This window comes from Lolium rigidum, chromosome 4 (genome assembly GCF_022539505.1).
Source record: "Lolium rigidum isolate FL_2022 chromosome 4, APGP_CSIRO_Lrig_0.1, whole genome shotgun sequence".
Classification (NCBI taxonomy): domain Eukaryota; kingdom Viridiplantae; phylum Streptophyta; class Magnoliopsida; order Poales; family Poaceae; genus Lolium; species Lolium rigidum.
In genome coordinates this window covers 123,281,642-123,347,513 of record NC_061511.1, presented here as the reverse complement: position 1 = coordinate 123,347,513, position 65,872 = coordinate 123,281,642, and the positions used below count along the sequence as shown (strand labels likewise).

Here is a 65,872-nt window from a genome sequence, read left to right as displayed (position 1 = left end):
AGAAACTCTCTGTCCACCCTGTCATAAGCCTTTTCATAATCAAGTTTAAAGACAAACCCAGACTGACCATTATGCACTAGATTATGAATAACTTCATGTGCAGAGACAACACTCTCAAGGATATACATCCCCTTAATAAAAGTTGTTTGGTTAGGGGAAATAAGTTCTTCACTAACCACACCCAGCCTTTTTGTGGCACATTTTGAGAAAATTTTAAAACTACAATTGGTTAAGGCAATAGGTCTGAATTTTTGTATAGTTACAACATCAGTCTCCTTTGGAATTAAAGTCAATAAGGAGAAATTCAATCTAAAGAGATCCAATTTTCCTTCATTCCAGTCATTTACCATAGCCATGAAATCAGCTCTAATGAGCTCCCAAAAGTGTTGATAAAAATGAAAAGAAAACCCATCAGGTCCAAGAGCACCCTCAGCATAAGAGCCAAAGATGGCATCTTTTACCTCTTTTTCAGAGAAAGCAGCATTGAGCATATCATTATGTTCTTGGGACACCATATCCCCAGAATCCCAAAAGTCATCCATTAAATCAATGTCATGCAGAAAAGGTCCTTATAGTATTTGACTGCAATGTCTAACATAACTTTGTTATCTTCAACCATCCCTTCATCACCTTGTAACTAACAAATTTGTTTCTTCCTCCTTCTCTGATTTGCTACAGAATGGAAGTAAGCAGTGTTACGATCTCCTTCTAAGATGTATCTTTCCCTAGATCTTTGTCTAGCTTTAATTTCCTCATTACTCCAAATTTTAGTAAGCTCAGCAGAGATATTCTTCATTCTAGTTTTAGAAGTAGGTGATAAACATTGAGTTTCAGAAATAAGGTCAAGCAAGTCATATTCAGCAACCGGCCCTTGTTTAAGTTTCCTCTGGGCAGATTCAATGTTGGCTGACCAACCTTTCAAACCTTTTCTAGTCTTCCTCATTTTAAATTGCCACCTATCAAGAGAATTTTGAAAATGATAAGGAGTTTGCCAGAATTTGGCAACCACTTGGTAAAAACCCTCAATCTTAAGCCACCATTTTTCAAATCTGAATTGTTTATCATGAGGAATTTTCAAAGCACCAGTATCCACAATAAGAGGGTATGGTCATTACCAACTCTAGCTTTTGAAGATAAACTATTAGCAGGGAAAATGGAATCCCAACAAGTAGACACAAAAACTCTATCTAGCAAGGCCATGACCAAATTATCTTGGTTATTAGCCCAAGAGAATTGCCTACTAGGATTTTTAAGCTCCATAAGATTGAATTTGTTAATCCAATCATTAAACAAATTGGCCCAGTGTTGATTTATATTACCAGTGTTCTTTTCACATTTCTCTCTAACGAGATTGAAGTCACCACCAATTAAGGTATGACCATTCCAGCAAGCATAAACATTATGCAACTCATTTATAAAATCTAATTTGTGTTCCTCATAAGCAGAGCCGTAAACAGAAATGACTCTCCAAACAACATTATCTTTCTTGGATTTTATATTCACAGAGACACAGTAAGTAAAAATGTCCCATTTAACTATGTCAAACAAATCAAGGCTAATGCCAACAAGGATACCTCCAACAGTTTTAACAGCTGGCAACCAGTTCCAAGAGAATTTCCCCAGGATCTAGCTGCTGCAACTGTAAGCTAGAGAAATCCTCTTTTTTGACTCAGAAAAACAAATAATATCAGGGCATACCTCTCTAACGAGATCATGCACTCTAGTAAGCTTACCAGGCCTATTTAAGCCTCTAGGGTTCCAAATTAGAGATACCACCATTTTTAAAAATTAGTTTCCTTGTTCCCCTTTTCCTACTATGGACTAGTGTCCAAGGTTCATCCTCATCAGGTACATCACTAGTGTGATCCTCCTGATAAGATAAAATTAACCTCAATTCCATCTTCCAAACCCACCCTTAGTTCTTCCACAGATAGACTAATGTCAGTAGGAAGAAAACTAGCAGGGTTAGATTTATGAAAATCATCAAGTCTTTTTTGTTTCAACCTCTTTAATCTTATTAATGACAGAGTCAGCATTCAGATTTTTATGTCCCAAGATAATGCCAGAATTTTTTGCTCTATCAAATAACACTTGATTATCAAGAGCAGCAAAAGAGTTAGAAAAGCCATAAATCTTGTTACCTTTAGGAATTTCCAGGTTTTTTGCCTTCTTAAGATCCCGAGCTTTCTCAATAGAAGTCTTGCCATCTCTTGGAATCCTAGAACTCATATTTGTAGCTTGCACAGGGCCCCACTACTTCTTCTCCTTCCATGCCAAAGAAGGCATGGGAAGGTCAGGTTTATCAGAGACCAAAGAATTGCTCTTCTCCTTTACACCCTCATCCTCTTCATCATCCTCATCATCAAAATGTTGAAGGAGGTTCTTCCCAATGTTCTCTTCAGCATTCCTTATCACCAAAGCATGCTCAACAGAGCTGTGTGGCTCCATGCCAAACACTTTGCCTTGCACACTTGTCTCCAAGTTCTGTAGAGCAACAGACCTAGAGACATTCCTTCCACCATTATGAGGGGTGGAAGGATCAGTCTCCATCTTGCTATTGCTGCCACCAGTCTTGTTCTTCTCCAAAGCCTTGAAGTCATCACCAAGTTCAGTGTCATCATTGATTTTGTCCCCTTCATTACTGTGACCAGGATCTTCATCATCATCCTCATCAACATCAATAGCTTCTCCTTCAGCCTCCACAAGGAAATTAATCAGAAAGAAACATTGTTCCATTAAAAAAAGCTTATTGGATGGGATTTTGGATTTGTCCCTTACAGCCACCTTGACTCTCACTTCCTTATAGAAACTCCTGAAGATACCATGCCAATCAATGTTGACAAGCACCCCTATAGTACTGGAGACTTGGCAAATTGTCTTCCATGTCAGCCACTTAGCAGGAATGCCAAGTATCTTGACCGAGACCTCTTGGAATTCCTCAAATGGTTCTGCTTCACCTTCCCAATTCACAAAATATATCACCACTCCTTCCTTCTTGAGATTAATGGAGGGGTACTCCACTAATTCCTTGATTCTTTTGCTAGGGGGAAATCTCACCAAGAACCTCTTGGGACCAAGCTGTCTGATCTGCCAAAACCAATTCACCTTCCACATTTCATTGAAGCATTTCTCAGGTTCCTCAGCAGATATTTCTCCCTCCTTGACCACCACTACCCCAACATTGTCCATATTCAGCCATTGAACTGCTTCTGGTCCTTCCACCTCCACATGAAAGAAACCTAGTCCAGGATTAGCACTCCCCCAATATTGGGCAGTAGGTAGAAGAGAGTACCACATAAGGCAAGTATCCATGTGATGCCCAGTTTTGCTGCAAATGAAGCATCTTTTGATTCTAGTGCAGAGTCTACATAATGACCAAGCTCTCCACAATTATAACAAATAACAATTTAGAATTTGGGGTCCAGGATAGGTCCAAGACCACTAGCCACTGTCCTATCACCACTATTCTTGGATCCATCAGAAGCAGTCCCTTTCTGATTCTTCTTCTTATTCTTATTACCATCAGAGATTTCATGTTGCTATGAAGGGTTCAGACTAGCACTGCTACCCTGGCTATTATGTTGCGGAAGGCTAGGAGCAATACCCTGAGGCAGCATCATCATGGGGTTGAAACCAGTCATTTGCTGATTGCCAAAGAACTGCGACCACTGACTCATTGGCATATTCCACATATTGGGTTGCATCATTGGAAACATACCTTGACCAACCGTCCCCATCTGCTGCATCATGGGTTGGGGGAACTCACTTTTGACAATCACTGGATCAGGAGCGGCGCCAAGGGAGGTTGCAGCCGCTTTTTGCTGTCGTGGCTGCCGCTGGAAGAGCACGACCACCACCAGAGCCACGACCACCCCCAGCTCCATTAAACCTTCCTGCACCTCGAGCCCCTCCCGCCATCTTGACTACTTCCACGAACGATCTCCTCCCTTCTTTAGCTCCCCACAATTCCGAGAACTTGATCACCGTTGGCTTGGGAAGGAAACCGGCTCTTGCGGGGTACCAATCAGCGGGAGAGAAGGATTTCGCCTGGACCAGCTCCCTCCTGACCTAGACAAGAGTCTGAGAACCAGGATGAACCCTAGATCCGACCAGGCGTTTTTTTGTCTGAGACGGGTGGAGCGTCCCCAACTATATCCAAGTCTGAAGACATATTTCTGAAAACCGCCGACTCAGGGAGGCCAGCAACGGCCCGATTGCACTCTGGTGGATCCAATCGATGGCCCCCCATGGCTGCCAGCGCAGAGCGGCTGCGCAGTGGGGCCCGCCTCTGGGGGCTTCCCCTGTCCTTCATCACCCTCTTCGGCGAGAAATTTCTCGTCAGGGACGGATTTCCCCGGCGAATCCTCTCCATCCGCCGCCGGAGAGCCGCTCGATAAGGACCAGCTGACTCCTGATCACACGCCCCATCACCGCCAAGCAGAAGCAACGGAGAAGGCCTCTGCGGCGAGCCCCGAATCGAGACCTTCACGGCGTCCAATTTTCCAGATCCTCCAGACCTTGCTCCGCCATTAGTCGCTTCGGGTCTTCGGGATCCTTGAGCTTGATCATCGCCAGCGCCGCGGCCACCTGCTCCTCGAGTCCCTGCCCTGAGATCTGAGGCCGCCACCCCTTTGCCATCTGCTCGATCGCCCACGGCGACGCGAGGCTGATCTGGAGAATCAGCAGCTTCCGCCGCAGCAGCGCTTGCTTTCTCTCCTCCGCCATCTCCGCCTCCTTCTCCCTTCACGCCCTCTCCTCCCCCATCTTCCTCTCCTCTGCGAACGATGGGAAACCCGCCGTCCACTTCGGAATAGACATGCTCCTCCGTCGGACAAACCGACGAGTACCAGCAGCGGCGGGAGATCAGGGCGGGGAAGGAAGCAGCGGTGGCGCAGAATCACCTAAGAATCGCCAGATCGCCTGAGTTGGTTGGTTGTTTCCAACTTGGTTTCTTTTTTTCCCCCAAATGCGGATTTTTTTTTTGTGGAGGCCAAACATAAGATGACTACCATAACCCTAATCTAATCTACTGAAAATACTACTCCCTTTGATTCAAAATATTTGTTACATCTATTCTAAGCAATTATTTTGAACCGAAGAGTACTTTTATTTAAAAAATCTACGCAGATCGGATCACCCACTTCTCCTAACGTCGACGACACCGACAGAAGATGGAAGAACCGATCGACGAAGGAAGCTGAAGTGAAGGCGTTCGCTGTCTTCTTTCGGGTAATATACATGTCGCTCATGATCATGGAAGGCCAGACCAATTCCGAGCAGCTTTGGCCCAACCGCAGCAAGTGCATGCTCATCATGACGCGATGTCCGGGACGTAATGATATTCTGAAAATTGTTCTTCCTTGTTAGTTGACTTCGAGCGTAGATAAATTCGTAGTTGATCTTGTTTTTTATTCTCTACCAAACAACAAATCATCAATTCCATAAAATAAAAACGAATCAATCCTCTCGCCGAGACGACATCGATCGGTACAGGAGGCGATCGACATGGCCGTGGTGCTCGGCGCATTTGTGCCGGACACCGCGGCGCGGTGGCGCAGCGTGGCAAAGGGAGAGGTAGCCCGGGAGCTGGGCGTCGCGGCGGTGGCAAGTAAGCTGGCGGCGAGGTTGGAGAGAGTGGCCGCGGCGGTTGACGATGCCGAGGCACGGGCGGCGCGCAGGGACGAGGACGCGGCCGAGTGGCTAGCCACGGTGCGCGCCACGGTGTATGAGTCCGACGGCGCCGTCGACCGGTTCAAAGTCGCGGGGCGCCGGTACAGGGACAGGGAACCGCAGCAACAGCAGCAGGCGAGATTCCTACCTCTGTCTTCGAACAAAGTAACACGGTCGCGTATGTGCATTGCGCTGCAGGCTTTGTTAATTTGTTGATGCTCTTGTACGCGCAGGCTCTCCCTTGGCTGCTATCCTCATGCTGCGAGAACGATGCCGAGCCACGCCGCGAGGTGGCCGGCGAGATCAAGAGCGTGAGCAAGAAGCTGAAGGCGGTCCTGAAGGAGCAGCGCCGGCTGCAGCTCAAAGCATCATCGGCCGCTGATCGCATCGTCCAGACACGGACGGTGATCCGGCGCCGGAATCACCACGACATCGTCGGCAAAAGGATCCAAGACGACACACGCCAGCTCGTTGATCGGCTGACGCAGACGCAGGGCAAAGCCGCATGCGAGGTCTTGGCCATCATCGGGCCCGACGGCATTGGCAAGACCACGCTCGCCAAGGCGGTATACGATAGCGCGAGGGTGCGCTGCATCTTCGAGATAAGGTCGTGGGTTCGCCTACGCAGGGGGTACACCGAGGCCGGCCTGCTCTCGCAGGTCGTCGACGCCGTCGGTGGCGACACAGCAGGGGACGAGAGCGTCGCCGACCTCGAGGCAATGCTGGCCTGCCTGGTGGCTAACAAGAGGTTCTTGCTGGTGGTCGACGACGTGTGGTACGGCGGGGTGTGGGAGGACGCGCTACGGAGTCGACTGGAGCGCAGCGGCCGCGGCAGCAAGGTGCTGATCACCGCGCGGAGCGGCAGCATCGCGCGGTCGATGGGCGCTAGCAACGCCCACCGGGTCAATAGGCTGGGCGCCGACGACGGCTGGCAGCTGCTCCGCGTGGCGGCGTGTGTGGCTAACGATGAGAGCGACGCCGGTCGGCTGAAGGGCCTCGGCGAGAGGATCGTCGAGAAGTGCGGCGGCGTCCCACTGGCCATCGAGGCGATCGCCGGCGTGCTGCGGACACGGGCGGCCAGCGCCAGCGAGTGGGAGGAGGTGCTCAGCAGCCCGGCGTGGCGGCTGAAGGGGTTGCCGGACAACGCCATGACGCCGCTGTACCTGTGCTACGACGACCTGCCGTGCCACCTGAAGCAATGCCTTCTGTACTGCTCGCTGTTTCCCCCGGGCTTCGCCGTGGACAGGCGAGCGCTCGTGCAGCAGTGGATAGCCGAACGGTTTGTGCAGGCCAGGGTCGGCGCCACCGTTGAGGAGGTAGCCGAGGAGTACTACCACGAGCTCGTCGGACGGAACCTTCTCCAGACGACAGAGGAAGACGCGCACGGCGGCGGCACGGAGAGGTGCACGATGCACGAAATGCTACATGCTCTGGCGCAGCTGCTCTTGCAGGGCGACGGCTTCACCGGCAATGCCCAGCGGCCGCTCGACGACGGCGATGGCTCCTTCGCGCTGAGGCGCGTCTCGCTTCCTGGAAGAAACATGGTGGCAGTACCTGACTGGGTTCTGAATTCAGATAGGATAAGAACACTGCTGCTTCCCAAGAACCCACTGGCAACAGCAGGAAAAATCTTGGAAAGGATGCATCATCTGAGAGTCCTAGACCTGAGTGAAACAGGAATTGAGCTCGTTCCAGAGACATTGGGGAACCTAGTTCACCTGAGGTTCCTGAACCTGTCCCGGACAAGGATACAGGCAGTTCCAGAGTCCATCGGCAACCTGACGAGCCTCAAGTTCTTGCTGCTCAGAGAGTGCAGGTCACTGCATGCTCTGCCCAAAAGCATAGAGCATCTGAGAGGACTCAGAGACCTTGATCTTGCCGGAACGGTGATCAACGCTAGCGCGTTCAGGGTAGGCGAGCTAAGAAGCCTCAAGTCGCTCCGGTACTTCACCGTGACGAGCACAGAAGCGCGTGCCACACAAGATAGGGGAGAGTGGCCTCTGGCTGAGCTCAAGCACTTGTACCAGCTGAGGACACTCCATGTACAGAAGCTAGAGAAGGCTGCCAGCCCGGCCGAGGCAGCCGAGGTGGCACTCCCCCTAAAGACAAGCCTTAGGGAGCTCGCGTTATCATGCAGTGGCAATGTCAATCTGTTTCAGACACCAACTGAGGTCAGGAAGATTGAGGCTGTTTTCCAAGAGATGAACCCTCCAGAATGCCTGGAGTCTCTCAAGATTTCCAACTATTTTGGGGCAAAGTTCCCGACATGGCTGTCAGCGATCTTGCTTCCGAATCTCCGCCGTCTCGACATCATAGGGTGCAACCTCCCCCTTCCTCCACTAGGTCAACTGCCAGAGCTGAGATCATTGCACGTTGCCGATTCTTCAGCTCTCAAGTTCATTGATGCAGAGTTCATGGGCTGCAATCACCACCAGGTACCTTTTCCAAAGCTCGAGAACCTGCACTTGCAAGGGTTGCATAAGCTCCAGAGATGGATGGAGATCGAGGCAGGGGCGTTGCCTTGTTTGCAGGCGATGCAGTTAGAGAGCTGCCCCGAGCTGCGACGCCTGCCTGGTGGCCTCAGACATGTGACATCCCTGATGGAGCTGCGCATAGTGGACATGGCGAGCATCAAGGCTGTGGAGGGCATTGCTGCATTGAGGGAATTAAGCGTTTGGAACACCCCCAATCTGAAGAAGATATCAAGCATGCCTTCCCTTGAGGACCTTAGCATATCGCACTGTCCAATGCTGCAGATTGTGGAGAACGTCGACAGGCTGCAGGCCGTGCACATCTTTGATCATCAATTGCAGGAGATTCCAAGATGGATCAACCCTCTTGCGGCAAAGCTGCGGTCGCTGGATGTCACGAGTACAATCAAGGTGCTGAAAAGGTGTCTGGTTGATGGCCCAGACTGGCCCCTGATCAAGGACATTGTACAAGTACACGGGCTGACCATCGGTCCCGGTTATGTATACTATACCAAGAACCCTTACATCTTCGAAAGCAATGTGAATTCTCAAAGTAAACTTAGCATGGAACAAAAAACTGTTGATTCTGATAATGCCGATGATGCGTCAGCAGGAAACACAAATGTCAATCAAGATGATCTGGTTTCAGCTTCAAGTACTGGTTATCAGGAAATCAGTGGCTTCTTTGACTCAAAACCGGTGAAGAAAGAAGCTATCAGGACTGAAGACAATGTGAACCGTAGGGACACACACAGGTCTGTGCAGAGGAATAGCCAACGTCGCATGCATAAGCTGGCAGAAATTATCCCTGAAGACGGTGAAGATGAGGAAGATGCAGATTCAGTTGTGATCCTTCGTGCTCATCCAACTAAAGCCCATGAGCAAGTGGAGAAATTGCATGCTGTTGTTACTGATAATCGTAGTGACGACTCTGATATAGGTTTGTCAAAATTTACCCCTCATGAAACTGGTCCTGATGCCATCACTTCAGTCCTTACCAGGCGAAGAAGGCCAGAGATGGGAAAGGATGTTCCTACTGATGCTGACTCTGCTGGAGGTACTTCTGTTAACAAATCTGCTGCTGCAGTTGGTCATAGTTTGGCTCGTGAAGGGTCTCGAGCGATCAATAGAACTGAAATTGATCAAAATTTGAACGTTAGTTTACTTCAAAGCAAGGAATGCACATTGAATCAAGGAGATAACTTTGTGAACATCAGTAAACAAATCAGGAAAGTTCATGACAGTGGAAGTAAGGTGCAAACACAAGTAGTCAACAGGGACACTAAAGAATTGGGCAATGATAGAACTGAAAATGTTTCACCTGCAATCATGGCTCACTCCAGGAAAGTAACATTCAACATAGGAAACGATGATCATGTGGATGCCTCCACTATTTATTCACCAAACACAGCAAATCAGAATGCCGGCAAGATAAATGAGATAGCAACTGCAGGTACAAATGCAGCAACTATGCCAGATATTCCACCAGACGGAGAAGTAGCACAAGAATCTGCTGCTACTATTGATAGCAGCTTAACCTTTAAAGGTCATCACACAGCAAGTATTACTAAAGCTTCTCCTGACTTCGGTTTACTCCGTGACGAACAACGGTTATCTAGTGAAGGAAAACAAGTTCCCAACACTGCCAAAGGCCCAACTTCTAGAGCTGTTGACAGCATTGGTGATCATATAGAGGGCAAGAGCATGAGTTTGCCAGCCAATCCAAAAACAAATCATGAAGAATCTAAAGCAACAAGTGTTACTGAAACCAGGTGTGATTCAGAGCCTTGCAGGTTTCCTGCAAGTTTAGCCTGGCGCAAGCAACGGGCAGTCAAGAAGCAAGAAGCTAGTTTCCCAGATCCTGGCAATGGCATAGGTGCATCCATCAAGACAATTCCAGGCATGGCAAGCAAAACCTTGGACAAATGCAAGGTTGGGTCAGTGGCGCATCCATCTACCGAAGCATCAACGAACACTAATCCGGAGTGGAAACCTGCGTTCACCTCGTCTTGCACCACCGAAGCTACCATGGGAATCAGACACCACGCCAACCGCCACACCAATGACAGCGCGCATTGCTCCATCGACGTCAAGGCCGAGGACCCGCATGAGGCACCAAAGGTGTACACCGCCATTTGGGCCGACACCGACACGGACACCCTGCGAGCTCGGTTCCTCAGCTCGATGCAGTACTACCGTAAGATGGCATCACGCCGCCGTCGCCGGCATAGGACGAGGCGTGGCTCCGGGAACCCGTGGAGCATCGGCCCAGTGTTGGTGGTTGTTCTCCTGGTCGTCTCCATGGCGCAGCTGCTGTTCATCGTCTGGCTGTACCGCAGGCTCCTGAACCAAAAGTAGCCCGTTGGTGGAACTTCAATTTTGAACTTGTAACAGCATTCGTGCCGAGAAATGCTAATACTATCCTGCGCTCTTGCAATTTTGCATCGAATTGGTTTCTTGAGATCTAGAATATGAGTAATCATCGCCGCATCGTGTGGTACTATTAGGCTTAGCTGGTAATAACTGGCCTCTCGCACTGCATTTTGCCTTGAGATCTGTCCCCAAAATTTGTGGCGGGAGGCGTGCATTTTGAAGACCTTTGGCGCCAAAGAATTTAGGCGGACTAGTGCTAGACACGAAAAGGGGAAAAGGAAAGAGAGAGCCAACAGTTGGGGAAAATAGAGAATGAGGAAGCAGAATCAGAAGGCATACCTGAGCAGACTCCGGTCGTCCCGCGGCCAAACAACCCTGCAATCTTTCCTCTTCAAGCCCAGGTAGAGGAGGGGAAAACCACCAAAGAATCTTGTCTTCATCTTCGATCTATCGTCCTCTAACCATCGCGTTTCTATCTTGGAACCTTCAGAGTTGCGGATGGGGAACTGAATCCGCCGCCGCCGCCGCCGCCGCCACGGCCAGAGGATGAGGTCGAGATGCCGAGCTCCCCGCCGGCGCCACCGAAGCGGGAGATCGTCAGGGTCACCAACAAAACCATCAAGGTATTGCCAAATCGATCTGCGCTTCTTTATTTCCCCCTTGCGTCGCGTTCCCTTTCTTGGAAGGAGACGACCCAACAAGAGGTGATTTTGTCCCGTAATCTGGCAGGAGAAGGCGAGCGCGTTCTCCTCGGTGGGCTCCTCGGCGAAGAACGGGGGCGGCCGCGAGGCCGGCGACGCGAGCGCCCTGAACGCGGCGGTGTTCAGGCGGTTCAACGGCTCGTCGCCCCCAGCGGCGAGACCGGAATGCTCCGCGGAGGCCGCGGACGACGACGGCGGAAGCGGGAGCGGCGTCCGGCTCGACGTCGAGGACATCGCGGCAGGAAGCCACCGCCTGAATTCAAGGAAGCGGAAGAGCCCCATCGGTGCGTGCGCCTTCCTCGCTCACTTCATGCTGCTAGTCTGTGAGTTGTGACACGACACTGATCTCACGTGCTCAGGACGCGGCGACGAGCGCAGGCACGTGGTGGTGCTCGGCGACGACCCGAAGCCGAGGCCGCCGCCGTCGACGACGAGGAGGGGGAGGCCCACCGGCCGTGGCCGGGGCGACAACGGCCTATACAACCACTGTAAGATCTCTCGCCAAATACGTTCTGGATCGAGTAAATTGATGGATGGCCATTGAGCTGAGCTGCGTGGTGGTTTTGGCTGCCAGACGCGAGCGGCGGCGGGCTGTGGCAGGGCGAGCAGGAGGGCGTCGACGGCGAGGAGGTGGGTTGGACGGAAGACATGTGGGAAGGCATGGGATCCATCAGCCTCGGAGGCATGGAGTGGCACTAGCAACTAGTAGTAGCAAGCATATGGAGCCATGGCGAGCTTGGCCTATGTTTATTTCAGATTAGAGACATGATCTACTCCCCATGTGTAAGATAACTGTACCAAACCAGGCACCAGACTAGTTTGCTGAAATTCTGAACCGGCGTGAATGTTCGGATTAACCTGCGTATTCGAAGTTAGTTTTGAAATGTAAAGCCCCCACTCTGCACTTCCCTACTTTAGTGACAGATGTTCATATAATTTTCCTAGTTGGTCAAATTTACAAATGGTTGGCATATTAAGATTGAGAAGACATGGAATGTTGTGGAAAAGGAAAACACCCCGATTGTCGGGACAGAGGCTGAAAGCACGGCTTAAAAAAAGTATCCTCTTCAAGAAGTAGCTTAGTCCCAGTTTTTAAGAATACATCCCGAAAGGTGTACATAGAAGAAAGGGCAAAAAAGCCCACACCACAAGTTACAGTGTAACAAAGCGTAATCTTCATCACGCCACGAGAAAGAAAGAGGCTCAGGGAATCTAAAGGACTCCGAGTGAAAAAAAGAAAAGCCTAGCTACACGCCACCTTTGGAATTTCTCTCTGATCCTACACCTAATGCAGATGGTTGTCGCCTCTGGGGTGGCACCATTGAACACTACGTTATTCCGATGCCACCAGATACACTAGAAGACCAAGATGATCGCCATCTACATGTCCCTCCGCACTACCCTAGGGCTAACGAGCGAGGTCCACCAGTGCACAATATCTATGCCAACATCATGCATCCACTCGAGCTTGTCCCACCGTGTCAGGGCAAGCCCATACCTCAGGAGCAACTACGCATCCAAGCAGAAGGTGTTGGATCGTCTCTTGTTTCTACACCCCCCCACCCTAAGTTCATTCCTCGCCTTCTCTACCACGCCACAGCCAGCGGCAGCTACGGCTCAGTGCTCTCTCTTCTGGGTAGCTGGTCTCTCCTCCACCTCCACGCTGATCCAATTAAGTTTTTGGTGAGCCATGATCTAGCAAAAGGGATATGTTTTATAGCATTAGCAACATCTTTGAGTATATAAATTGTTTAGTCACAAAGTTTCCTACAGAAACGTTCTCCACATCTATCATCTAGATACTACATTGATCCATCATCAATCTACAGCAGGCAAGTTAGCCCTACAGAATTTGGGTGTACAAAAATGCTCTGGTGTGCTGCGTCGATGATGGCGACAGGGACATGGCCAATGTGCTACAGGTATAATGTGTTTACAGTTACTGATACAGTTGCTATGGGGCCTGCACTTTGTTATCCTGTGCACCAACTATGTTTTCTGCTGGGGCATCAGACCAGTATAGTTGTCTTGCTTTGAAGATGAGCAAGCTAAGGTTGCGGCGGTAGCTCATAGCTCATCTTTCACATCTTGGCTCAAGTCTTTATCATCAGGCTTTGGTGCATCAGACGGTGGAGAAGTGGACTCGGCAATCTCTGCATTCTCCCCCAAAATTCGTGTGGTGAACTGCCTTGCTTCACTGTCAAAATCGACCCACTCTGGAACTATCCTTTTAGCACCCTAGAGAGTGAGAGTATAATCTTATGATTAGCCAAAAAAATTAGTAGTACTAGACTGCAATAGGGAATGAATTATTTCAAGTGGCAATTTTACCTGAAGCTTCGGTTCCTTTGTCATTGGATTGTTGCAGAGATCAATGGTCTTTGCTCTTGCCTTTGTGGCATTTCCACACCAAGATTCACACCAGAGCCATTCTTGAGGGAGTGAGAATATGGGCACACTATGTTGAGCATAATTCGGGAGATCCTGGGTAAAAGTGCTACAAGTAAGCATTGGACTCATGTTCACTTTTATGAATATTTGCACTCTGGAGCCTGGTTCTAAATGCAGGATTTTACTGCCAGAAAGAAAGTAGCTAATCCCAACGCAAACTGAAACTGGTAGAGGTAGACATTCAAAAAAGCTAATCCCAACGCAAACTGAAACTGGTAGAGGTAGACATTCAAAAAAGATTGCGCCTGCTATGGAAGTTTTTGAGCTTTTGTGAATCGAAAGAAGTGGTTCGTGCTGCCATGCTGTACATAACTTTCAAATAAAATGTACAATATTTGAATTTTTAATTGATGTTTGAATACAACATATCTACTGTGTGAAATCATGTTTGAATTCAAAAAGTATTTTTTTCCCAATAGTTTGGGCCTTTCAAAGACATTCAGTTCATCAGCAACTTTAACCCTTGTCTGCAGGTTACAATCACTAATCATGCAGTCCCGGCCAGTTCCACCTAACATTATTTTTTACCAGAAAGTTCCACCAAACATTATGTGTACGGGATCAAATATATGTACCTGATCAAGATTTGATAGACTATTGGGGTCCTTGCTGAGTGTTTCATAAACAACTCGTAGATTATCCCCAGCAGCGGTTTGTCGAAATTTGGCCAAATCAACAACATAAAGAGCACTGAAACAACAACAATCATTTACACAATAATAGCAATAATCAATTGAAGCGTACTTCATGTAGAAGGTCACCCACCTGATATGGTATGGCCTTCCTCGCAGATGATCTTTCCAGAAACCCTTAAGCCAAAGGGGGGATTACCAAAATAAGTCAGCAGACAGTAGAGAAAACCATATTCATTTTAAAGTTGACATATATAATGTGATCTACAGCAGTAATATGGTTTGTGCTAAGTTGGTAACTAACTTGTTTCCAGAATCGGTAGCCATCCATCTCCTTGTTGTTATCACAGAATGGAGTATATGCAAGGGGACGGCCCTTCAGATCCATGTCATACAGCTCTCCCATGTCTGTTCTCACAATTTGATCAGCATCGACAAAAATAACCTATTTGAAAGTATCAGAGAAACAACATCATTAGAAGACAATGAGACTAGAATTGCTTCGACTATTGAAGATCATGAAGCAGGATTGCAAGTAGATCATAATATAGAGAAAACTACCTTCCTCAGAGAAAGTGGAAATATGACATCCAAAAACAAAATCTTATACGCCCATATAATCCGTTGCTTCTCTTTCTGTTTGTGCAGCCACGTTGGCCATTTGTACGTGATAAGCTCATACTCGAATCCATATTCCTGAGCCATGTGGGGTATGACATCCTGGCAGGATTACTGGTTAGACAACAACAGAGACACCTAAGATCTTCTCATTAATCAATCAACTCAAAAGTGGCTCATCTACCTTAAATTGTGGAGATAGATAGTTCTTTATGAACCAAAATTTCACTGGCCTTTGAGTGTTCTTTAAAACACTCAAGATCATAATTTTGAGGAAACGCTCATACCTGCAACAGGAAAATTTAAAGCTAAATCATACTCAATTCATAATTTCTCAGTATGATATTCTTTCAGGAGTAGTATGTTGTGTGAGTGCAACTACTCCCTCCGTTCCTAAATATAAGATGTTTTGGCAAGTCAATTTGGCTTACCAAAACATCTTATATTTAGGAACAGAGAGTAGAATTTTGCTCCAGTAAAATTAGACTGGAGTGCAGGATCTAATAATGCCACTAACTAGAAATAAAAAGTTAACAATGCTTGCAACTAACTCAGAACATGACTTCCAGGCTGAATCGCATATGTGCAAGTGTCAGAACAATGAACTGTAAGCAACAGTGAACAGCATTAACCTCCACAGAGAATGCTATTCATATTTACACAACATAGCTAAGAAGTGCTTACAACATAGCTAAGAAGTGCTCAAAATGGAAACTTACAAATGCCCAGAAGCAACAGAAAATATGTTAATTGTCTCCCCTTGTCTTGCATCCTTAAGGGCCTGAATAGAGGTGCAAAGCAAAACTGTTGGACTATCTCTGAGCACCAAAATGTGGAGTATAACCAGTAAAATGAAATACAAGCATGCATGACACTAGCCTGTAACCTTTACACATGGGATCGTTATTCTAGTAGCATTCCTATAAATACATATTACAAGAAATATCTTCATCAGCAACAACGAGAGCAAAGGTGTAACTGTAACAGTTCAAAAATATTTTTCATCAAACAGATTGTCGAACTGCCTAACAAAGTTTGGTATTCCAAGTCTTCTAGATTTTTGTACTCGCAATGTAATTTACTTTCCGTAAAACAAAATGAGCTAACATAATCTACATTTTCTGAATCTGTCTCAATCAACAGTTGTTGTGTTGTTTCCCAAGGAATCACCACACTTAACATACAAAAAGATTTGCCACACTTGTGATAGGTTGATCTAGACATTCCTTCGCAAAGTTCAATACGTAACACTAGAACAGTTCCTCATTAAAACTCTTTTAAGTATTCAAAGCAACTCCAGAAAGAAAATCATGCAAATTTGGGCAATTAAACTTGGTTTTTCGTTTTTCTTTGCTGTGCCCTGTCAGCAGTAACATTCAGTGGAATTAAATAACCAACAGAAGAAATACTAACAGTGTTTTTCTCAGCTTTCTTTTTTAATGATGCATCACCACTAATGAAACTAGAAGCCCATTTCAAAAGGTTGGTATTCCAGCCTTTGTTATCCTGCATTAAAAAGCATTTAGAAGAAATGATGTTTAGAATTGATATTTTAACAACTAAACTAATAATAAAATTACCGTCTTTTCCTGGAAATGGTTGTCATCGGCAGCATTTAGTAAGTCCTCGTGCTCCTTGCCCTTTTTCTTTTGCACTTCAATGTGTATAAGTTTGCCCCTCAAGCTATCAATGGCAACAAGTTTCGAAGGTAACTCATACAAATCAGCACTACGCCCAGGAGCGAGTTGTAGGTGCCACACCCCTGGGGAGACTTTCATCTGCCAGTAACCCAAGTTAGCCATGACAAGTGTGTCTACCAAGTGTGGTCTTTGTTTGGTGCCAAGGATAAACTGTAGTCCACGGGGAGGTTCTCGATCTTTCTCCATGCAATGACCTGAAAAAATAATTATCTTCGCTCAACAATCTACCTCAACAAAACAGATGGTCATGACTTACGACATAATCATACCTGTAAGGAGAAGCGCTTCAAGTTCAAATACAGCTTGCAATGTTCTAACATCCCCAAGATTCTCCAATAGGATGTTATCCAAATCATGGCTGACACAGAAAAACAACAACAATAAAGTGATGATACTTAATTATAAAATAACTTCTGATATTTGCTTACTGCTATGTGGCTAGCTTACATGGCAACGACAGGCTCAACAAGCCATGGTTCAGGAACATCGATGTTCATTGTCAGTGTTTTAGATAGTGGCATATTTGAGAAGAAAGCTTTAGGTCCATGTACAGAATAATCTGTACTGCTAAAATCATCCTGCACATGAAATGGTCAGGCATTATGGTAGGCAGTGAGGATGTGCAGGACAGTAAATATGTGTGGTCTTACCATCGACGGAAGAACAAATCTGTAGTAGTTCTTTAAAGGAAGATCTGCGAGGGAACTCTGAAAATGATTTAAAATGTTAGCACTAAATCGATAGTGTTGCAGCTACAGCAGGATCATGCATGATCCGGCTACACATAGTCTTCAATAAAATACGCCATACTCTCTCAAATGATAAGACTTCAATTTCAAAGAGATATGTCTACAATGCATCTTACATTCTTACCATCTACAGGACAGACAAATCATGAAAAAACTGCTCATGAAGGTTGCAGATCTAATGAAAAATATTATTGCAGAGAATCATAAATGAATTATGAAAACAATTCTCAAGCTAGTGAAGTCATTTAAAATGTTCCAGTTGTTGGACTTAATCAACCGATTGTAAGTACGAAGAAAAGATTAACCAGATAGTTCAAGAAAAGAGACGAGTCTCTGGACTATTAAGGTGCATCACCTAACCTTGGCAACAACTGGGCCAATTAAGTGACTGTAATACAATATGATTTTAAGACCTTACAGGCTCCTTTGGTTCATAGGAATTGTGTAGGAATTATGTAGGATTTAGATCCTATGGCATTTTTTCCTACACTAATTGTTTGACTCATAGGAACATATCCTATAGGAAATAATCCTATAGAAATCTTGTAGTGCAAATCCTATAGGGAAAGAACATGAGGTCATACCTCATGGAAATTTTTTGTTGGCACAATAAAAGAAAACTCATCTTTCTATAGGATTCAACTAGACATGACATACTAATCCTATGTTTTTCCTATTCCTATAATTTTCCTATCCTATGAATCAAAGGAGCCCTACTTAACTTTAGATGCGGAATCATATGCTAACTGATTCATTTCTCTGACTGGATATTTAGAACTTCAAAACAAAAGCCAAACAGTAATACAGATATTAACTAATTATATATATATATATATACTAACTGATAAGGAAAAAAATTACATACAATCGGATTAAGGACAATTCTCATGCTGGGTCGAATCCGTCTCCAGAGTATGCGTAGAAGTGGAGAAATTTTTTGCCCAGCGGGACTTAGTGGATCAATGACAGCATCAATGTGAATACTCGAATTCATAATATTCAGTTTAATTGCACTGCGAGATAGAGAAGGAAATGAGATCAAACTATATGAAGTAATCATTAATACATAATACTCCAAATTTTATTTAGGTTCAAGTTATAATTCAGTGCATGTGATTTATGCTTAGCTAAACAGGAAAGCAACATGAGTTTGAGCCTAGTAAATGATAGTTTTGTGTTTGGAGCCAACACATAATAACATACAGTAGAGCTGAATGTTTATCCATGCAGAAGAAGAGGTAGCTACCTGTGTTCCGCATTTAAAATTTCAAAATGGGCTCTTTCAGATGGTCTTTCACGGACAGACATTGATGAGGACACCAGCATGGTAATATCACTGTAGAATTTGCTGAAAACAGGGAGCATAAGTTTTCAAAAAAGGTAAGTCTCAGCATTATATGTTTCTTCTAATCATTCCCGATAATAGTACTCCTTTCAACACATAACTTTCAAGGGTATCCCTTTTTAGCTGTCACCTCAAAACTGGCGCAGAAAGGGAAGAAGGAAAGGGGGAATTTGTGGAATATGACTTATTCAGAGCTCATCATCTAATATATTTATAAAAAGTAACATGTAAAGGTGTTGGCAAATATATGTGCCCCACACACTACAAAGCATATAGAAAAGCCACTGAAACTACTACATGATATATCTTACCTTGTCAAGTAATCAGGGTCAACACCTGTCCATTCAACCTCTTCAATTATTTCATGTATGTATTTCGTTCTTAACTCATACTCCATAGACTCAAGGAGACCTAAATCATCGGTTAAAAACGAGTCGCCTTCACCCACAACAAAAATCTGCAAGGTAGGAATAACAGTCATGAACTACAGAGCTGCTTAGGAATCAGGTGGAATAACCTTGCAGCCACAAATAATTGCTATCATGGGTATGATAGTCCATGAGTGTAATAGCTACTCCCTCCATATCACATTACAAGTCTTTTTAGAATCTCTGTCCAACATTGTTAGGAATAGCTATCCATATAGCAATAGGTAGCAGCACTGACAACATCAAATTGATAGTACACGATCCACCATAAAATACACATACTTACATAATGTACAATTGTTTATCATTTTTCTTTTTTCCTTATTTAATATGCTCAGGTGGGCTCTAACCTGCTATTTCCCATCAAAATTTTCTGCTTTCTTACAACTGTTTTATTTGAAGCGGCAAACAACAAATGTGATGGTCAAAGTGTCATGTTGGAGACCGTGACAATGTCCTGAAGGACTTACACCGAGACAAAGGGAGTATTTGCAAGACATCAAAATAACAAAGAACACTGGGACCAGTTTGGACATGAAGAGAGAAATGAAGGAAGCATAAATCTTACCCGTCCATTAGTGATCACAGCATTGCTACCGAATTCAAGCCCCAATTGCCCAAACAAGAAGTCTGACAACTGCACAACCAAAGAAATATGTCTGAGCAAATTTGTTTGGAGACCGACACAAAAGCATTGACTTCAAAGTTAAACATAAGACTCACGAGTCAGTTTTTGCCAAAAAAATAGCATGTGGTCGGCAAGTTTAACAGGGGTTTACTTACAGTAGGTTACCCATACCATTTGCCGAGAACAAGAGGAATTTAAACACTGGTTTTGGCTTGAAAGGCTGAACTAGTCTTGAACATGGAGTGAGCCAGTAGGCAACATGCAAGAAGCAGGTAGTGCGATAGTGGTCACCTAGTAATCTAGTATGCTATTTGTGTCACAAGTCCTGAGAGCATGCTATGTAAACAGGATTGGGAGAGATAAATACCAGAATTTGGTCAGGTTTATTCACAAATTTGGGCTCAGCTACAGAAATTGACCTAATGCTAGGCCCAACTTCAGCTCATACTTCCTCAAAAAAAAATTCCTAACAACCTACAAGTACAGAAGTATTGCAGTTTTTAGGGGCTCTTAAGCTAAACCAAGGACAATATTACTATATTGGCCAAGCCTGATGGCTGGAGCTTCTGGAATTTCTGCAGGTTTTATGCCCATCCAGCCAAACACTATAAACTGAGCTATCAAATGAGTAAACTATACACAAACTAAGCTATCAAATGAACAAGGGAAAAGTTAAGTCTTGCTAGTGTATGCCTAAACCCAGCTCAGTTCCAGCCCTTAATGTATGCCAAGTTTAAAAGTCACTCATAAAAGTTAAAACTGCACAAATACACATATTAGCAATTTAGAGAGAGAATTCCACATGGTGGGCAAGAAAGCTCAGGCCTCAGATGCTGACCTTGTCAATCCCTTTGAGAACTGTATCCGCAGAAAAACTTGTTAGCCACGCTCTATAATCATCAACAGGCAAGGCAGTTTCAGCAGCTAAGCCATACACCTTGTCCATTATAGTGCTAATGCTATCACCAACTGCGGAAGAGACCACCATACGTTGACCTTCATAAAATTTGCAGAGCCCATGAAGGAAGTTCAGTGCCTTTTCCGTGTTGCTAGAACAAGTAAGTCACGAGATCAGAGAAAGCTTGATCTATTCAACGGTGACGGGAAAGAAAAGCCATAGGGCTGTACCATTCTAAATCCTGCTTGTGAGGAAAGAAAAGGAAAAAAGAGAGAGGAGCAAACCTAAAAGATGAAATGGTTCTATCAATGATATCCTTCATAAGTAAAATAGTAGAAACACTATCACGGCGGGCATATAGTAGTAGACCAACACGAGCTCTATTAGGCCCATCCATCTGTATCGTGTTGAAGAACAAGACATTGTCAAGAGAAAACAATGTAAAGAGCATATTATAATGGGCATGTTAAGCAACCGCTCCCCCTCAAAAAAAAAATTTGTTAAGCAATCGCTGCATCTACCAGGTAACGTATGGCCTGATGAAGCAACTTTGTCCCGGTCTTCGAAGAAAGATCAACAGCAAATAGATGAGTTACAGGTTTCACATCATCTGTAGCTGCAGACAGATTTAACAACTATGTATTAATACAAGCGATCTTTGATGCTGGATGACAAGGTATAGCAAAAGAATGGTAGGAAGCATACTTCCATGAGAATGTAAGTAGTTTATGTCATGAAGTACAGAATCTTCTTGATGATACGATGCAAATAATGAAACAAATCTCTTCTCTGTGTTCTTTCCAGTAATCTGATGATAAAATATAACATTATTAAATGGATGAAGAGCAAATACTTTTGCGTTGTTCAATGAAATGAAACGCAAATTCTTTTGCGTTTTCTCAAAAAAAATGGATGAAGAGCCAATGCTGCCATAAATTTTCAGAAATTTGTACTTACTGATGGATTGTACCGCTTGAAGCTACTTTCTGACAAAAATTTCTCCAAAACATCTGTATGGGACTGGATATGCCCATAGTAGACTTGTTCTTGTATCCTAGGAAGCTCATCGTTCATAGCATTCATGGTCGCATCCTTCGGAATATAAGAGTAGCAAAATGGCACCATTTTATCAAATGTAGAAAAAGATAAATTTCTTTTATCAATTTAAATATTATGGAGGCTTGGTGCTTCTCTCAGTTTATCAATTTTTAAGTTGGATAGCGAATTAATACCTCATTTGATTCATGAACGAGTCCATTCATCAATAAACAACACTGGAGCTTGTACAATCCGAGTTTGTGAACAAAACGAGAATTTTCTTCAGCCTCTTGCTTGTACAAGTTCTCTTTTTGCAACTTCAGCAGCTCATCTTGAGGGTGAGATTTAGCACCTGACCTGTGCATTACAAATACAAGTAACATAAGGAAACTACACTAATTCTATTTGGGCATTATATCCAACAATATATTAATTTTAATGAATATGCTTACAATAAGGAATCAACAAATGCTTCTTCCACATGATGAGCTTCCACGGGCTCTTCACTGTAGTCATCGCCACCACTCCTCGAACCATGTATCTGAGCAAGAAAATTATCACTAGACTGCAGCTATATAAAACTCAGAACATCTACAGACAGTATAGGTTGGACCAACCAAAATATCCAACTAACCTTACCGTACTACCCTTGTATTCTAATTTTTAAGAAGCTATAACAGAAACATAATTCAATAGTCCATTACAATTTCCTGAAGAATAAAATTTGGCAATTACACTCACATTGCTTAGGAATTGGAATGCCAACTGTGCCGAGTATGTCTCCTTGATGTACAAGAAAAGCCTCATTATCTGTAAAATTGGAAAAATATTAGCAGAGGGGTGCATCCACACCATTAGATGATTAGAGTGCGGGTTTTAGAAAATTTGGAAAATAACTAAATGTGGGCCCACTACTTAAAACAGTATGCTGCTATTTTTATGATCATGGGTGCCCAAGGTGGCATGAGGTAGATCCGTGGATGTGTTGAATAGGTTATGTTAGAGATAAGAAGGTTAAGAAAAGGAACAAATCAAGAAGTGTCATCATTGGACAAGGTTTTGGACTGTAAGATCAGGCATAGTTAAATTTGGAAGAGTGCAATTGAACTAGGAGGGTAGAGTTATGGTTCGGTCTTGAGTTTGAATTTAAGATCTAACTTGTAGGTCATCCTATATAAAGGACTAGCATGAAAAAGATTTGATCAAGCAATAAGATAATAGTTTATCAAGTATTATCATCCTCAATTCCTCATTCATCCTCCCTAACCAATGTTCTACTTCCAGTACGGGTAAGTGTGGCCTCCGCCTGAGCAGCTCGAAGGTGAGCTGCTTATCAAGGGGCCGGTAGTTATATGCACGGGTATAGCATTAATCAATACCTTCTTTACATATGAAGAAAAGTTATTCAAATAGGAAAGAGATAAGATTAGAGTTAGAGACCAGATTGATATCCTTCAAGTTACTCCCTCCATTCCAAATTAAATGTCGCAGCTTTTTTCCAAAATGAACGAACATCTATACCTAATAATAAAGGAGCTAAGGTTTCTGCCAAAATTTTCGTCAACGCTTTTTTTTGGACCGTTTTGCCCTCCCACCAAACCGCATAATACACACAAAATGCCACCGTAACGTTTGGTCATTTTTTTCTCCCCTCTCACCGACCAAATCAAAACAGAGTTCTATCCAAGATTTCCTATCGGGGACGATGGAACCGGATCCGACCGGCCTTACCAATTTTCCCGAACGCTGTTATTAGGTAAAAAAATATGATGAGAGTCCGGTTATAATACGAAGCCAATCCTAACGCCACGTTGGGTCGATAAAAGACACAGCAGGCCAAATCGAATCGATCTCCATGGAGTTTTAACGCGCCGCCGCCGCGGCGGGATTCCTATGAGCTAAGACGGCCGCACGACCAAGTGCTCCGGTGGTGGCGTGCCAGCCAGGCGGCAGGGGCACAGGAAGACGAGATTCCTATGGGCTTGGACGGCCGCAAGCCCAAGAGCTCCGGCGGTGGCGTGCCAGCCGGGCTGCAGGGGCGCCGACGAGCTCCGTATTGGGACCAAGCTGAGGTGCGTGAAGCGAAGTCAATTTCAATCTCCACTGCCAATAACCTAGCGCCACCTGATCTCGCCTGCGTCCAAACGAATCCTGAAGAAACTCAGTGACCTGTAGACGGATCCCCTCCACCTCCTGCTGCGCCGGATATTTTACTACCCAGATCAGAAAGATTCGACGAGAAAGATAGTGGGATGCCGAAGAGGGAGAGTTTGAAGGCCCACAGCTGGAGCCATGCCTGGACAATGTTGCCTGGGAGCGCCCGCAGCAGGCGCAAAGGAATCCCCAAGGAGCCGGGAAGCAGTTGCCGACCGTCGAGCTGCCTTCTCCGGCCGTGTCGCGTGCACCGCCGCCGGCCCTGATGGCCCTCGCGCGCCGCCTGCTGCGCCGCGAAGAGGAAGCCGGGGAGGACGTCCTCCATGGACAGCAAGTTCCAGTCCACGAGGGCGACCACGAACGATGTCCAGCAGACGCAATTCTTGTGGTTTTCTCCCAGTAGGCGAGTGATTGACTCCCTTCTCCTGCTCTTCTTGCTGTTGCAGCTACTGATGTTTTCTGGAGTTAGATTCCTCAGCGGTGTAAGGCTGGGCATGAGTGCATGACCACCTACATGAAGAAGTCCCAGGTGCAAGCGCTGATGTGTTCGTGTGCTTTTTTCGCCTTCTTAATTGAAGCATCAAGTATGGACATCAGAACATTTTTTTAACTGATTCCACTGATAGACTAGGTGAGTTCCAGGTTTGATTACGAGGATAGGCTGAATAGATCTTTTAGTGTTGGCTGATAAACATATTTTCCTGGTTTAATAAATTCTTTCTGTTGGTCACTCTAGGAGTTACAATAATACTGCAATTTTTAGTGACCCTTATTTCATACTCAATGTGATTACAATGGTTGGCGTTTTGACGGTCTGTTTCTGTTCCAGTCTGCTAATTCCCAGCCAGCCCAACGTTTTGTCTTCTCTCCACAGTGGTGGCCGACTAGCCAGTGGTTTATGTAGTAAGTTAATGGACTCCTTTACCAATCAATTCCCTGCTACTAGAGCTACCGATGGAAGGTTAAAGCAGATCCGCTGATCCGTGTGTTATATCCGGGCTCCTCGCAACTACGTCGGAGTTTCATTCAGGTGGCTATGTGCTTTGCTTCTGCAGATTCGCTGTTTTGCAACGCGCGATGGAGAGTGATATGTGGTCTGCATTTCTGATGCCGCTTTGATGTTGCAGCGATAGATTGGGCAGGAGGAGATGTTTTGTTTCATGTGTTACTACTGATGATTTCTAACATGGTATTGTCAGAGAGAATTGGTGCAGATAAACACGACAATAGCTCCCTACTCATGCTCATGCAGATCGACACGACAAGAGAATTGGTGCAGATCAACAGAAGGTGCTAGCCGCTCTGATTTTTTTCTAAACAAAATAGCAAATCCATACTTCTGAAGCCAACCGACTCAACCGGTCAAGGTGCATCGCGGAGCGCCGTACTACTGAGCCCAAGCAATTTAGGACCGCACTCAGGTATCTGGTCACAATCAACTTCATGTAACGCTCATATATACACTGCAAGAGTCCGTCCACTGACTTGATGAGCGAAATCATCTTCGGTGAGTCATGAATATAATCAATGATTTTTGTTAGGGTTTCTTTGTCGACAATCTGAACGAGGTGCATTCTGGCAGGCGTACTTGCTAACCAACCCCGGAACCTGCGCGTAGCCATGGTCGACGACCATTTTGTCAAAGCACATGGGTGAGGTTCCAAGGCTCGGAAATTTGTAGGTACTCGGAAAGAGCTTCCCCAGCTTTAGACTTACGAAAAGATGGCTATTATCCGGTGGAGGGGGACCGTGATGAGGGCCAAACGGAGTCGGAGATGACGAGCATGGCAACGGCACAACAAATCACAGGATGTAGAAATCGAGGAAAGAGTAGATGTAGACGAGGAGGTCTTAGGAAGCCCCACGAGAGAAGATGGGATAGCAGACGGCGGGATGGTCAACAAGCATCAACACATACGGTATGTTGAAGCGATCGGCTATTTGTTTCTCCCGGTGCAACGCACGGGCACTTTTGCTAGTACACACTAAAACATGATACATCTGTATCTAGACCAAAGCTGCGACACTTAATTTGGAACAAAGGAAGTATTACTTAAGGGTCAAGTAAGTTTTCGTATATAAGGGGCAGCGTATGTAAACATTATCTATCAAGCAGTAAGAAAATAACTTATCAATCTATTGTCTCCCTCGTTCGTCCTCGATAACCTATGATCCCCTGCCCAATCCTCTATACCATGTTCCATGTTGTGTATCTGTTGTGGACAAGGAGAGAAGCAGAAGCACTTGCTGCAGGAAGAGAGCGTTCAGGAGGATTTGTGTTGGAAAGGACAGCTAAGCGTTTTGCACAATGGCCCGTATAAAGGACAGAGACCAACTAAAAAATGAGCTGCCATGTATGGAGTCCAGCAAGGAGAGGAAGTGAGGGGCGGTGCACAGCATGTGTCATGTGCAGCTTGCACATGTGAAAATACTATGTGTAAGAAACGGGGATATATTAGTAGTTGATTAGAAGTTTTATCTTGACGGGGATAGGTTATTAGTTAGTTACAAAGTTATCCTTGAGAGTTTTGAGTTGGATTAATACTGTTACAGATCGAGTTGAGCCTTATGAGATCAAGGGAGAAGAAATAATCAGATCCTATCCGAAGTCCATCGTTGCAGTTCAGGCAATCTCGTCATTCCTATGAAGTAATCCCATTTAAGCTGGCGACTGGCCATCCTTTACATGGTACCCCAAATATAAAGGAGTCTATGTGCAACTGGAGAACCATATTAATGTTGCTTCAATACTTTATGATACAAAAATTGCTTACTATGAAAAGGCTGGACATCATGATGATAAAGTGGAACTGAGTGTAACTATGTGTTTTTTATTATTTCATGTACCTAAGAAGCCCTAGTAAATGAGAAGGGCTAGATAAGAGAGGTAAAAAAGGTCCCAGACTTAGATAGTAATGATATAAAACCAGTTCGTTGTTCTATACATCAAATCAAAGAGCTCCTATGAAATCACAGTAATGAAGTACTGAAAACAAAATTACCAAAGTAGAAGTGTCCTCGCTTTTAGATCCATCATTTTCTTCAATAACATTTATGAGTCTTGAAGAGTACATTATGATACCAAACCTTACAGGAACATTATCTTGGTGCATGGACAGGATCATGTCAATGGTCTGTAAAGATTAAGTGAAACGAGAAGCACCAGACTACAAGTCAACATATGAGTACTTCATAAAAGGTGGAGAAAAACAAACACATATTGGAAAAAGGTAAGCAAGAAACTAGCCTCTGCACCACAGGCTGAAGCAGGATCGAACACATAAACAGCGTGGAATAAATTTTTACGGATGTAGCGCATCTGACCAGGGTATACTGGCATCAACAGCTGTAAAGAAAAAAAAAAGGAGAGACAACCATTAAATATTGGAAATAGTTATGCGATACAATTTAACTAGGCTATGGAGAAAGAAACAGCCAAATAGATGGTGAATAGCATAAGCTGCTTATCCTTGGACGCCCAGCAGGGATAGCCAATGAACTTATTCGCGGATGATAGAGCAAACTAAAAAATGTAAAAGATACTGTGACAAACTAATACCAACCATGAAAGTAAAAAAATGATGATAAGTGAAACCATGGAATCAGAACACGGAATACTATTGCAGACATTGTCACTTAAGATACTTTAATGAAAATAATTAAAGAACATGCCCTCAATTTATGCCCCTAAAGCCATGGATATAAAAGATTTTGAGTTATCATTTAACTTGCCACAGGAAAGCAACATTTCAACCGACAATCTCGATTCACTAATGTTGGTAAAAAGAGAAGTGAACAAACCTCTTGGAGGTTGCTTCTCCACCTTTTATACAAGTCATCTTCCTCCAAGTTATTAAGATAGTGAACATGGGAACCCCGGAAGTCAACCCTGAATGAATTAGATTCTGCTGGTGGCGCTGCTGAAAGGATCTTGTGGACAGCATTTTGAGGCAGCTGGTAGTCATTTGACAAGTGCGAAACGATTTGTCAATTGGTAAGAAAGTACATGCTCAAACGGAACAGGAGAAAAACAGAATCAGGTAATCACATGTTAAGAATAGAGCTATGGCACATTAATTTCGTTACTAACTAGATATCAATATATCATGATTATATTGATTTATAACATGGTAACTCCCAGCATAAATAGAAAACATTATAAAAATGAATATATTAGAATATAGCCAAGAAATGAACATACATCCTAACTGCAGAAAAAAATGCAAATCTCATTCTGGTCATGAAAGTACAAATGCTGAAATGAACATGTTATTGGAATATTCATTTCTAACTGCAGAAAAAAATCAATACATCCTAACTGCAGAAAAAATACTCTGATGGGCTTCTAGATGTGCATTGCACTATACTACTATTAAATGTTCAAGTTCCAAGATAATTACTGCGCTTGATGCCTTGACATGTCACCAAAATTAGCCAAATTAAGGAAATGAAGGCACATCAAGTTAAAATCAAATGGCCATGAGCTATGATAAGAAAACAGTAACATAGTATATATGAACAAGCAACACTTGACAGTATTGTGGTATAAAGGTTTTAGAATGAGCAACTGAGTTGGCTGTAACAACTAATATGACCCACAAATCTCATTCTGCATTTCTAGTCAGAATTTATGTGATGGCTTCACAAGTCACAGTAAAATATAATCAGGTTTCCCGAGCTAGTTTTCATCTTTCAATAGCAATATTCGACCAATTTCTCTAATAACATACAGATAGGTGTTGATGTGTACCTATTACTTCCTCCGTTCCACAAAAAGCTTCTCAACTTTGTCAAGATTCGCATGTATATATACATATTTTAGTTATAGATACATCCGTATCTAGAAAGGGTTGAGAAGCTTTTTTTGGGACGGAGGGAATACTAAAACTTCATATTAACTTAACAACAAGCACCAAAGTTACTGTCTCGATATAGAGAGGGCTGGCCAAATTACACACATTCAGCAACACTCAAATGAAATTCACCTTTAATCGGATGAATTGATCAGCCAGAGACAACTCTTCACGGACCATGTCCATTAACCTGCCGGATAATCCATAATTAAATGTCTATATTGCAAGCTGTATATGATATACTTAAATGTCAGACTGCCAAACGAATGAGTATCTTCACAAAAACTTTTAAAGTTAGTGAATAAATGTCAGGTAGAGCCCAAAACACAGCACACACAAAGAAGTAAAAAAAAGGAGTGCAGAGTTAAGAAACAGAAGAAAAACTAAGGGAAAAGAAGAAGGCAAGTGAAGAAAAACGCCTATTCATAATTATCTTCATATGCTTCCAAGACTTCAGAGTTAAAAGCCATTGTGTTATGACTGGTTGCCGGTTTGTTCTTACTTTTTGGTGGTTGTAGGTGAGTGTGTGGTTGCAGTGGGTGAGGGGCTTGGCAGACACAGGACAATGCCCGAACTTAATGAGAGATGTATGGACAAGTGGTTATGGCACGCTTTGGGAGAAAAGATGCATCTTTCTCGCCATGTAGCTTGAAAAGTGCCAACAAACTACTATTTGTGGAATTTTTTTTCATTATGAATTCAACACTGTCACTTGTGAGCATGCATCTTCTGGTGCACAGTTTCTAATGACAGGTAGCAGAGTTAGCTGCTAGTTGCTAAAGGATACACTGATTAAAGTCCACTTTGCGCATAACACAAGAAGTAAATTAGTTTGCATTAACAAAGTAAATAATCAGAAACATCATTATCCAGGAGGTATAGTGAAACATACAGGTAGAGATCAAGGTCCTCAATATTAATCAAAGCACCATTCAAAGCCATTAGTGACTTGCCAGGTGGCACCATCCGCTGATTTGCTATGATCTCATCTTTTATGGAATCATCAAGCTGTACAATCAAAACATTGCTGTTAATAATCTGCATCTAGGACAGTGGAAGTAGTTCCTATAAGCATCCTCAGAAACAAAATCTTTTACAACTCGCATTAACATATTTTTTGGCAATTACTTATGTGCACAGCTGAAGATACAAAGGGAGCCCCAGATAGAACATCTACCTTCATTCGTGATAGTGAAGACACTATACTGGGGAAATTTTGATTGATTTCCTGCATTGACTGTAAAGGATCTGATGCATGAAGGATCCTCTGTGCTGTCTGATGACCCAAGTCTGTAGCGTGGAGCAGAACAGACATAAAAGAGGTGCTTCTATACAATCACATAATGCACAGTTGTAACTTGTAAGACAAATAGAATCACAAAACTATGGCCAACAATACCTTTGAGTTCCCAGACTTCAAGTGTGTCAGATACTGTTGATGACAACAGAGAGTCCCTAAAGGCCATAATCTCGGCATTTAGCTCTGGCTTGCGTTCCTAGAGAACAATAGACAAGGAAATAAATATGAATACTTCTATATCTATGCAATAAATAGTCACCATAGTTATTGTTATGATTGAACTGAACGAACCAAAATTTTGGAAAATATGAATCCTCTGACTTCTTGACTGAGGTCCTCAGTTTTAGGATCTTCCAGAGCAACACCTGCAAGTACATAATAAGCATCGATAGGATTTTCAAATATATAGACATGTACAGAAATATTTTTTCAACATGCCAGTTCTAACAACAGAGAGTTATATGCAGCGTGGAGTATGTACCAGTGGTATGAAGTATGCAAGAGCACCTAGGTACTCCCACCTGTAGTATAAAACTTTTCTTTAGGGTGGTATGCATTTTATGGTTGTTGTTGGTATGCATTTTTTGGACATACTCCTTTTTATATGGGAAAATGCATCTTGCAGAGGGGTGTAGACACACTTACAACCATGTCTCATGTATAAAGATGTGTGCACAAGGTTTTCACTTGCTCATTTTCAATGGGATATGATTTACTTGAATATTACATAATAAAATATTTCTTATTAAGAGCTGAGTGGTGATGACTACATGCTCTAGAGCAAATAAAACACCTAGTAGTTACCCTTCTTTATAGCAGTGTCATCCATGGCCTTGTATTCCATGTTTTTTAGGGCGAGTTCCACCCCATAACCACTCAAAGTGACTGCATCTGCAGCACCAATGGAACCACAAAAGCTAGATGAAGCCTGACATCCAGATGGCAGAACAGGACGCAGAGCATATCTGACTTTTCCCTGTATACAACACATACTGTATATTAGACATGTACAGTTTAAAGCCAAGGAAAAGATATATAATACAGTACAATTGGAGAGGCAAAAGCAAGAAGTGAAGTGCAATAACAAGAAAACTGAATATTGTCAGCAGTTATTGTTTTCATAGAGGATAAATGTAGTCATGATTAATTAAATTTGTTTCGGCATTCGAAGTTACAAAGGATATAATAAAAGCAGATCCGGTTTAAGACACGTTAAACTATCTACAAATATCAATCTTGTTCACAGTTCAGACAATTACCCATGTTGGTCTTGTCCAGGAAAAGGTTAATAAGATAGAAACTATACAGGATCCAAATAGTAGGATAGCCAGGAGGTTTGGCATGATTAACTAAACACTGTATGTTCAACTGTTCACAAATATTTGCTATAAATATGACCAAAATGCATCTAAGTTTTCTTACCATATGGAAGATGATCTCCCAGTTAGTAGTACTATCGACCAGAAACCACAAGGCAGCAGGCTATCAGTGATTATGGGGTTGTTTGGTTTGTACAGCAAAGCTGCCATCCAAAATATCCAATACAAATATCTGGTAATTTGATGTATTTTGCAAAGTTCATTGATTCAACTGAAGCTAAAGTACTCAGCTTGAGCACTGCCACGCCAACAAAAATGGTGATGAGTCTATAGCAAATCCTAGCAAAAATGTAGTTACTAATACCACAGTCTGGCATGGCACACTTGGGCTCCAATCTAAACAGGCCACGTACGTGACATGATAGCTGGAATATCAGCGTTTATTAACAGTACCCCTCTAACAAGAAAGGGCATTTGATATAAAATGTCCTTGTGTAAGAACTTATATATCTACTTTCCAGAGTTCATTGTTTTCTCGGGACCTTGGATGCCCTGAAATACACCGAAAGACAACCAAAAGTATTTTACCTGCTTTGACGCTTCTGCCAAATGAACATGCAGCTCTCTGAAGCATTTTGTCCCAACAGCCCCGTAAAATATAACAACTGGAGCAGTAATATTTGAGCGAGGATACACATGGTCAAAGTCAAAGAGTTCAGGTTGTCCAGTGGAGTCCCTGTTCAACAAAAGTTCTGAGTTTCCCACCCTATAGCCGGAAGCCCTAAACAAACTGACAAAGAGATAAGAAATGAAGATGCTTAGTTGCTTACCCTTTGCCTGATCCCTCTAACCATTTATGTAGATCAGCTGAGTTGAACAATAAAGTGCTCCCTGTATCTACCCAGCAGCAAGTTTCTTCCACAGGCCCGTTGCCAGGAATTTGCTCCAGTGCATCATCCTTGACAGGAAGTGAAGATAAAGACTCCTCTGCGAGCTGTCTATACAGCACTAATCTCGGCGATGCTGATCTAAGGGTAAGAGAAAACTCAAAAACTGAAGCCAGTGCCTCACTAAGAAGTGAGCGGACATCCTCAACAATCTTCTGAACACAACATTTGGCAGTCAGACATTCAGATCCTTTGTCCAATTCCTTCCATTGGCCAACAAAATCCCAAAAATAGTCCTTCCGTTCTTTTGAAAGTAGTTCGCTAATGGAAGTAGTAAACATAAGTGTTAGGTATTGCCAATAAAAAATTAAAATAGGACAGTAGCAACATGTTGCATTACATTAACTTAAGTTTCCCCATCAGACCAAAATATGAACTTTGTACAATCTTGGTCCAATCCATTTGAATAATTTTCAAAGCATACATGAGAACTGAAGCAGCACAGCATTTGGCTACATATACTCATGTAGAGATTTGGCTAAAATACAAAGAAAAGATAATATAGTTAGTTTATCTGTCACAGCGTAGTTATTTAGTAGGATTCGGTTTATCTGAGAATGCAAACATTTCAACCTATCAGAGAAGACATGGTCTGTTTATCTGTCACAGCATAGTTAGTTTGTGATACAGAAAACCTTGTAAACCTGGAACGTCTCTCTAAATTGATTCCTTTATTTAGTAGGATTCGGTTCAGTGAAACTCAATGGGTTGACCATAGCGAATGTGTGCTGCTGAACCACAAACGCAAATCGACGTCTGAGTGTCTGACGAACCCTACTGTGTTAGGTGGTACAAGTACATATAACTGTTCTACAACATACTGGTAACAACTAGAAGGAAAATCCTGGAATCTTAGCAATAGGGGCGTTCATTCACGGGTTCAGCTCGTTATATTATACTAAGCTCGCTGGCATGGCTGTGATTACTGAAGCAGAATGAACTAGCTGGTTTCCACGGTTTCTTCTGAAACCATTTCTGAACGACCCTGCTTAGCACAATTAGCTAAACTTATCTACTACTACCTCCGTTAGACTACCCACAATGGGAGTATCATAGGTAGTATCATGCATTTCATGCATGCAAAATGCTGATGTGGCACTGCAATTATGGATGAGAGAGAGGGTACTAGTATCATAGGTAGATACTGTATCATAGCACATACTATTAGAAAAAATAATGTCAAGTAAATCTTGTACATATATTTGCATTGAGATTCTACAAAACAATTAATATATGGAGACTATGATACTAGTATATGATACCATGCATTGTGGAGATAGTAACATGTAGTAGCATCATACGCATGATACTTCTATATGATACTATGCATTGTGACTAGTCTTAGGGATTATAAGGCCTTACAAAATATCTACAAAATATCTATATATTTTTATTACGTTAGTTAAATTTACAGCCTAGGGATACGTGGAGGCCTTATAATCCCTAACGGAGGGAGTACGCATCAACAGAATGGCTCGCTAACCAGTTTCAGGAATCGCATCCCAGTGATAAAAACCATATAGAACAAACTTAGTACTTGAAACCACTAAATCGGTGTCAAAACGAAAATTCTCGAGCAAACAAACACATATACCAGCACATCGAGCCAGTAACCACTCACTTGGCTTCGAGCAGCAGCGGCGTGCCGGCCCACTTGGCCCGGAGCGCCACCTGCACGTTCTTCTGCCGCCGGATCTCGGCAGCCGAGACGCCCCCAGATAGGCATCCCACGAGAACCGCCGCGACCAGCGCTAACGCCGCCCGCGAAACCCCAGATCGGGACCCTCGTGCCGCCGCCATGGGTGAAGACGCGCTTCGACCCAAAGGCCCTCCCGCCGGCCGCCGCTCCGATCCGAGTTGCTACACGGCAGAGGAGCCGGACTATGATCCCCGCATCAGAAGGGATTTTGTGAGGGGTTTTGGTTCGTCGGCGACGAGATGCGGAGCGCGAGGAGCGAGGAGACTTCGCCGGAGACCTGGGGCCTGGGGGCTGGGGAGTGATGTTGTGGGGTTTGTGGGCTTTTAAATCAGGAACGGTTGCCGCCGTTGGATCGATAGTGAACGGAAGATCTTTAGTTTGAGCCGGTAAGGGCGATTTAGCAAAGGGGCGGATATTTCGAGTATCCTCTCGCTGGAATTCCTCGGGCTCTCGCTGTTTTCAATTCTTTGGTTTACAAGGGTTTTTGTTTATTCAAAGGATTTTAGAAAACTAGAATCCTAGTGTTGTTTGAATCCTTGGGATAAATCCTACGGGAATATTCTTCTTAGAATTTCATTTTCACTATATTTTATATGAAAGAATCTTGCACTTTTCTATGGTGCAACCAAAAAAGCTTCATGTAAATCTAATCCTATATGACTGGAGTTGGCTTACATTGCAACATATATTTTCCCTAATCATGTGCATTTGCGTACGAATTAAATAGTCCCTAGAGAAATTCCATATGATTTTTTGAGGATATAATCATAAGGATTATCTTTCCTACGATCATTTGATAGAAAACCTTACTAATGTGTGTGCTCTATTTTGGAGGGAAATTTTTTGTTGTAATTTCATTGTTTTCCCATCGACGTCAGCATTTTTACCATAAATCATGTCATTTTTAGGTCATGTAGGATGAAGAATACTAATTGAGAGATTGATGGTATCATTCAACTCCATCTATTGTCCGCCTCGACCTATTTACATATCAAAATTGGTCTGCAAATTCATTAGTTCGGTGGAAAAAAATGATTTGTGTCGTCCTGCTGGGGGTAGCTCTTTGCCCACGCGGACAGAAACAGACTGTATGTGTTTGGGTATTCCCCCGCTAGAGATGCCCTAAGACAACATACCCCGTGGATAATCGTTCTTCCTATACAAAAATATGCTACTCTCGTGACACCAGGACACAAGGTCTATCAATTTCGCACATATCATCTATCTCCAGGCCTGTCCCAGTTGCGGAGTGAAACAACTCCATCGACCACACTACTTCTCTCCTCTCTTTTTTCTCTTCTCCCCCCGATTATCATGTAGGCCCTTTTACTAGTCTGCCTCGACCCATTCACAGAAAACTGGTCTGCATGGATACCGTTAGACAATATCTATCGATTCGCACGAACCATCTATCTTCGTCGTGTGTAGTCTATATGGATAAACGATGTCTAACCAAACCGATGGATTAGATGTCTTCAACAATTATGATACAAAACATGAAGAGAGAGGATCTCTTCCAGAACAAAAGCAAAGAAACAAAACTAGTTGCACTATAATAGACTAAACTTACGATTGTAACCACTCCTTCAAAGAATCTGCGTGCTTCTTTTTCCTCTTGTAAGAGGGTAATTTGACTTCTTGGCGAAAAATTGCCTTCCAATTTGCAAAGATTGGCGTTTGATTGTTGAAGATTTTGTTATTTCTTATGATCCAAATGCCCCAAACAACCAAAATAATAATCTCCATTGCAAAAGGCAACTTCATTTTATCCTTCATATCACTGAGGAATTCCTTCCTCTTTGTGTACAAATAAAGTCCTAGGATTTCACTGCAAAGGGGACGTCCAAAATAGATGAACCATTGTTTCTTCTTCTTGAGAACATTATGTAGTAAACTAGTAACACATGAATATGATTGGAGCTGAATTTTTTTTCCTTCTCACGAGATTCCTGCTATTTAGTATGTCATGGAGAAGTAACCAGAAAAATAATTTGTGTTTCGGTTGACATGATGAATCCCACAACCATCTCAAATGGGGTTGTACACCATGATAGCCAATCATGGTGGTATATGCATTTTTGGTAGTGAAAGTATTATTGCCCCAGATGTAACTCCACATATCATTGTTGCCTTCCTCAATCCTTGCTCTTGCATTATGGCAGATAATTTCCATCTGTTCAAATTCACTAAAGGCTTGCGGAGAGAGTGGTAAGTGAAAGAGGTCCTCCAGAAACTCAGTTTGTATCACCTCTTCAACAGTCATGAAGTGATTTCTTGTAAAAGTAAGTAGGTGAGGAAACTTGTGTTGAAGGCAACTATATATCGTCCCAAATATCAGTCCAGAAAAGGCTAGATTTTCCATCTCCCAAATTGTACTTGGCCATTGTTTTGTAGACATCAATTAGTTTCAAGTGAGCTCTCCACCAGAAAGATCCCTCAATAGTAGAACCAGGCAAATTTCCATTACTATAATATGATGCTTTGACAAGCCTAACCTAAGGAATGTCATGGTTATTGTAGAATTTGTGTAGATTTTTTTAGTAACAGAGCTCTGTTTTGAATTTCAATATTCAGAACCCCTAGGCCACCTTGATTCTATGGTATGGAAATTTTCTTCCATGCAATGAGGGCAGAGCCCTTTGCTTGCACCTCATTATTTTTCTTCCTCCAGAGGCAATGCCTCATGAACTTGATCACTTGATCCTTAATTGTGATGGGAACATCAAAGAAACACATGAAGAAGATTGGCAGTGAGGAAAGCCTCCCAGTCTTGTTTGGACTCTCTGGACCATGGGCAGGAAATATTCCAAGAAAGGTTTGGTGATGCTTGCGGTGACCCAGCATACCACTGCATGTTGTAGTATACAAGTCGTTGATATGATCTTCATGAAGGGACTTCTTCACAAATATCACATCCCTCAGAGTGGTACAACAGAAACATTGCAGGTCATAACACTCGATAATATATTACAATCATGGTCTTAACAAGTTGGTATTCTCACAGGTCCGATGAGAACACCCTACAACATAAGGTACTTAGTACAAACCAACTAGATATGAAAAGAGCTCAAGCAACTTATTTAAGTATGCCACTACGCTGCTCGGCTCTATGCTACTCAGTGTATATCACTACTCCTCCACCTCCATGTCATCGGGTCCGTAGACTATCCCATAGTCTACGCCTTCAACTCCTCCGAAAGATCAGGTTCCTCGTAGACCAGCTCGTAGCTTCCTCCTGGTGCTCCATCGGTCATGGCCTCCACTTCCGTATCACAGTCTAGCAAGGGTGTCGAAATAAAGTGAGTACAGGGGTACTCAGCAAGTTCAAAAGAGTAAAAGGTGTTTGATGCACTAGCTACGACCTTCGATCGTAAAATCTTAGGTCAATGCATGTTTCGAAATCATTTCTTCAAAAGGTTTATTTTATTCTGAAAACTATGCCCGTCGCCTTCACAGAGTTGACTAGAACTTCACGGAGTTCCTTTCCTCGCCGCGTTCGCAGCTCCCTTCCCGAACAGGGAGTGACAGCCCACAATTTAATACACTCGCAGAGGTGCGTTACTTTTCCCATAAGAGATCTCACCCTTTTTGCCATCCGCAGGGACTTGCCCCCGTTCACACTTCCTTGGTGTGAGGCCGGTATAAAGATCCAAGCCCACACCGCCTTCTCCGCGACCTCGCAGTACCCACCCTTTTGTAAGTCTCGTCCTCTCCTATATTTATGGGTAGACTAACCTGTGCACTTGTTCTCTCCTATACCATTAAGGTAGACCGAGCCGAACAACTTATATGCCCCGTTCTATACACCATAGATAGACCGATCCGACAACCCTTACAATCCTTCATAGACCAATAATAAGTCTACCCTCTCCCGTATCTAATGGTAGACCGTGCAGGACCACATGTCCCCACCTTTACCAAAGATAGACCGATCCGGCAACCCTTATTACCAATCCGTTGGCATGCGAGAGGGAAAAGATACAACTGGCTTCCCTGCAGCCATTATAGATCTTATGGTCAACGCGATATGTACGGCGCTAGAATCACCGGACGGCATTGGTACTTAGTCCTAGATGAATAGTACCCATGCAATGGAACCTCCACCAATCAACACATACCTTGGTTCCATTGCCAACCACATAGTCATATTCATAATTGGAAAAGTAACATTTCATTTTCAATGCAGGAATGATAAGTCATATAGCTTTGCATTAAATTAATAGAAAATACTCAAATTTGACATGAGCAAGGGTGAACTTGCCTGTGGACTGCGAGATAGTGCAGCTCAATGCGTTGGATGGAACCTGGACCTCGGGTTCTGTAAAGAAGCATCATTGTCCGGTAAGGACAATGTTATAAAATCCAAATGATGCATGCATGGATGTATTATTTTTTGTTGAATCCCTTTATCCCGATGAGTTATTACAATTTAGGGTTGAGTTAAGATTTATGCCTTTGGCAGTAATTTGCAATTGTTTTAATGTATAAAACACTTTAATTCACACAAGGTAACATAATTCAAAGTAAACTACTTTATGTTGGTGATTTATTATTTATTCCAAAATAATTTGAAATAATAGAGTTGTCTCTATATTTTTGAGAATAAAAAGGAATAGAATATCTTCCTTTGGAAAATACCTTTTTCAAATAGAAATGATTTGGAATAATAGAATCTCATTTTGAAATGTTTAAAAATAAGTATTTGAACTTATTTGGGATTTTTCCTTGATTTATTAATTCAAGGAAATATAATTTGAAATTCCAAATGTTTATTTTAAATTCATAAAATTCACAAATTTAAATTTGTTCATCAAATTTTATTTCATATTTTATTCTTATTAAGAATAATTTTTCATTCACCAATCCAATTTTTAATGGATTTTTAGAGTTGTATTTTATTTATTAAAATTTGGTGAAATAATGGCCTTTTCTAAATTGTGAAAATACTAAAATACCCCCGGACCCATATTGGGCCCAGCCCACTAACCTAAGCCCATGGGACAGCCCACTAAGGCGTGCCCATAGCGGCTCGGTGGAGCCGAACGGCCCACCGCTCTCACTCACTCGGCCCTCTCTCACTTTTTCCTAACCCTAGCTCCTCTCTCGCGACGCCCGTGGCGATGGCGTCGCCGCCATGGCCGCCGCCGCGCTCCGGCCGACTCCGAGCTCCTCCGCCGTAGCCACCTACCGAATCGAACCGCCGCGAGCGGATCTATCGATCCGTCCGCGTGGTTTTCTCCTTCTCTTCCTCTCCCGGCGAATCGCCTCCGATCCGGATCTCGGTAGAATCGCCGCGACGAACTCCGGCGAGATCTCGTCCTCGCCGACGACGGTGCGCTCCGAGACCGACCCGGCGCAGGTGCCGCTTGCGCACTTGTGCCGTCGTCTCCGTGCCGTGCCGTGGTGGTGTTTGTGCTCGCCGGCGTAACGCCGGCGCCTACCCCGGACTTGCAGCCGCTAGGGCCGCGCGAGCACCGCCTCGCCATGCCCTAGCCTTCGCTTCCGTGCGCAAGTAAGTGTTGCATCCACCTCTTCTCTCGTGCGCCTCCTCTTGGTGCCGTTCTTCTTCCTCCTCAAGCTCGCTCGCTCTCTCGGTGATCCCGTGATCACCCGCAGCCTTGCTATTCCGATGCAATTCGTCTATGTTTGGATTGATTGCAAGCACATGGTCCAATTACCATTACCGGTACCGGCACCCGCCGCTCGACATGCCGTTCATGTTGTTCTTGCTTCTCTCGCTCGCTCCTAGCATGCTCTATACTTGCCATGCTCTACCGTGCTTGCTTGTCTAGGTGTACTTGTTTTGCATCCGTGACACTTGTGTGTGTGCCGCAGGTGCCCGTGATATGATTTAGTGCTACTCTCGTAAGCCAATGATCCATTGGATCATTCCTTGCTTGCCGGCTAACCTCTCGTGTAACTTGGCTTGCTATAATTGATCCATTTGATCAATTGATTGCCGTTGATGGCTTACCGGTTAATACCGTGGCTATAAATTAACTATGCCGCTCAATAGTGTGCTATCACGTCGTACTAAGCATGGATCCGTAATAAATTCATGCTTGTATTAATTTGATTATGAAGAACTCGCTTATGCAATGATGATTTTAAATGACTTGCTTGATATGAATTTGCTGTTCATGATTATTTATCAAGCAATTAAAGTCCGAATCCATTTCTGGATAGTGATGCTTTGTATTTGGCTTTCTCTCAATTGGTGCTAAGTGTGAAGTGACCTCGTAGCCTTGCTACCGACCGGTTGCTCACCCGGTTGGTTGGATCTTGTTGGCTACTCATCTTTGCTTGTATATTTGGGAATCATAGAAACTATGAATGCCAATATACTTGCCCGTGAAGAAATCTAGGGTTTCGATGGTTGTATGCTTAGGATTTATTGTGTAGTCATGGCTGCTAATCCTTGCCATCTACCGGTGCTACCTATGCATCAAATCTGGCTAGTGTGTGCATCCGTACATATGTGCTAGTTTCTTGTGCATAGGATCCGTACCTAGATGCTTTATATTTTAGTGGCTTTTGATCGGCAGTAATCCTTGGTGAAAACCAAGTGATGATCTACCCATATGAGCATCTCGCTCATCCCATGCTCATGCATATGATGGATTAGATCCATGGGATCTTTTCCAGAACTAGGTATACCTTGTTCCAGCTCCTAGAAAGAAATATTTGGTTGATGCAGTACTTGGGTTTTGTGTACAGCTCTCCACCTCCGTGTCTTGGATGATCTTCTCAAGTCACCATGATTCCCGGTGGCCGAGTGGTTTTGTATGGTTTGGTTCTGTTCTTGCTCAAGAACCGGATGAACCGAGCTTGTTCCCGCTTCACCCTTACCCGGTGATTTGCATATGTGGTCGACCGTCATGGTTCTAGGGTTTGTGTGCTATTTATATGGTCTCTACTTCCTCTCCGGCCTTGACACACAAGCCTGGTTTGCTTGATGACTAGGCTAGTGCACCGCCTTGCCGTTGTGTGCACAAGCACACATGAGCAAGTAGTGCTCATATGCCGAAACTTGAGCCCCCGATGGTTGCTCGCCTTTGGTCTCGCTCCTTCTTATCCTCGGTGTTGTCCGTGTTTTGGACAAGCACAAGTGTCTATGACACTTGGTTAACCGTCCAAACCGAATCCGTCACACTAATCTGTCCAAACCGAATTTCTACACTTAACATTCTGTCTAGTATTGGTTTTTATGTTTTGCAGGTTTTGAATCATGGACATGGCCATGAAGAGATACTTCAAGGCACATAGTCTAAATTTTAGTTTAGGAACTATTTGTAATCTTTATTTTTATTTCGTTTATTATTCATCAATTCTTGTATCAAGAATTCTCGTAAAGACAATGTAATTTGTGTTGTGTTATCAATAAAGCTCAAGTTTTTGTTTATGAGCTTTTGCATTATGTAAAGTGTATAATCTTGATTAAATATTGTATTTGATACTCACTTTGAAATCCAAAAGGATTTGAATAATATATTGTGTTTGAATTGTAAATTCATATTTATGTTGTGTAATGATTATTGTTTAATGTTTAACACTTGTCAAATAAAATCAATTTCCCAAATCAACAAGATACAAAAGAGATCATGTCGAAATTTCCCTAACTCACATTGCCTAACCCTAAGTGCAAAATGAGAGAGAACCTCGATCCCTCTTAGGTTTAGTTGCAATAAGGCGCGAAAATTTCCCCGTTTTGCGATGAAATGCACATCCCATTTCTAAATCTACCCTTCGTTGTTCCTATGTTCCGGGTTATTACAGCCTCTCCCCTAACGTAAACTTCGTCCCGAAGTTAAGATTGGTACCCGAATAACTCGGGTAGGACTTCCCGAGCTCTTCTTCGGTCTCCTGTGTTGCTTCTCGTTCGTGATGATGTTGCCATTGTATCTTGCGCATTTGATTGCTCTATTCCTTAACTTCTTCCACTCGTACTTCCGTAATCTTTTCGAGCTTCTCCACATAAGTTAAGTCTCGATTGTAGCTCTATTTCTTCATGTGTAATAGGATCATCAGTGCCTTCAAACATTTTCTCGAGTTGTGATACATGAAAAACATTGTGAATTAGACTCGAGCTGTTCCGTAGTTCCAACTCAAAAGCCGTTTCTCGATTCTGACTGAGTATCTTGAATGGTCCTATGTATCGAGGACTTAGTTTTCCTTTTACTCCGAACCTTTTGAGTCCTTTCATTGGGCTAACCTTCAAATATACCATGTCTCCCACTTTCGGTTCCCAATCTCTTCTCTTTAAGTCGGCGTAACTCTTCTGACGACTCGAGCTATTTTGAGTCTATCCCCGATTACCTCGATGACGTCTTGTCTCTCCTTGATGTAATCCGGTGTAAACTCCTTGTTTTCTCCGGTTTCAAACCAACAAATTGGTGATCTACACTTCCTTCCGTACAATGCCTCGTACGGTGCCATCTCGAATACTACTCCGATAACTATTGTTATATGAGAACTCCGCTAAAGGTAAATGATCCTCCCACGAACCTCCAAAGTTCGCAGCACAAGCTCTAAGCATGTCTTCAAGTATCCGATTGGTTCTTTCGGTTTGTCCTCCGGTTTGTGGATGATATGCCGTACCGAAATCCAGCTTGGATCCCAAAGATTCTTGTAGTTGTTTCCTGTAATGCCGATGTGAAAATTGAACCTCTATCCGAGACTATCTTCTTTGGTACTCCATGCTTACTCACAATCTCCTTTACATATATATCCACAAGTTTTTCTCGCAGTATCCTTTGTGTTTACGGCTATGAAGTGAGCGCTCTTGGTAAGTCTATCCACTATTACCCATATCATATCCTTTCTCTTACTAGTCATTGGTAAACCAAGAACAAAATCCATTCCGATTTCATCCCATTTCCATTCCGAGTATCTCTAGTGGTTTGAGTAATCCCGCAGACTCGATGTTCCGCCTTCACTCGTTGACATGTATGACATTCCGAGACATATTGTGCTATTTCTCTTTTCATGTTGTTCCACCGTAACATCTCCTTCAAATCCATATACATCTTGGTACTTCCCGGATGTATGGAATAAGGGGTTTCATGTGCTTCTTTTAATATGATTGACTTCACTCCCGGATCATCCGGTATACGTATCCTTTTCTCGGAAGTATAATGAATCAAAATCCCCTAGGTGGAATTCCGATGGTTTTCCTTCGCCAATCCTCTTGATTTCCTCTTGAATGAACAAATCATCCGCTTGCTTTCTGATAATCTCATATTTCAAGTCCGAGTACATCTCATCCATAATCCTCATGGTTGCTATACTTCCTTTGATATCACCTTGAATAAACAAGATCCGAGCATCTTCTAACTCCTTCCGAAGTTCCTTTGGAATCTCCCATTCCGTAGGTTGATTCTCCGTACTTTTCCTACTTAGGGCATCTCGCTACTACATTAGCCTTGCCTCGGTGTATAGTTGATCTTAAGGTCGTAATCCTTAATCAACTCCAACCATCTCTTCTGTCTCATGTTTAATTCTTTCCGGGTGAAGAAATACTTCAAACTTTTGTGATCGTTGTATAACTCACACTTGGATCCATATAGAAATTGTCTCCAACTCTTCAAAGCATACACAACCGCCGCTAACTCGAGATCATGTACCGGGTAGTTGTGTTCATGTGGTTTCAACTGTCTTGATCCATAAGCTATTACCTTCCGATCTTGCATAAGAACACATCCAAGTCCATTCTTGGAAGCATCACAATACACCGTGTAATCCTTTCCAGTGTTCAGAACCGCTAACACCGGTGCCGTGGTTAACTTATCTTTGAGTGTTTGGAACCGGCTTCACACTCCTCTCGTCCACACAAATGGAGTATTTTTCTTGAGTAACTTGGTCATTGGTCCCGCAATCTTCGAAAATCCTTCAATGAACCTCCGATAATAGCCCGCCATACCAAGGAATCCTCTCGATCTCCTTAGCATTCTTAGGTGACTTCCATTCCAATACCGACCGAACCTTGCTTGGATTCACCGCTATTCCCTCTTTGGTTATGACATGTCCAAGAAATTCAACACCGTCTAACCAAAACTCGGCACTTGCCGAACTTTGCATATAGCCGATGTTCCCTTAAAATCTGCAGTAACTATCTTCAAATGCTTGGCATGTTCTTCTTTATCTTTGGAATAGATCGAATGTCATCGATAAACACGATCACAAACTTGTCCAAGTACTTCATGAATATCTTGTTCATCAAATTCATGAAAATAGCCGGTGCATTTGTTAGTCCAAATGGTACAACCAAGTATTCATGGTGTCCATACCTTGACACAAACGCCGTTTTTGGCACATCTTCCTTCTTGATCTTGATTTGGTGATATCCCGACCTTAAATCTATCTTCGAGAAGACTCCAGCCTCCTTGAACTTGATCAAAAAGATCTTGTATTCTGGGTAAAGGGTACTTGTTCTTGATGGTTACATTGTTAAGATTCCCGTAATCTCCACACATTCTCCTTCCTCCATCTCTTTTATCCACAAAGATAACCGGTGTACCCCATGGTGACACACTTTCTTGGATAAATCCCTTCGTTCCAGCTCATCTATCCGAGCCTTCGGCTCCACTAACTCCTTTGGCCCCATCTTATATGGTGGTTGAGCTATTGGTGCCGTGCCCGGAATTAGATCTATGGTAAACTCGATCTCTCTATCTGGTGGCATTCCCGTAGTTCCTTGGGAAATACATCTTGAAATTCATTCACTACAGGAATATCTTCAATCTTCACCTCCTTCGTACTATTCAGCTCCAATCCTATCTCCAACCGAGTGTACTTGTCTCCTTGAAACACTATCCGACCTCCTATGGAGTTTCGGAGTGATACCGTCTTGTCTCCACAGCTTGATTACCGCGCCATTCTCCGTTAACCAGCCCATTCCTAGGATGACCGATATGTCCTTCATGGGGATGATGAACAGGTCCGCGAAATATACACAACTACAAATGGTTATGACTCGTGCTTCTTTCACGTGGGTTACTAAGATCGTTCCCCCGCGTATAAGACAGCTTATAGGTGTTTCTAACTTAGAACATCTAAGCCCGAATTGTTCCACAAATTCCCGTGCAAGAAATGATGTAGTTGCTCCAAGTATCAAATAATACTTTGCCAGGATGAGTAAGGATGCCGAGCGTACCTACGATCGCTTGATCCGACTCTCCCGCTTGCTCCAAAGTTGTGCAATTCAGCTTCCCATATGGCTTTCCCTCTTGTTGTTGTTGTTGTTCCGTTGCCGTTGTTGTTGTTGTTGTTGTTGTTGTTGTTACCTCCGCCTCGTCCTCCGGAGCTTTGTCCACTCCATGACGCCTTGTTTGGACACTCGGCTTGATGTGTCCCTCTTTCCCACAACCATAGCATATGATCCCGGGCTTCTGACAATCCCTTTGAATATGTCCCCTCCGCCCACAACCGTTGCATATGATCTCGATTTCTTGGTTCCGATTCCGACCTCCCGGTTATACCGATTACCGCAGGTCGGAATCGGGGTTTGAAACTCCGATCCGGAGTCGGCTTACCGACCGGGTACTTCCTTGGCTCGATACGAGCCTTCTTCCTTCTATCCTCCCGGACCCGCCCGTAGTCATCCTCGAAAGTGATTGCCGAATCAATCGCTCCCGGAATTCTCGCAGTCCGTGCCAACCTCGCTTGCATCTTCATATATGGATTCATGCCTTTCATGAATCGTTTCTTCCTTTTCTCATCGTTGTCCACTTCCTCGTGTGCATATCTTGACAGCCTATTAAAATCTCTGACATACCGCATGATAGGTGCAGTATTCTCGATGCAGCTCGTCAAACTCTCTCTTCTTCAGCCTCCACCACGCTCTCCGAACATGGGCATCCCGAACTTCTTCTTGAATTCCTCCCGTGTGAACACCTTTTCTCGGAGGGTGTACCGCCACAAGATTCTCCCACCATGATGCCGCCGGACCCGACAACAAATAAGTGGCATACCGAATCTTTTCTTCATCATTGCATCCAACGGTCCTCAACTTTCTTTCGTTGTCCATGAGCCGCTCTTCGCATCCATTGGTTCTCGGGGCTGATGCAAAAGGTAGTGGTCTTGCATTCTGGAAGTCCGATAAGGTTACTCCCCGCCTTCATTACCCCTATCATTGATGACGTGGGTAAAGAAATCTTGCATGTTCTTGTTCCGACTCTCCCGGTACCTCCTCCTATCTTCTTCCATTGCCCTCATGTACCGTTGGAAATCTGGATGCATCATTGGATGTGGTGGTGGTGGTGCGTTCTCTCGCTCTAGCCGCCGCATCCGCCTCCTCTTTCTCTCTTCCTTCCCGCTCTCTCGCGAGCATCTTCGGTTTCAACTAACGCCATTTCCCCCTAGTCCCGTAACAAAGAGCGATTACTCATAATTACACCATGCAAATGTTTTCTCGAGCTCAACTCATTGCCCAAGACTAGTCACATAATGAAATCAAGAAGCAAATCCAAAACAAACATTTATTATGTATATACACCGTATAATACATAACACACTCACAAACTTATATTACATGTGGTACATATAAACCACTTATTTGGCTCCAAGCCCAAGCCAACGGGAATTTAAAATACGTTCTATTACAATACCACCTAGATTACTTTATTCTTCCTTGGAGCTCTACTCCTCATCGTCTTCATTCGCCTCCGCGTACATCCCCGGGGTCCAACCAAGACAGACGACTAGTCTTCCGAACACCGTCCGGAACAAAGGTCCTTCCAAGTAGGTATGTAATCCGAATCGGACGAAGTGCCGAGACAGAGATCCGTCATTCCAAAGTAACTAGATAAAGACTCATACATATCCCCATGGAATACAGCTGCTCTTCTCCAACTCATCCATGGAGGATTCCTATTCACTTGACCCCTCATCTTCTTCTTCTTCTTTTTCTTTGTTCCGTAACTCTCACCTACTTCGTACCGCGATGGTTTAGATATACCCATCTCCAAATCTAAAGAAATGGAATCAGCACTTTCTCTTCCTCGCTCGTAGTGTTGGTTAACATTTGGGTTAACCGCATCACTCTCATCTCCCGTATCACATGGAATTGGCTCCTCCTCATCACCGAAAGGTTCCCCGAAACGCCAACCCGTCGAGTTTTCAATCGGTGACTCCGAGCAATTTATGTTCCATGAGTGGTCTCCCCATATCCAAGCATCATATGATGCCGACACATGTGGATAGTGCGGAACAAAGTTAGGTGTAAGTGGGTCTCTTGTAGGTAGATTTCTCTTGAACCACCGGTCACTCAAATCTACATCACCGTCCGGGTTAAAGAAGGGTGTAGTATGTTGTGGTTGTGCCCTCAAGTCATGCATCCGAGTTTGGACTTTATCGTGGTCCGTGAACTCAGCTAGCATGTGGTCAATCTCACCTCTCATCTTCATGTGTAAAAGATACATCGTAGTCAATAAAGACTTACAGCCTATCCATGTGCCGTGCCGCAGCCTTCAGACTTCGTGGGCTAACACCAAATGATTAAGAGTGGGATCCTCATCTTCCTCGCATGAGGTATATGAGAAAACTCGAACATAGGAGTTCTACCGACTTGTGCTGCCTTATCTCAAGGATTGCCTTGAATAGGCCCATATGGTAGGCCGTGGTGATAGTTTTGGCTTCTCCGTATGGCATTATACGACTCATCGCCAGCTTTTCCGTAGTTGGACCGATACTCGCACTTGGCTAGGATTTCCCCATCATAGTAAGTATACTTGATAACATGTATCCGTGGATCGCAATGAAGTTCCTTCAAGCATCCCACACAGGAGAGCCGTTATTGGTCCATCATAATCACCAAGCCAACCCTCAACTTTCCTCAAAGTCCTCTTGGGAAAAGTGTTCGCCATTATGGCTGTATACAAAAACAGAATATTAGTAGTGATAATGCATCATAATAGCTATAATAAAGAATTATCGCACTAAAATATATGGTTTTGCTATTCTCAAGTGAATAATCACCATACTTCTAGAGAATCCTTTACTATTTCTACTAGACTCCTACAGTGTTTCTTCCCTATACTAGGTTTTTCCAACCTAAGGTCGCAACATTTGCTCCGATACCACCGCGGTGACCCAAAGATACCACCGCATGTTGTAGTATACAAGTCGTTGATATGATCTTCATGAAGGGACTTCTTCACAAATATCACATCCCTCGCAGTGGTACAACAGTAAACATTGCAGGTCATAACACTCGATAATATATTACAATCATGGTCTTAACAAGTTGGTATTCTCACAGTCCGATGAGAACACCCTACAACATAAGGTACTTAGTACAAACCAACTAGATATGAAAAGAGCTCAAGCAACTTATTTAAGTATGCCACTACGCTGCTCGGCTCTATGCTACTCGTGTATATCACTACTCCTCCACCTCCATGTCATCGGGTCCGTAGACTATCCCATAGTCTACGCCTTCAACTCCTCCGAAAGATCAGTTCCTCGTAGACCAGCTCGTAGCTTCCTCCCCGGTGCTCCATCGGTCATGGCCTCCACTTCCGTATCACAGCCTAGCAAGGGTGTCGAAATAAAGTGAGTACAGGGGTACTCAAGCAAGTTCAAAAGAGTAAAAGGTGTTTGATGCACTAGCTACGACCTTCGATCGTAAAATCTTAGGTCAATGCATGTTTCGAAATCATTTCTTCAAAAGGTTTATTTTATTCTGAAAACTATGCCCGTCGCCTTCACAAGTTGACTAGAACTTCACGGAGTTCCTTTCCTCGCCGCGTTCGCAGCTCCCTTCCCGAACAGGAGTGACAGCCACAATTTAATACACTCGCAGAGGTGCGTTACTTTTCCCATAAGAGATCTCACCCTTTTTGCCATCCGCAGGGACTTGCCCCCGTTCACACTTCCTTGGTGTGAGGCCAGGTATAAAGATCCAAGCCCACACCGCCTTCTCCGCGACCTCGCGTACCCACCCTTTTGTAAGTCTCGTCCTCTCCTATATTTATGGGTAGACTAACCCGTGCACTTGTTCTCTCCTATACCATTAAGGTAGACCGAGCCGAACAACTTATATGCCCCGTTCTATACACCATAGATAGACCGATCCGGACAACCCTTACAATCCTTCATAGACCAATAATAAGTCTACCCTCTCCCGTATCTAATGGTAGACCGTGCAGACCACATGTCCCCACCTTTACCAAAGATAGACCGATCCGGCAACCCTTATTACCAATCCGTTGGCATGCGAGAGGGAAAAGATACAACTGGCTTCCCTGCAGCCATTATAGATCTTATGGTCAACGCGATATGTACGGCGCTAGAATCACCGGACGGCATTGGTACTTAGTCCTAGATGAATAGTACCCATGCAATGGAACCTCCACCAATCAACACATACCTTGGTTCCATTGCCAACCACATAGTCATATTCATAATTGGAAAAGTAACATTTCATTTTCAATGCAGGAATGATAAGTCATATAGCTTTGCATTAAATTAATAGAAAATACTCAAATTTGACATGAGCAAGGGTGAACTTGCCTGTGGACCGCGAGATAGTGCAGCTCAATGCGTTGGATGGAACCCGGACCTCGGGTTCTGTAAAGAAGCATCATTGTCCGGTAAGGACAATGTTATAAAATCCAAATGATGCATGCATGGATGTATTATTTTTTTGTTGAATCCCTTTATCCCGATGAGTTATTACAATTTAGGGTTGAGTTAAGATTTATGCCTTTGGCAGTAATTTGCAATTGTTTTAATGTATAAAACACTTTAATTCACACAAGGTAACATAATTCAAAGTAAACTACTTTATGTTGGTGATTTATTATTTATTCCAAAATAATTTGAAATAATAGAGTTGTCTCTATATTTTTGAGAATAAAAAGGAATAGAATATCTTCCTTTGGAAAATACCTTTTTCAAATAGAAATGATTTGGAATAATAGAATCTCATTTTGAAATGTTTAAAAATAAGTATTTGAACTTATTTGGGATTTTTCCTTGATTTATTAATTCAAGGAAATATAATTTGAAATTCCAAATGTTTATTTTAAATTCATAAAATTCACAAATTTAAATTTGTTCATCAAATTTTATTTCATATTTTATTCTTATTAAGAATAATTTTTCATTCACCAATCCAATTTTTAATGGATTTTTAGAGTTGTATTTTATTTATTAAAATTTGGTGAAATAATGGCCTTTTCTAAATTGTGAAAATACTAAAATACCCCCGGACCCATATTGGGCCCAGCCCACTAACCTAAGCCCATGGGACAGCCCACTAAGGCGTGCCCATAGCGGCTCTGGTGGAGCCGAACGGCCCACCGCTCTCACTCACTCGGCCCTCTCTCACTTTTTCCTAACCCTAGCTCCTCTCTCGCGACGCCCGTGGCGATGGCGTCGCCGCCATGGCCGCCGCCGCGCTCCGGCCGACTCCGAGCTCCTCCGCCGTAGCCACCTACCGAATCGAACCGCCGCGAGCAGCATCTATCGATCCGTCCGCGTGGTTTTCTCCTTCTCTTCCTCTCCCGGCGAATCGCCTCCGATCCGGATCTCGGTAGAATCGCCGCGACGAACTCCGGCGAGATCTCGTCCTCGCCGACGACGGGTGCGCCTCCGAGACCGACTCCGGCGCAGTGCCGCTTGCGCACTTGTGCCGTCGTCTCCGTGCCGTGCCGTGGTGGTGTTTGTGCTCGCCGGCGTAACGCCGGCGCCTACCCCGGACTTGCAGCCGCTAGGGCCGCGCGAGCACCGCTCGCCATGCCCTAGCCTCTCGCTTCCGTGCGCAAGTAAGTGTTGCATCCACCTCTTCTCTCGTGCGCCTCCTCTTGGTGCCGTTCTTCTTCCTCCTCAAGCTCGTCGCTCTCTCGGTGATCCCGTGATCACCCGCAGCCTTGCTATTCCGATGCAATTCGTCTATGTTTGGATTGATTGCAAGCACATGGTCCAATTACCATTACCGGTACCGGCACCCGCCGCTCGACATGCCGTTCATGTTGTTCTTGCTTCTCTCGCTCGCTCCTAGCATGCTCTATACTTGCCATGCTCTACCGTGCTTGCTTGTCTAGGTGTACTTGTTTTGCATCCGTGACACTTGTGTGTGTGCCGCAGGTGCCCGTGATATGATTTAGTGCTACTCCCGTAAGCCAATGATCCATTGGATCATTCCTTGCTTGCCGGCTAACCTCTCCGTGTAACTTGGCTTGCTATAATTGATCCATTTGATCAATTGATTGCCGTTGATGGCTTACCGGTTAATACTGTGGCTATAAATTAACTATGCTGCTCAATAGTGTGCTATCGTCGTACTAAGCATGGATCCGTAATAAATTCATGCTTGTATTAATTTGATTATGAAGAACTCGCTTATGCAATGATGATTTTAAATGACTTGCTTGATATGAATTTGCCGTTCATGATTATTTATCAAGCAATTAAAGTCCGAATCCATTTCTGGATAGTGATGCTTTGTATTTGGCTTTCTCTCAATTGGTGCTAAGTGTGAAGTGACCTCGCAGCCTTGCTACCGACCGGTTGCTCACCCGGTTGGTTGGATCTTGTTGGCTACTCATCTTTGCTTGTATATTTGGGAATCATAGAAACTATGAATGCCAATATACTTGCCTCGTGAAGAAATCTAGGGTTTCGATGGTTGTATGCTTAGGATTTATTGTGTAGTCATGGCTGCTAATCCTTGCCATCTACCGGTGCTACCTATGCATCAAATCTGGCTAGTGTGTGCATCCGTACATATGTGCTAGTTTCTTGTGCATAGGATCCGTACCTAGATGCTTTATATTTTAGTGGCTTTTGATCGGCAAGTAATCCTTGGTGAAAACCAAGTGATGATCTACCCATATGAGCATCCGCTCATCCCATGCTCATGCATATGATGGATTAGATCCATGGGATCTTTTCCAGAACTAGGTATACCTTGTTCCAGCTCCTAGAAAGAAATATTTGGTTGATGCAGTACTTGGGTTTTGTGTACAGCCTCTCCACCTCCAGTGTCTTGGATGATCTTCTCAAGTCACCATGATTCCCGGTGGCCGAGTGGTTTTGTATGGTTTGGTTCTCGTTCTTGCTCAAGAACTGGATGAACCGAGCTTGTTCCGCTTCACCCTTACCCGGTGATTTGCATATGTGGTCGACCGTCATGGTTCTAGGGTTTGTGTGCTATTTATATGGTCTCTACTTCCTCTCCGGCCTTGACACACAAGCCTGGTTTGCTTGATGACTAGGCTAGTGCACTCGCCTTGCCGTTGTGTGCACAGCACACATGAGCAAAGGTGCTCATATGCCGAAACTTGAGCCCCCGATGGTTGCTCGCCTTTGGTCCGCTCCTTCTTATCCTCGGTGTCGTCTAGTGTTTTGGACAAGCACAAGTGTCTATGACACTTGGTTAACTCGTCCAAACCGAATCGTCACACTAATCTGTCCAAACTGAATTTCTACACTTAACATTCTCGTCTAGTATTGGTTTTTATGTTTTGCAGGTTTTGAATCATGGACATGGCCATGAAGAGATACTTCAAGGCACATAGTCTAAATTTTAGTTTAGGAACTATTTGTAATCTTTATTTTTATTTCTGTTTATTATTCATCAATTCTTGTATCAAGAATTCTCGTAAAGACAATGTAATTTGTGTTGTGTTATCAATAAAGCTCAAGTTTTTGTTTATGAGCTTTTGCATTATGTAAAGTGTATAATCTTGATTAAATATTGTATTTGATACTCACTTTGAAATCCAAAAGGATTTGAATAATATATTGTGTTTGAATTGTAAATTCATATTTATGTTGTGTAATGATTATTGTTTAATGTTTAACACTTGTCAAATAAAATCAATTTCCCAAATCAACAAGATACAAAAGAGATCATGTCGAAATTTCCCTAACTCACATTGCCTAACCCTAAGTGCAAAATGAGAGAGAACCTCGATCCCTCTTAGGTTTAGTTGCAATAAGGCGCGAAAATTTCCCCCGTTTTGCGATGAAATGCACATCCCATTTCTAAATCTACCCTTCGTTGTTCCTATGTTCTGGGTTATTACAATGCTTAGGGGTAAGTCTAGATAAGTAAAAGGAAAGCTTCCTTTCTTGCAGTTCAAAGTGGCGGTGAAGTGCAACATTCTTTCATTTTCGATGTTTACTGGGATCATATTGGATTTATGGTAATTGACTCTTAGCCTAGTTGATTCAACAAAGGTATGTAACATTGCCTTCAAACACATGAGGTGAGTTGCATCCGCTTTCATAACCACTAGAGTGTCATCAGCATATTGAATCACTAGAAACTCAGGACAAGGGAAAGGAATTGGTTTCAAAATGAGATCCTGAGATATTGTTTTGTTTAATATGGATTGAAGCAAATTGATGCGCGTAGATGACACGTCCGTTGGGAACCCCAAGAGGAAGGTGTGATGCGCACAGCAGCAAGTTTTCCCTCAGTAAGAAACCAAGGTTATCGAACCAGTAGGAGTCAAGAAGCACGTCGAAGGTTGATGGCGACGGGATGTAGTGCGGCGCAACACCAGGGATTCTGGTGCCAACGTGGAACCTGCACAACACAACCAAAGTACTTTGCCCCAACGAAATAGTGAGGTTGTCAATCTCACCGGCTTGCTGTAACAAAGGATTAGATGTATAGTGTGGATGATGATTGTTTGCGAAAAACAAGTAGAACAAGTATTGCGATAGATTGTATTCGATGTAAAAGAATAGGACCGGGGTCCACAGCTCACTAGAGGTGTCTCTCCCATAAGATAAATAGCATGTTGAGTGAACAAATTACGAGCTTGGGCAATTGAAAAATAGAGAGGGCATGACCATGCACATACATGATATGATGAGTATTGTGAGATTTAATTGGGCATTACGACAAAGTACATAGACCGCTATCCAACATGCATCTATGCCTAAAAAGTCCACCTTCAGAGTTATCATCCGAACCCCTTCCAAGTATTAAGTTGCAAACAACGGACAATTGCATTAAGTATGGTGCGTAATGTAATCAATAACTACATCCTCGGACATAGCATCAATGTTTTATCCCTAGTGGCAACAGCACATCCACAACCTTAGAACTTTCTGTCACTGTCCCAGATTTAATGGAGGCATGAACCCACTATCGAGCATAAATACTCCCTCTTGGAGCATAAATACAACGAGATCAAGGCCACCCTCGAAGCCGACCTCATCGGCTCTTTTCAGAGAACCCGTTCCCATGGCATCAGATGGAAGGGATTCTCACCGCAAGGTGCTCTCGATGGGATAGACCTCTCGCCCCGTCGGAGGAACGCACCGAGGGACCGCGCGGAGATCAACTACTTGGTGGCTCACTCGCTACATCGCCACTCCGAAAACTTGGTCAACGTGTTGGAGCGTGTCGCTCGCGCGTAATCCAGGAGATCATGAGCCACCGAGTACTCGCCGTCGGGACCAGCTCTCGGGCTCATCAAGGAGAGTTGCCATTCCGAGTCCCGTCCACCGCTGCCATATGCGTTGGCAGCACCTCGCTGAAGTGCCGACTACACCGGCATTCCTCGTCTACAAGATTGGTGGTGACCCTAGTGACTACCGGTTCTTAATGGAGGCGCCTAAGGAGATCCCTCAAGGATACGCGTGCACGTATGTGCCGGATTGTGGTGACCGGGCACTCACAAACCGAGGCCACAACATCGGGGACTCCGGCGAAGACGGGAGGAACGTCGCCGACGAGCTTGAGAAGCGGACGTGGCTAACTAAGTACGCCACACCGACGAAACTCCCGAGCCCAGCTCCTGCAGTTGGCTCATAGCTGGAAAAGCAAACATGTCTGGCTAAGTACGCCACCCCGGCGAATCTTCGCAGTGCAACTCCTACGGCCAGCACGACGGATCAGATCGAGCACCATACCGAGAGACCAGTTCGGCATGGTGCCGAAAAGAAGGGCGATCGGCTATTCCAAGCCGTACCCCGACGATTACGAGATGATCCCGCTGCCACCTAAATATCGGCTCCCCGACTTCTCCAAATTCGGTGGATCGGATGGCTCCAGCTCCATCGAGCACGTCGGCCGATATTTGGCTCAACTAGGACCGGCTTCGGTGTCGGATCAGCTTCGCGTGAGGCTCTTTTCACGGTCCCTCACGGGATCGGCTTTTGGATGGTACACCTCTTTGCCGGCAAACTCCATCCGGTCTTGGAAGCAATTGGAAGAACAGTTCCATATGCAATACCATTCGAAGCTTCCGAGTCCGGCATTGCCGATCTAGCACAACTACGTCGAAGCGCGGGGAAACGGTGACGAGTACATCCGGCGCTTCAGGAATCTTAGGAACCGATGTTATTCGGTTCGTATAACCGAAAAGGAAGCGATCGAGTTGGCAGTAGCCGGCCTTGCAACACAGCTCAAGGACATGGCCTCCCAAGCAGATTATCCCTCGCCGGCGCACATGGTTCGAAACTATCGGCATATGAACAGCGCCACCCGGACCTGTACCAAGACAAGTTCAAGCGTGCGTAGTCATGGTCGATACGAGAGGAAGATGAAGTACCTGCGGGAGACCAAGAAATAGCAATGGGCTGAGTGGACTCGGGGAGGAACCCCCGTGTCCCGCAAATGGGTAAAGCCACCGGGGCCGCCCGGGGATTTGATTTCGACGTGACCAAGACCGAGCAAATCTTCGACCTCCTGCTCAAGGAGAAACAGCTTGACGATTCTCGAAGGTCTCAAGTTCCCCACGGCGAAGGAGCTAAACGGAAAGCCGTACCGCAAATTCCACAACTCGCTTTCCCATGCCACCAACGACCGCCGGGTGTGGCGTCGGCACATCCAAGCGGCGATAGAGAAGGGGCGGCTAATTTTCAACCAGCACGCCATGAAGGTCGACACCCAACCCTTCCCCGCCGTTAACATGGTGGAAGTCACCTACCCCGAGGGTTGCCGGCCAGGTCCATCGTTCAGCATCAACATGGTAGGACCCGGGAACCACTCCGGCAAAGATGGAGATGAGGGCAGCTGCTCTCATAGCAAGGATACGAGAGGAGGCCGCTCCACGCGATCGGCTCCGTCATGATGGCAAGCGCTATGTCACGGAGGGAGAGGTGAAGAATATAAGATATCGGCGACCCCTCTCCGATCACCTCCTCAACAAATATGTGAGTCGGTATGACCAACGCCGACGGTCCAATTATGATGATAGAGGAGATCGTCCGGCTAGAGAAGCCGGAAGATATCGTCGGCGAGGATCGCGATGAGGAGGAGCATGAGCGCCGTGCCACGGAAACATCAAGGGAGCAAGATGACAACGCCGGACACCTGGGACCGCCCCTTCTTCGGACACTCGCCGGGATTCAGGAATGAGCCGATTGCCCACAATCGGCAATTGCCCGGAATGCAACAAGAAGAAGAAGGAGGCAGCCAACGTGTCCGTGTTCGAGCGCCTAGGGCCTCTCCCGCCACAAAGCAAACGCGCCGAGTCACCTCGTTGGGCGGATCTTGAGGATTCGGAAGACGAGGGAGAAGTGGAAGAAGACAGGTACCACCGGCCAAGGTGGTGCCCCGACGGACTCAGCCGTTCCCAAAAGCGCGGGGTTCGGCGATTGCGCGGCCCGGAGGAAGCCGAAAGGTTATACCTGCATACGCTAAGGAAGGCACGACCTGATCCGGCTGCAAAAGTTCGGCCGAGCCCTGGATGAAGAGGGTCGTCCACGGAAAATGGAGTGGCGCCCTAAACAGAGGAAAGCCGATGATGAGACATCGGCTGGTACAAACATGGTACTCGTCTTGCCGACAGAGCTTAGTGCTCCACGACTCTACGGTGCACTCAAGGTGGACGACAGCAAGCGCATCAAGTCAGAGGTTGGGTTGGTTTTATCCAGCCGACCAAGTAACAAGATTGAGCCAATGAGCAAACCGGGCGGGGCTGATCCTTGTGATCGGCCCCAAAAATTTATGAAAGGAACTTACAAAACCTTCACCGAGCAAGCAACGTGGAGGCCGATTCCAAGCAATCGGCCAAAATTATCCTCACCCACCATTCTACCTCGGGTTCAACATGTTATCCAACGGAGCCGATACCATCAATTCTCTTGACGAGAATCGGCTCGGGGGGCACCTGTGTAGATAAAATACGAGGATATGCAACGGAAGCATCTCATCTTCTGGTGATGGGTATTGCAATATGGGGGCCGATGCACAGATCGGCCGTAAAAATATATATATATATATATATGAAAATTCGAAAATTTTCGAACACAGCCGATGCAGCAACACAGCCGATGCAGCAGGCATCGACTTAAGGATATGAAAGCCGATGCATGGCCATCGACTCAAGGGGAGTAACTGTTACGATCAGAGGGTCAATGGAGCACAAAGGGAGATTTTTTATGAAGGAACTCCTCAATGGAGCAGGTTTGGAAGCTCGGATCCTCTCTTCAAGAACAATATCGGGAGCAGAGCATGGGCGGGCGGATCAGGTCAAGGATGGATTGCATTAGATTCACCAAAGGAAAGGAGCCGATCTAGCCAGCAAGAACTAAAGAAGCTCGGGGGCAGCTCACCTTGAAGGCTCTCTGCTTTGGGAAGCCGATTTATGTGCAGATCGGCTGGCTCTCTGCTTTGGGAAACCGATTTATGTGCAGATCGGCTGGCTCTACATAAGAAGCCCCTTCGGATATGATCAAGCCCGAGGTCCATACAGCTAATTTGCGTATCCTCGTCTCCGTCGTGCCTTGGCCGAGACTCGGGGGCAACGAGACTGCTTTTTAAAAAGCCGATTAGAGTCACCTCGGCCGCGGCTGCATCATGATCGTCTCGGGGAGGAACTGGGAAGGAAAAGCCATCGTCTAGTACAGGGCTTGGACTGTGTCTTGTTGCTGCAAGAAAAGGAAAGGGACTCGGATTCTCAAAATAGCCGATGAGTTGTTGTCGGCTAAGGGATTGCGAAGAATTTTGGTCAGATATCTAATCGCAGCCTAAAAATTGAGAAGTTTTTAGCCTACGAGCTAATTAGAATCCGGTTTCCTCGGCGTTCAAAAGGAAAAGAAGTCCGACGCGTTGCTATCGGTCTTAGCATGACAGGCGGAAGGAATGAAATTGGAGCGATCAAAGGATGAATGGAAAGAACAATCTCATTAATTCCAAGGAGCGGCTTTACAAGAAAGAGCCGATGGCTCTCAAAAGAGGGATTTGGTGCCTAGTGCACTGCTACTACTAGTCCTATACTACTAGTCGTCGCTGTCCTCGTCATCGCCGCCGTCGACGTCGTCGGCGCCGCTCCCGAGGAGCTCCTCGTCGGCCGCTGCCCCAGCCCTTGGCCGGAGCCTCTTCCTCCTCGTCATCATCATCATCCTCGCTGTCCGCCCGGGAGCGGAAGCGCTTGGTCGGCGGATACCCGATGGAGGAGGAGGAGTCATCCTCCTCCTCTTCCTCTTCGTCATCATCTTCGTCCTCGCTGTCCGCCCACATGCGGGAGCGCTTCTTCGGCGGGAGCTTGGCGGAGGGGAGGCCTTGGCCTTCGCTGCTTCTCCTTCTTTCTCCTCCATGTCGGAGGAGAAGGGATTCAACTGCGGGGTGGAGGCTGTCTTCGTCCTTCTTCTTCGGCGAAGATTGGGGGAAGAGTTTTGAGAAGGAAGAGGAAGAGGAAGACATTGCTACGGGAGGAGAGGGTTTTTGGTGCCGATGGCTGGGATGGAATAGAGGATAAAGAGAGCTAACCGGTCGGCACGGTTAAGTAATGAGAAATCTGGTGAAGGTTTAATGCCATTACGGCTTCCAAGGAATCGACGCCAAAGCTGTCGAATTTGTAGAGAAGGCGAGAAGACAGGGCAGAATGATGACGGATGCTGTAACGGCTCTGCTCTGCCATGACATGACCCTTCGAAGAAAAACGGAGTGGTTTTGGAATTATCATTGCCAAAACCAGGGGGCATGTGTTATCACCGGATTTTGGTCAAATCGGGAGGTGGGCCGCGAGAGAGATGGGCTTGGAAGATTACACGTGGAAGATTTACGAAGCGGCCTTATATGGAGAATTTGGGCTAGTTTACCCGTGTATCTTTTTATAGTAGATTGCGTTGTGGATTAAAAGTTAGAGTTTGTCTCGTGTACGGTGGGGATACGCCCACATTAGAAAGTCCCCTGGACTATAAATATGTACCTAGGGTTTATGGAATAAACAACAACTCACGTTCAACCCCAAACAAACCAATCTCGGCGCATCGCCAACTCCTTCGTCTCGAGGGTTTCTATCAGGTAAGCGACATGCTGCCTAGATCGCATCTTGCGATCTAGGCAGCACAAGCCCACGTTGTTCATGCGTTGCTCGTATCGAAGCGCTTTTGATGGCGAGCAACGTAGTTATCATAGATGTGTTAGGGTTAGCATTGTTCTTCGTTTAAGCATGCTTACGTAGTGCAACCCTTGCATATCTAGCCGCCCTCACGCCTATCTCGGGTGTGGGGGCGGCACCCGCTTGATCATTATTTAGTAGATCCGATCCGTTACGATTGCTCCTTGTTCTACAAGGATTAGTTTAATATCCGCAATAGTTAGGCCTTACAAAGGGGGGAGGATCCGAGTGGCACGTAGGGTGGCGTTCGCAAGTCCTAAACAGGATGTTCCGAGGATCAACTTCATGTTGGTTTTTAGGCCTTGTTTAGGATCGGCTTACGAGCACCGTGCGTGGCCGCGAGGCCCAACTTGGAGTAGGATGATCCGATTATGCGGTGAAAACCCTAAATCGTCGTAGATCTCATTAGCTCTATCTTGATCAAGCAGGACCACCAAGTATTCGTGCACCCCGTACGAATCATGGGTGGATCGGCTCTTTGAGCCGATTCACAAGATAACCTGAGAGCCGATCGAGGCTCGTATTTAACGTTTATATGTATGCCCTGCAGGAAACTAAGCGAGGCATCCCCATCACCTTCCCGACCGGGTATAGGTCGGGTGGCACGCCCTTGCACTTCGCATCGCCGCGTGTGACCAGAAGAGCATTGCGGGCCGTCGCTCGGAGGGGTCTCAGCCAGCCGCAGCTCTAGGCTCTTCCCGGCTCTACGGTGTTGACAAGGCCGCTGCCCGCCGGTGGGTTTTGGCAGTCAACAGTAGTGCGGCGCAACACCAGGGATTCCGGTGCCAACGTGGAACCTGCACAACACAACCAAAGTACTTTGCCCCAACGAAACAGTGAGGTTGTCAATCTCACCGGCTTGCTGTAACAAAGGATTAGATGTATAGTGTGGATGATGATTGTTTGCAGAAACAGTAGAACAAGTATTGCAGTAGATTGTATTCGATGTAAAAGAATAGGACCGGGGTCCACAGTTCACTAGAGGTGTCTCTCCCATAAGATAAATAGCATGTTGGGTGAACAAATTACGGTTGGGCAATTGACAAATAGAGAGGGCATGACCATGCACATACATGATATGATGAGTATTGTGAGATTTAATTGGGCATTACGACAAAGTACATAGACCGCTATCCAGACATGCATCTATGCCTAAAAAGTCCACCTACAGGTTATCATCCGAACCCCTTCCAGTATTAAGTTGCAAACAACAGACAATTGCATTAAGTATGGTGCGTAATGTAATCAATAACTACATCCTCGGACATAGCATCAATGTTTTATCCCTAGTGGCTGATACGTCTCCGATGTATCGATAATTTCTTATGTTCCATGCCACATTATTGATGATATCTACATGTTTTATACACATTATATGTCGTATTTATGCATTTTCCGGCACTAACCTATTAACGAGATGCCGAAGAGCCGGTTGCTATTTTCTCGCTGTTTTTGGTTTCAGAAATCCTACAAAGGAAATATTCTCCGAATTGGACGAAATCAACGCCCGGGGTCCTATTTTTGCACGAAGCTTCCGGAAGACCGAGGGGAAAGGAAGTGGGGCCACGAGGCGCCGACACAACAGGGCGGCGCGGCCGGCCCTTGGTCGCGCGGCCCCGGCGTGTGGGGCCCTCGTGTGGCCCCCGCGTTTCCCTTCCGCCTACTTAAAGCCTTCGTCGCGAAACCCCCGCATGCGAGAGCCACGATACGGAAAACCTTCCGAGACGCCGCCGCTGCCAATCCCATCTCGGAGGATTCTAGAGATCGCCTCCGGCACCCTGCCGGAGAGGGGAATCATCTCCCGGAGGACTCTTCACCGCCATGGTCGCCTCCGGAGTGATGAGTGAGTAGTTCACCCTTGGACTATGGGTCCATAGCAGTAGCTAGATGGTCGTCTTCTCCTCATGTGCTTCATTGTCGGATCTTGTGAGCTGCCTAACATGATCAAGATCATCTATCTGTAATTCTATATGTTGTGTTTGTCGGGATCCGATGGATAGAGAATACTATGTTATGTTGATTATCAATCTATTACCTATGTGTTGTTTATGATCTTGCATGCTCTCCGTTATTAGTAGAGGCTCTGGCCAAGTTTTTACTCTTAACTCCAAGAGGGAGTATTTATGCTCGATAGTGGGTTCATGCCTCCATTAAATGCTGGGACAGTGACGAGAAAGTTCTAAGGTTGTGGATGTGCTTGTTGCCACTAGGGATAAAACATTGATGCTATGTCCGAGGATGTAGTTATTGATTACATTACGCACCATACTTAATGCAATTGTCCGTTGTTTGCAACTTAATACTGGAAGGGGTTCGGATGATAACCTAAAGGTGGACTTTTTAGGCATAGATGCATGTTGGATAGCGGTCTATGTACTTTGTCGTAATGCCCAATTAAATCTCACAATATTCATCATATCATGTATGTGTATTGTCATGCTCTCTTTATTTGTCAATTGCCCGACTGTAATTTGTTCACCCAACATGCTATTTATCTTATGGGAGAGACACCTCTAGTGAACTGTGGACCCCGGTCCATTCTTTACATCTGAATACAATCTACTGCAATACTTGTTCTACTGTTTTCTGCAAACAATCATCATCCACACTATACATCTAATCCTTTGTTACAGCAAGCCGGTGAGATTGACAACCTCACTATTTCGTTTGGGCAAAGTACTTTGGTTGTGTTGTGCGGGTTCCACGTTGGCGCCGTAATCCACGGTGTTGCGCCGCACTACATCTCGCAGCCATCAACCTTCAACGTGCTTCTTGGCTCCTCCTGGTTCGATAAACCTTGGTTTATTTCGGAGGGAAAACTTGCCGCTGTACGCATCACACCTTCCTCTTGGGGTTCCCAACGGACGCGTGCTGTACGCGTATCAGTGGCAACAGCACATCCACAACCTTAGAACTTTCTGTCATTGTCCCAGATTTAATGCAGTCATGAACCCACTATCGAGCATAAATACTCCCTCTTGGAGTTAAGAGTAAAAACTTGGCCAGAGCCTCTACTAATAACGGAGAGCATGCAAGATCATAAACAACACATAGGTAATAGATTGATAATCAACATAACATAGTATTCTCTATCCATCGGATCCCAACAAACACAACATATAGCATTACGGATAGATGATCTTGATCATGTTAGGCAGCTCACAAGATCCGACAATGAAGCACATAAGGAGAAGACGACCATCTAGCTACTCGCTATGGACCCATAGTCCAGGGGTGAACTACTCACTCATCACTCCGGAGGCGACCATGGTGGTGAAGAGTCCTCCGGGAGATGATTCCCCTCTCCGGCAGGGTGCCGGAGGCGATCTCCTGAATCCCCGAGATGGGATTGGCGGCGGCGGCGTCTCCGGAAGGTTTTCCGTATCGTGGTTCTCGGCATCGGGGGTTTCGCGACGAAGACTATATGTAGGCGGAAGGGCAGGTAAAGGGGCGTCACGAGGGGCCCACACAACAGGCCGGCGCGGCCAGGGCTTGGGCCGCGCCGCCCTGTTGTCTGGCCACCTCGTGGCCCCACTTCGCAAGTCCTCCGGTCTTCTGGAAGCTTCGTGGAAAAATAGGCCCCTGGGCGTTGATTTCGTCCAATTCCGAGAATATTTCCTTACTAGGATTTCTGAAACCAAAAACAGCAGAAAACAGACAAGCGGCTCTTCGGCATCTCGTTAATAGGTTAGTGCCGGAAAATGCATAAATATGACATAAAGTATGCATAAAACATGTAGATATCATCAATAATGTGGCATGGAACATAAGAAATTATCGATACGTCGGAGACGTATCACAAATCTGCTGCCAAAAAGCAAAGGAGAGAGGGGATCTCCTTTCCTAAGTCCTCTTTTGCAATGAATTAATTCCTGGGACACCATTTAGTAGTACAGCAGAAGTACCACTATTGAGTATTATATCTATCCATTTGATCCATTTTTCACCAAATCCTTTTGCCTTTAAAATTTCCAAAATGAAACTATGCTCAATCTTGTCAAAAGCTTTTTCAAAGTCCAAATTTAATACCAATTTTTTTTCATTTGATTTGTGACATTGGTAAAGATATTCAAAAGCTCATGCAAGACAATCTTGTATTGATTTTTTTTGTTGAGAAAACCATACTGATTTTTGTGAACAAGCTTCAGAATGATTTTTGTTTTGTCACAATTTTGAGGACACTATTCAACAGAGAGATGGGTCTAAAATCTCCAGGCAGTAAAGGACTATCAATTTTTGGAATTAGAGTGATGTATGAAGAGTTGATACTTTACAGGCAGATGTTTCCATCATAGAAATTATTTATTACCTTTTTTATATTTGCACCAATAATGTTCCAACAATTTTTGATAAACTCATTATTGAAGCCATTTGGACCAGGAGATTTCTCATTGGGGAGCTCCTTGATTACATCATCGATTTCAGTGTCAGAAAAAATAATTTCCAACTCATCTCTCATGTTGTTGTCCATATTGTTCTCATATATTTCTTGAAGATTGAAGTGCACTTTTTGTAAGGGTATTTTGCCCCTATGTTTGTTTTTGGTAATTGCTGATAATTCCTATGGACTAATATTTCCATTGAGTATTTTCTTTGAAGGAATACTCCATAGGTTTTGTTTGAAGTCAATTTGTTGGATTCAAGATAGTTGATGTCAAGAGAGAAGCTTTGGCTCGAAGTCGGTGTCACAATCCTCCAAGTCTCATGAGTTGAGCTATTGGCGACCAAGACCTAGAGCATGCGATTAACCGAGGTGTTCCGGCTTGAATGAAGTATAAGCATTGTTATTGATACGTCTCCAACGTATCTATAATTTCTTATGTTCCATGCTAGTTTTATGACAATACCTACATGTTTTATTCATACTTTCTATCGTTTTGATGCATTTTCCGGCACTAACCTATTAACAAGATGCCGAAGCGCCAGCTTCTCGTTTTCTCGTTGTTTTTGGTTTCAGAAATCCTACACAGGAAATATTCTCGGAATTGGACGAAACGAAAGCCCACGATCTTATATTTCTCGGAAGGTTCTAGAGCACCGAAGAGGGGCCAGAGGGGAGCCAAGTGGGCCCCACCCCACATGGCGGCGCGGCCAAGGGGGGGGGCGCGCCCCCCTATGGTCACTTGCCTTTTTCTTTCGATCCCCTGCCGCCTCTCAAACGGTGATACCGCTGCTGCAAAATGGGACCCGCATGTCATCCTCTATGTACAATCAAGTTTCTTTTCTTGAATTATTTTTGGATCCTGATATTTGGTCACTTGCCTTTTTCTTTCGATCTCATGCCACGTTTGAAACGTTAGGAACCTGCTGGCTCATGGGACCCGCATGTCATCCTCTATGTTCTATAAAAGTTCATTTTCTTCGGGTTTTTTCACCCCCCGATTTTTGGCTATTTCCTTTTTCTTTTGATCCCCTGCCGCCTTTGAAACGTTGACGACTCTGCTGGCTCATAGGTCCCACATGTCGACCTGTATGAACGATAAAGCTTTCCTTTCTTGGAGTTTTTTACCCCTAATTTCTAGCTACTTTCTTTTTCTTTTGACAGCTGCTGCAAAATGGGACCCGCATGTCATCCTCTATGTACAATAAATCTTGGATTGTTTTTGGCACCTCATATTTGGTCACTTGCCTTTTTCTTTCGATCTCATGACGCCTTTGAAACATTGAGTAAGCTGCTGGCTCATGGGTCCCGCATGTCATCCTCTACGAACAATAAAAGTTTCCTTTCATGGAGTTATTTTTTACCCCTAATTTCTGGCTACTTCCTTTTTCTTTTGATCCCCTGCCGCCTTTGAAACGTTGAGGATTCTGCTGGCTCATGGGTCCCACATGTTAGCCTATATGAACAATAAAGCTTTCCTTTCTTGGAGTTATTTTGACCTCTAATTCCTGGCTATTTTGCCTTTTTTAAATCCTGTGTCGCCTTGGAAACATTGAGGATGCTGCTGCCTCATGGGTCCCGCATGTCATCCTCTCAGAACGAAAAATGTTTATTTTTTTGGATTTTTTACCAACAGATTTTTGGTTTATTTTTTCTTTCGATCCTCTGCCGTCTTTAAAACGTTGACGACCCTGCCGGCTCATGGGTCCCCGATGCCGGCCTCCCCGTACAAGAAACATGTGATATCTTGATTATTTTGCACACAATAAACGAGTGTATTTCGCTCCGAGTCGTTGCAACTGGAAAAAATAAATCTTTATTATTAAATAAACAAACTTATATGTTGAATCTCCTTGTTTTTGTTTTTGCGAAGCATAGGACTTTCCTGTTTTGGAGTGGGCTGAAACTGTACGAGTCCAAAGGCGTCCAGCAAGATAGTTCGAAGGCCCAGACGGCCAGATGCAGCCCAATTGAAATCTTTCTTTTCTTGAATTTTATTGACCCCCTGATTTCTGGCTACTTCCTCTTTTTTTGTTGGTCCTGTGCTGCCATGGAAACGTTGAGTACGCTGCTACCTCATGGGTCCCGCATGTCATCCTCTATGTACAATCAAGTCTCTTTTCTTGGATTTTTTTTACACCCTTATTTTTGGTCACTTGCCTTTTTCTTTCGATCTCATGCAGCCTTCGAAACATTGAGGAAGC

The 65,872-nt window shown here is 44.5% G+C and overlaps 1 protein-coding gene and 1 pseudogene across 3 annotated transcripts; one reads left to right on the top strand and one right to left on the bottom strand.

Annotated features, from left to right (window-relative positions):
- Positions 1 to 5,505: 5,505 nt before the first annotated feature.
- On the top strand, positions 5,506 to 11,707 carry LOC124647472 (annotated as a pseudogene).
- Positions 11,708 to 12,911: 1,204 nt separating this feature from the next.
- On the bottom strand, positions 12,912 to 34,250 carry LOC124705511 (UDP-glucose:glycoprotein glucosyltransferase-like). Of its 3 annotated transcripts, none has more exons than XM_047237216.1 (37): positions 33,897 to 34,250; positions 32,159 to 32,536; positions 31,917 to 32,064; positions 30,814 to 30,985; positions 30,301 to 30,374; positions 30,109 to 30,205; positions 29,887 to 29,999; positions 29,602 to 29,717; positions 28,842 to 28,899; positions 27,658 to 27,810; positions 27,104 to 27,202; positions 26,859 to 26,990; positions 22,444 to 22,512; positions 22,155 to 22,243; positions 21,897 to 22,059; positions 21,622 to 21,756; positions 21,370 to 21,472; positions 21,186 to 21,280; positions 20,949 to 21,061; positions 20,605 to 20,815; positions 19,707 to 19,775; positions 19,022 to 19,167; positions 18,612 to 18,713; positions 18,231 to 18,378; positions 17,267 to 17,323; positions 17,064 to 17,194; positions 16,886 to 16,974; positions 16,497 to 16,810; positions 16,330 to 16,422; positions 15,636 to 15,697; positions 15,101 to 15,203; positions 14,860 to 15,018; positions 14,603 to 14,743; positions 14,432 to 14,475; positions 14,242 to 14,356; positions 13,547 to 13,699; positions 12,912 to 13,453 (listed from the first exon to the last, which is right to left on the bottom strand). In XM_047237216.1, exons 1-37 carry the CDS (start codon positions 34,073 to 34,075, stop codon positions 13,283 to 13,285), a joined length of 4,794 nt encoding a protein of 1,597 aa, XP_047093172.1. In that variant the 5' UTR covers positions 34,076 to 34,250; the 3' UTR covers positions 12,912 to 13,282. The 3 variants fall into 3 exon arrangements, with proteins under 3 accessions (XP_047093172.1, XP_047093173.1, XP_047093174.1); XM_047237217.1 differs by having other exon boundaries at positions 18,612 to 18,701; XM_047237218.1 differs by lacking the exon at positions 16,330 to 16,422.
- Positions 34,251 to 65,872: the final 31,622 nt, after the last annotated feature.

Coding starts and splice junctions, on each gene's coding strand:
- LOC124705511 (XM_047237216.1), bottom strand. CDS start 34,075: ATGGCGGCGGCACGAGGGTCCCGATCTGGGGTTTCGCGGGCGGCGTTA. Junction 21,473..21,621: donor TCAAGCGGTACAATCCATCA/GTAAGTACAAAT, acceptor TTTTATCATCAG/ATTACTGGAAAGAACACAGA. Junction 15,019..15,100: donor ATCTATCTCCACAATTTAAG/GTAGATGAGCCA, acceptor TAATCCTGCCAG/GATGTCATACCCCACATGGC.